The 72,089-nt window shown below is 37.2% G+C and overlaps 1 protein-coding gene across 6 annotated transcripts; it reads left to right on the top strand.

Moving 5' to 3' along the window:
• Positions 1-20,070: 20,070 nt before the first annotated feature.
• MAP3K7 (mitogen-activated protein kinase kinase kinase 7) lies at positions 20,071-67,730 on the top strand. 6 transcript variants are annotated; one of them, XM_062489879.1, is made up of 19 exons: positions 20,071-20,371; positions 31,399-31,509; positions 33,117-33,182; positions 34,075-34,120; positions 34,777-34,915; positions 36,038-36,162; positions 39,730-39,858; positions 41,927-42,057; positions 42,497-42,578; positions 43,717-43,868; positions 44,450-44,609; positions 47,178-47,258; positions 53,382-53,449; positions 58,973-59,081; positions 59,379-59,417; positions 60,856-60,942; positions 61,754-61,815; positions 62,356-62,471; positions 64,533-67,730. In XM_062489879.1, the coding sequence occupies exons 1-19, from the start codon at positions 20,282-20,284 to the stop codon at positions 64,711-64,713; spliced, it is 1,974 nt and encodes a 657-aa protein (XP_062345863.1). In that variant the 5' UTR covers positions 20,071-20,281; the 3' UTR covers positions 64,714-67,730. The 6 variants fall into 6 exon arrangements, with proteins under 6 accessions (XP_062345863.1, XP_062345867.1, XP_062345864.1 ...); XM_062489883.1 differs by lacking the exons at positions 59,379-59,417; positions 60,856-60,942 and adding an exon at positions 61,250-61,254 and having other exon boundaries at positions 61,756-61,815; XM_062489880.1 differs by lacking the exon at positions 59,379-59,417.
• Positions 67,731-72,089: the final 4,359 nt, after the last annotated feature.

Here is a 72,089-nt window from a genome sequence, read left to right as displayed (position 1 = left end):
GAGGCCAGCGCTGCTCCAGCTCAAAGGAAAGGCAGTCTGAGGAGCACAGCCATCCTCTATGGGATAATTCCCCTATTTGTCAAGCTCTTGTTACCTTCCTTCCATAAATCTTTCCAGTTTCCTTTCCACTCACAGTGGAAACTTAAACTGGGCATGTCTCCACTGTTAAACTTCCACTGAAGGCAAAACTTCAAGTTTATTATATTCTGCCACTTGAGAAAAGCAAGGATTCGAATACTAAATAGAGCTCCATAATCCATAGCCATGTAATTGTATGTTACACCAGTAACTTCTGTTAGCAATGGAATTCAGGCAGAGGCACCAAGCTGACACGGAGACAGAGGCTGCTGCTGGGAAAGTCAGAGAGAAAAAGGATGTTTAAAAGGAAAGGGGGAGAGAGGAAAGAGATGAATGTCACTGAGAAATATATGAGTCCTGAAAAAGCAGTAATGGAGAGCTGCTGGGAAAGTAAGAGGTGAAGACAAACTGGTCAAGGAGGTTTTGTGACAATATCATTATGGGAATCCTGGAAGAGCCTGCTGGAGCAGGTGGCTCATGGCACCTAGAGAGACCTCAGTAGGAAAACACAAAGACTGGAGCACTGTTTTGGTAGTGTGTTCCCCTGAAAGTCTTACCTACACTCAGAGGGAATCTGTGAAGCTGAAAAAAAAAATCACCCAAGTGTATCATATCTTTTTTGTGTGATGCACATCTCTAGCAAATGCAGAAGAGTTTTATACAACTGGTGGTGCAGGGCACATGGTAGGAGAACAACAGATGAAATCTTCAGTGAGGAACTTGATCAGAGGCAGAAATGAGCTTGAGAGCTGCTGCCTTCTGACCTGTCCAGCATGGAGTGCCCCCGCATGTTGTAGGGCTGTGATGCGTTTGCTCACACCAGGATGCAGGTGCTGTGGGAAGATGGTGGGGCCAGATGTGAAGACCCAGCAGAAAAGGCAGGATTTTCTTGCAGAGCTGTGAGTCTTGCCAGGCATTTGGGCTGAGCTTTGCAACAGGGTTGCAGATTCTGTGCTTCCCATATGGTAATAAGATCACACAAGCAGCAGTGAAGGCACTGGAATATGTCTGCTTTTCTTATTTCCTTTATACTATATGTCCCTTCTCATTAAACATGAGAGGATCACATTTCCAGTTTAGGATGCATGAGTGTAAGCAAGGACAGAAAGATAAAAGAATTGTGCAAAGCCTCATCCCTCTGCTTTTTATTACCCTTGTCATCTATCAAGAGACTGAGTGTTTCTCTTGCTTTTGCATTTTTTTTTTCAGTTTCCTCCAGCATATTTGTAAATGTTATTTACTTATTGTCACTAGTTCCTCTGGGCTGTCTACTTTAATTTTATATCACAAATTGTGACCGGCAGCATTTTGTTGCTGCTGCTTTCTTTATTAATTTGTATCTTACTACTCCAGCAACAATAAACAGTCTTTAGCCCTCCCATAATTTGTGCTCCATTTTGGATCAAAATCTCACAGTAATATTGAGAGAATTCCAAGCCTAGTAGGGCTGGGAATGTACTGTGGGCATTGTTATGGTACACCCACACTTCTGATTCAAGTCCTGGACCCTTTCACACAGAGGAAAAGATTATTCCTCCACAACAGTGTCATTATCAGCAATATCACATTTCTCTTCGCATCACTAAGCATCATCATTGGCATATTCTGAAAAATGTTGCTAGTGTTTAGAGCTTCCATAATTCAAGTATGTATATAGACCTAAAAGTAATGTTTTACCCTTTAAGCACTTTGGACAGAAATTTTTTTTCTGAGTCCTGAGCAGTTCAGAAAATCTTCCTTGGGCCAATTTACCATGCAGGGTTTACGCCATCAGAATTATAATTCTACTCGTGACTGGCCTTGCCAAGTTTCTCTAGAGTTAACACGTTCATGTTTATGTACCACTGAATTGACTATCTTTTATCTGTGAATAAGGCAATGAGATTAAAGGTTTGACTCCCTATTTAATACTCTGTTTCATTCCTAGTTTTCATTCCTAGTTTTTTCATTCATAGTTCATTCCTAATTCTCTTAATTTGGACTATCACATTATCTACAACCAGCCTATAAACCTGAATGTGATGGTATGATTATTAAAAATTACTGAAATCAGCTTCTCTTTCCACTCTTATCTTCTTTAAATACCCATGTCTCACCACGAATAAAATTTTTAAGAATAACTTTTAGTCCTGTCTTATGCAGTAGTGCTAATAAAAGCAATAAAAAACATAGATTTGTCATGAAAAACTTATTTGTATGTGCAGAGTAGGTATTTATATTATGGGATGTTTATTCATGTCTCTTACTAGTAATAAAGCAGAAGCTATATTCTATGAAGGGAAGTTCTCCAGACACATTTGGCTACAGGGATCCCCAGAAGACAGTATTGTAGCAGCTCTGGATTTTTCTATTCTTTTTCACTAACATGAATTGAAACTACAGCCTCTACAGTACAATATATTTCATTAAAACATAAAACAGATATAGCTGAGGGGAATAAGAGGAAGGAAGAAAGGCCAGAAATCTGTGATATTAACCCAAAAGAATTAACTTGTTTTCAAATGTGTTTAATTCCTACAGGCTTGAGTTACCATGTTTTAAAGCATCACTTTTTCCCTTAAAGCTATTAGTCAGGGTGCAGGAGCTGCAAGATAAAAATAAGATTGGATAAGTGTGCCTGTGGCTCAGATCAACACCCGTTAAGCAAAAATCTGCCTGTCATTATGCCTGCTTTGTATGCCATCACTGTTGATCCCTGAGTGCAAGGATTCATGGCATTATCACAGCTTCCTTCTCTAGACCTAAATGCTGGCTTCACCACCATTTGTTTTTTTATTATTATATAGTAGGAAAATTGAATGACTCACACTGCCCACACACACTGGCTGATGCATTTGTACTCAGCAGTCAGAGCCAAAGGTTGTCTAAATGATACACAGAGTGATGCTTTGAAAATTCATGATAAAATAAGATCCCCTCTCTCTCATTTTTAAATTACTCTTCTTCCTACTTGCAAATGCATATGAGGCATCCATCCTACGAAACAAGTTTTTTTTTTGCTACGCCAGGGCTGACCATTTAAATGAGGACTCTTTTTTCCCCCATCACATCATCAATTTAAAAAGAAAAAAACCCTCTCTATAGGACTTGTTGCACTAGAAATATATAGTGAAAACATCATAAAGAGGCTATTAATGACTATTCATTCTTAGAGGTTCTAAAGCAATTTCTGTAAAACATTATTACATTTTTATTGAACTTGTTCCGTTTTTTTTAATAGATTTTAAGGCTAGAAGGGACTACCAAATCATTTATTCTGACCTTCTGTATTACTCATAAAATAGCATCCAGTTAGTCCTGTCTTGAGCCCATTGCATTTGTCTGAGTTGCACAAACCTTTCAGTTTCAGCTCATTCATTCTGAGGGATCCCCAGGTAGAACTGCCTTTTCAAAATATGGATGGAAGTCACATTTGAATTGGAAAGAAAGTAATCCTGTCACTGCTTTTTTCTAAAGAAAAAAAAATAAAAAAGACTGAAATTATGAGAAATACAATTCCTGTAAAGCATTTGAAAACATGGAAATATTGATTACCAGGATTCTTTTTAGCAAGTAAAGCAATAAATTGTTATCTGTTGTCCCCTAAGCCTTAGCAGTCTGTCCCATGGCCTGAACTAATTATAGTGATCTAATTAGGTCATGATTTTTGAAACTAGCAAGTCATAAGACCTCTTGTATTTTTGAGGTGTCTCCTCCAGTATGAAACAAATTACATCCCAGAAGTGCCTAGTTTTCTTCATTAATTACTGAAGAAAGACAATTAGCTCAGTTACAGACAGCTGTGCTTAGGCAGATGAGTCTTATTCACAATGGCTTGGTATTTAGCTGTCAAAAGGAACAAAAATTAGAAGACCATTATGCAGCATTTCTCTGCTTCACATAAAGCACATGGGATCTTCAATACAGTGAATATGAGAACCTGGGATAAACTGCAAGTTTAGAATGTTAAAAAGCCTGACAGGTATTGCTGTCCTGCCTAGAAGAAAAATTCATGAGGAACAGGCTAAAACATTGCTTATCCAGGGTCAGAAGCACCTAACAAGTACCAGTAAGAACAATGTTTATCCTTCAACTGAATCCTTAAAAGACAGGGCTCTGCAGGAAATAATGTTCTCTCGAGACTTTGTTAGCATCTACATGCAGCCATGAAATGTTTGGACCAGACAATAGGGGCAATAATCCAGCAGTGACACACAGCACAGGGCAGCCTTCAGGATCCACCACTCTTGCTCAAATCACTGCTGCAACTCCGTGGTGGCTGAGCCCACTGAGAGTAACCCCACACTGCTCATGGGTCAGACACCATCACAAAGTGAAAAAGATGCCACAAGTGGCCATGCCTCTGCTATTGTTAAGGAAAATGCTGGGGTCTGGGGGAAGGCAAATATACTGGCCTCTCATATCCACAGGCCCAAAATAGCTTGTATTTGAAAAGTGACTGGACAACCTGAAACCTGTGAGACACAGAGGATTATGTTGGAGGCTCTGCAGCAGACTTCAAAAAGTTGTAGTTACTATGCAATAACCATTCTTTGACCCTGCATGCTCACAGTATTTAGTTTAGGTTTGGATTTCTCACTCACACCAAGCTCCCAAGGAGCCATATCCATCGATAATGCTTTCTTTTATCTCTGATTGGTTAGAAAACTCCATCCTAAGGAAGTCCAGCTTAGTTATATATGCCATCATCAACTCCCATCTGGATTGTACCAGTGCATTTTATTTGAGCATGAAGTAATCAGACCTTCAGAGATTCCTAGTAGCTGATTACAGTGAACAAATTATATTACTTTCTCCACTGACTTCACAAAATATTGAATTAAGCTCAAGATTGCAGTGTTTATATTCAAAGTACACCCGGGACCTCACAAAGTTCTGTCACAATGAAGACTTACAGTGTAAGAAGAAAAGTTATTTGCTTGAAAAAGAACTGCTTTGTGGTCTAATTTGCAGCTCCTGAATTCCACCAAGCATCCCACCACTTCCTCCAAAGTGTATTTTATACTTACCTAAAAAAATTAAGATTCTACACAAAAAAAAGCTCATGAATATTCACCCCTTTTCCCCAGGGTGACCTGGCAGAACAAATGTTAATTGTGGCAGTAAATACTACAGGATTTTGATGACAGTTAAACTGTGAACTATCACAGTGAAGATGTTCTAGATGCCGCCATGTTGCCATGTCTGACAAAAATTGTCATCTTCAGATGGATTCATAATCATAGAAATTACAGTAATTCTTCTTCCTTTGCTGCTTATTATTCAGCTACTCTTTTCCTGACTTTTATTGCAGTTAGAGCTCTGGAATAGACCAGAGAAAGTATATGCAAATAATCTCTTCTATTCATAATGAAATCAAATGGCAATATATACTGTGAATAACTTGCTTCTATCAGAAGTCACAATTTCTCAGGCAGATACATGAAGGATAGACTTTCCCCGGTTTAATTCTGCTTAGGAAAGACTCACTTGTCCCCCTTCTCCACCAGACCACTCTTGAGGTTTATTACTAACTGAAAGATTATATCTGTAATAATATTATTTTCCTACAAGGTAGTGCCCACCAGAAATAACAGATTGAATCCTGTTTGAGCTTAGACAACTGTTAGCACAGACCACAAGCATTTGTTCCTGCCAGTTTTAACAATTCTGTCTCAGTGCTTACAGAGCCTGTTTCACAAAAGTGCCAACTTGCTTTGCAAACCTTTCGCACGTAAGAAGGTGAGGGAGGAAGAGGGGAAATAGAGAGAGAAAAAAAATTTCCACGCAGAGAATAAATATGAAAAAAATTTACTGTGAAATACTGTGTATTGTGTGCACAGGGATTATGGGGAATTTGCAAGGATCGTCTACAGCGAAACAGATTCAATGCTTTCCTTTTGTTTTTCAATCACCTTTAGGAGAGTGTTAGCTCCAAAGGCAGGATTTCAAATTGTCCAGTGATGAGGGTCAGTCCTCCTCTGGTGGGGAAAACTGTAAGAGGGGGACCTGGCAGCCATCAGAGCACAACAGCCATTAACAGCCCTTCCTGAAGAGCCAAGGCAGGGGAACAGCAAGCATTGCTCCAGAAACCAAATTCATCAATGTCAGTGTCGTCCTTTCTAGCTCAGATGCACAGCTTTCAGATGGCATACTTATTATTAATTATTATTAAATTTATTTATTTAAGTGTGCTTTGCCTAGATAGACACATTGTCAGTCACCAAGGACTTAATATCTAAATTAGTTAGGACAAATAAACATGAGATGGAACAACACTGTAACAAAGAGCACGTGAGGGGATTGCTAATGAAGAGAGAAAGAGAGAAGTAATTGTTTGAAGTGGTGAGTTGAGTCTTTAAAGAAGAACCCATGGATTTTAAAACCAGTGATTATAATCATTAAAATAATCTAGGACAACAATTTTATATGATGCCAAAAACAGTTTGTAATGTCAAAACGGACATTCACTGAAATATTTCAACCTATGTCTTGAATCCACCTCACAGGTGCAATTCAATTCCACATCTATTCACCTCTTTCTGGGATTATTTTGCTTCCTGAAGAATAGAAAAAAAAATTACTCAGGAGAGGAGGACAAAAAGGTTTTCCTGATATTGGAAAAAGGATCCAAATTCTAAGGAGAAACAAGAAGAAAAAAGAATACAATGGAATAAATAAATTTAATAAATGGAGCAAGTGGATTTAGAGGGAACCAGAGTATGCCTACTCAGCTGAGAAACACGCAGAGTGATCATGGGGCAATTAGCCTTACAGGGTTATAAGGAGTTAATTATTAAAAGGGCTGGAGGTAGAAAGACAGTGCAGAATAAATATTATATGTTTAGAGTAGGTGAGAAGGATAATAACTGTATCAGGAAAGCACCACTAGATAAAACAACGAGGAATGAGTAGGGCATGAAGGCCAAATGAGATCAAAAATGTCTTCGGCTCCTTAATAAAGAGAGGCTTTTATCTGAGGTCCTTTCCATTTCCAGATAGAACAGACCAGCAATTTCTATCATTTATTAGATAAACCAGAATCCATTCTTCAGTGGGTGACTAGATATATGTTTGAACTCTTCCAAAAATGATAAAAGCAGAAGAGGAAAGAACAAGGACTCCCAAGCTTTGAAGGTCAGCTACTTCACCCTGGAGCATCCTGTCAACTTGGTTAAAGCAACTGACATAGAAATTTACAGGAGAATAAGAGACTCTCCAAAGGTCATTTTATTGAATCTATTTCCTCTTAAATACATTATTCAAAGATTCTTTTGCATCTTGATCCTGCTGTCCACTTTGGTGGTCATCTCCAATTGGCAAATGTTCAATTTCTTTCCATAATACGAAAGCTGTGTTTTAGTAGACGTTCTCTAAAGCCCAAAATGCCTCATAAAACATGGGGTTTCTGGTTGCTTTACATCAGAGTCTGCAGATGTTTCAGAGTGCATGTGAGCTGAGTCTGGCCTGTGCAGGTGTGAGTCCAGCTTAACAGTTTTCTTAGGCTTCAGAAAAGGACCTTTTAGGAATAGAAACCAAAACTGGGAGCCAGAGGGCAAATATTTTCAACATCTGCTACTCTTTGTGTGATATTCCTCTGCTTGCAGAAGCAGGATTCTTAAAATTGTTTTGTATGGCTTTGATTCAATTTCTGAAGTGCATTTCTATAACAAAGAAATACTGTTACTGGGATCTAGTGTCATGGGAAACAAGATTCTCAGATTATAAGGCATAGGCACACCTCTCTTTCCTGCTTGTAGCTATGTAGCTCACTTTTCCCCCTGTAAAGATGACTTGTGGCACTGACAGCAAATTCTGACACAGAAAAATGATGTTGGAGAAGCATTTAATCTCTTTTCACCTGTTCTTTATGAACTCTAAGTCCTGGAAACAAGAACCATACCCATGTTATTAAATACCCCTACCAGCAATCCTATCTGTGTACTACCGGCGAACCACTTCAGCGTGATTCCTTTGAGCTCAATTCTCCCATCCTGCAGTCTCAAGAGCCTGGCTAAGCCACATGCTTATTCTTGTTAGATCTCATTCAAGCACATTTGAGACATTACTACCAGAACACTTTTTCCAGAGCATTGGATATATTTTTCTCTCATGAAGAATTAATATTATTATCTCCATCAAGAAAAAAATGGAAATCTAAAAAAAGCCCACAGAAAGTGTTATTTTAAGCATGCACATTTGCAGGAAAGTCCCAGAATTCAGGGAATTTTTTTGTGATAAGGAGAAATAGTAGGAAGAAAGAAGCCTTTATCAACAATAATAGATGGAGACTGTTCAAAAGCAGAGCCAAAAGCTGAAAACGCTGATAGGTCATTTTCCAAGCAGGGTATACAGACATTTAATAGACCACAACTTCATGCCTTGAGAATATATAATCACAGAAAAATTATTTGCTTGGGATCTGATACCTAAAGAAAGGGTGCCCATTTGTAAATGTACAGAATGTGTGAGCAGAAGTGCCTTGTGTACCTCTTCCTATCCTGCTCTCATGTTACCTCTGGCACAACAATATGACGTGGTAACAGACCCCACAGACCTACTCTGCAAGCACTGCTTGCCAGGAGATCAAGGTCCCTTCAGTTCTTTTAGCTTCATTTGGTATTCCTGTGCCTCCCCACACCCTGATCTCAGTGTTGGAAAGTTGAATATTCCATAAAGAGGAGTATCTCCTATCCTTTTTTCACCCTTCCAGGACCAGTTCTATCCTCTGACCTAGAGGCCATGAAGGGCAAGATGTGAACATTGAGAAGTCCTGCTTGTGGATTCAAGCCATTCATTCTGGCTCCATACAGGCTGCATGGTGTCATAGGGTTGCACCCCCTTTTAACTTGCTTGAGGTCTCTCACTTTCCTGATCCACGCTGTTGTCCCTGGTCTGCCATGGAGCACAAAAACTTCAAGTGGGATGCTGTTTGAAAGGAATATTTGAAAGGTAATAGACACACTCAGCTCCCCAATGTATTTCTTCCATTCATGAAGAATATATAGAAAACCCAGAGACAAATAAGAAACTTATTCTTCGAAAGCTCTTAGACATCACTAAATAAGACAGAGACCGTTGAACTTCTTTTAACAATAATTAAATGTAAGCCTCCATATGTATTTTTTTTTTATTTGATAAAACTGGAGCCCATCGTGATGTTCCTTCCTGCTTTTGAGTATAGCTTGTGCATGACACTTGATAATTTGTACAACCAGCACCTGTAGGGTAACAGCTTTATCAAGCTGCCTATGGTATATTGAGGCACAGAGGGTGAACAGAAACAGCCACACAGAGAAACACAATGGGTGAAAAGGCAGGGCCATAAAAACAGCAGTTGGTGTTTGAGCAAAAACCTACCTGAGCCCACCCTTAGCTTTGAGAATAAGGATTATTCACTGGATCCCTGAGGCTACATTGATACTGATGAATGCAATGGACCAAGGCTTGTCCTCTGCTCTTGAGACCAATAATCCCTGCACAGCACATATCAGTACAGCTGAACTCTCTTCCATGTAAAGTACAGGCTACAGCCAAACCCTGATAAACTCTGTCTGGGGAGTCCTTAGCCCTGCAAGGACTATGCTGACCATTCAGCAGCATGCAGACCCCAGACCAGGGCCAGGGCTCAGGTCTCCCCTAACCTTATTCCACTTTCTAATGTAAACTGTTACTACAAACTACAGTTGTATAGAAGTATAGACACAACCATGGAAAAGTTATCAAATGTGATGGTGGGATGCAAACACATAAAGCTGTTCACAATAGATCCTACAGACCTCTGCAAGCAATTGGAAGAACCCCATGTACTGCCACAGAGATTGATTAAAACTATAAATTATATTTTGCTGCTGTACTTGAGAGTGGTTAGGTCTGTTTTCAGGAGGGAACAAAAACTGCATTCTCCTAAATACTTAACGTTTTTAATTTACTTTTACATCTGTAATTAATCTTTACTTATGTGTATTTTAAGGTGGGGAAAAAAAAAGAGATTAATTTCTGAACAAACTTACAACAGCTATTGTTTTAGTTAGAAAATAGAGAGGTCTGAAAGCATTTTTTAATGCAATAAAAGGTGAAAAAGTCTAAACAACAATAATGGAGATTTCTGATAATCACAATTTGCAATAAAATTTACTTTTAGTCAGAAAAGAAGTTGGAAAAAACCCACATTTTAAAAGGAGTCTTATGAACATTGTGCAACAACATTTGATTTTAACACCAAAACATTCTTCTTTGCAAACAAAAATCTGTCTTTAAAACATGTGCAGAAGGGGGTACAGATATAAATCAACTACAGCCAAAACAAGAGCTGCATAGTCAGTACCACAGTACCACCTTGTGGGGAAATAAAAATGGCTTCAGTATTGACTTCCACTCCACATTATCAGGAAATACCCATCATATAAAGATAAAATTATAACTAAGACAAATGAAACAGATCCAGAAATCAGAAATTTATATGATGCATGATTTCTTCCAGTGTTAAATTACTATTTTTAAAGAATTCATGCTCCAGATGAAATCTTTCAGAAGTAGAAGTCTACTGTAAAAACTTCTTGGAAGAAAGATATCTCCTTTTACATTTGCTTGCATTCTGTACTTGATTTCCATTTGCTTCAAATTTATTTCTCTAGTTACACTGAATTGAGAGAACAATTGCATCAGGCATGTCAAATTCCACCCACACAAAATGCTTCATAAAGTTAAAGGCTATGACACAAATAAACTAATGCCAGGATCTTTGAGATAACTTTTTTTATTGCTTTTCTGCAACTGATGTAGATATTAGAGACAGTAATATTCCTGACTACATCTGAAGAAATAAGGTTATCAAATCCTCAGATCCCCAAAGGGAATTTTCATCTGCTTTTCTCCATTTCTTTCACATAGTGAAAGAAATTTGTATGATTAAGTAATTGCTGGTTGTCAGAAGAAATAGTTGCCCAGCCATCATATTTTAAGAGCTGTATTAAATGCAATTTTCACCCTTTCAAATATAACTTCTTATAGGCATCTCTGGATTTAATGTCCCTAATAAAGCAGAACAGCCAGTACTTTCTTTCCCAAGTTGTTTGAATATTGACCAATGGGACAGGGGGGAGATGGGGAAGGGAGTATTCTTTAGGGGATTTTGTTCAGCTATTTTATATTTTCTTCCAATAAAAAACCGAATTTTAAACTTGCTTGTCTTCTTGCTGCGGAGAACCTGCCATTGATGGGGATAGTGCAGGAACAAACTCACAAGAAATTAAACAAAATTGTATTCAGGTTTACTCTTCACACTGAGTTAAGCTGTGACATTTAGACCTCCAGAGTTTGAGGACTCATCCACGAACTGCTATTCTACTAAGACTGATGCTGGCTTTATCTGGGCTGGGGTCAGATCCCAATAGTGGCATTCCCCTCACTTTACTATAAGTAAGAAATTGGGTGAGCAGCCCAACTGCCCATACATACCTATCTAACATCATCTCAGATTCCCCATCTGCTTCCTGGACCTTCAGCTCACAACCTGCATCACATTTACCAGCCCCGTGCAGAGGTCACAGAATGCCTTGGCATCTCCAAAGTCACTAAGTGGCTATCAGTAAGAAGCTGAACCAAGCCCTAGAGGTTTAATTGAAGTTTGTTACAGGGGCTTGCAGTAGAGAAAAAGACATCTCCATTGACCAATTCATCATATCCTAACATATTGGGAAGAAATGCTCTCTGAAGATGCCTGTCTCTCCTTACTGATCAAAGAAGGCACCTCTTCCCCAAATATGCATTTAATTTGCCAGAAATATAGAAAAAAATTATGCCTCCCTCTCAACATATTCTCCACCTCCACAAACCAACACCCTAAAGTCATGACATCACACAAATTCCCCAGGTTCAATCTCCACATTCCCAGTCTCCATCACAGTGGATCTGGCACACATCCCAGAAGTAGATGTCTTTCTAGAAGGCACACTGAACTTGGAGGGCCTGCTGTGTCACTAGCCATGTATGCCCTATAGTCTGGGAGACTCACAGACATTCTCAGATAAAAAATATGCAAGTCCTGAAGTTACCATTTCAGGCTAGCTTTGAAGCTATGTTTTGAGTTTTCCACCACAAAACCCTGAGATCTATGTGTATATATATATATATATATATATATATATATATATATTTTATTTTTTTAATAAAAGTTCAGTTTCCTTCCCCTTCATGAGTAAGGACCAATGGATACAGACTGAGATTCCCAAGAGGGCACATGCTTCCAGGCCACATCAAGGTAAAGGAATTAGACAATGAAATGCTGATATTATGCCAAAAGATAGGCCTTAGCAAGTTAACTGGCTCATCACATTTATTACATTGATCAGCTAAGGCAACAGCTACAGTAACAGTCTGAAGAAGGCTGCCTTTATCTAAAAGGACTAGAAGCTGCCAGAAGAAACGCAAAGAATTTTGGTGATTTATCACTTCCATATTTAATGTGACTTTTGTTCCTATATGTTTTCACTTAATTGGGAGCATCATATATAAAACAGAAGACAATGACTGTATTTCATTTCCAAACAATGCTATAAACTGTTCACTTCCTTGTCCTATAATTTTATTGTCTTTGTTCTTCCACTGATAGAAATGTCTTGTCTTGATAACAGATGATTTTGACTGATCATTTTTTAAAGATACCTTCTAGAAAGAAATACCATCCTAATGATGCATGGCAAAGCATGTTAACAAGTACCTCTTTAAAAGAACCAGATCTTTTTTATTTTACATTACTGACTTTCAGCACACATAATAACATGTGACTCACATATTAACTAGAAATATGATTATCTGGTGGCATCTTTAGGTCCTCCATGTGCATTCATAGGCTGTTTTCCAACCAAGGCAGAGCCACTCAGAGGACATGCCTGTGCACCCAACCAGGCTGGAGCTGCAGGTCCATGTTCCACACTCATGCCATTGGTTATTGCAAACTACACAAAAATCAGGGCACCTTCTGTGAGATGTTTCCAGCCTGCTAGCATATTCCTAGGAGCATAGTACAGAAAAGGTTGGAAGGAACCTTGAAAGATTATCTGGCCCAGCCTTGTGTGGGAAAGGGAGGCTAGATGAGATTATTTAGCCCCCGCTCCAGTTGTGTCTTGAAAATATCCAGTGAAGAGAACTTCACCATGAACCTGGATATGTTGTTCTAGGCAATAGTTATTCTCACCATAAAAAAATTCTCTCTTGTACCAGGATGAAACCTGGCACAACCAGTACCCATTACACCTTTTCTTCCCTATAAATTTATAGGGAGACTCCATCCTCTCTGGAGAAGCCCTTCAAGTACTAGAATACTTGTGATGAGATTCTCTCTTGAGCCTTCTCAGGGAGAAAAGGACTAACTGCTTCAGACTTTCCTCATAGGCAAGTTCTCCATTTAACTGAGAGCTCTGTATGTTTCTTGTTTCCATCAGTTCTAGCTGGTATGAAACCAGAAAGTAAGCACACAGAGCACCTATTCCTGTTTCTCATTTAAATAGCAGAACAGATCTTCTAGCAGAAAAACTTTAAAGGTAAGGTCCTCATACACAGGAGCCTTAGTGTGCATGCTCTCAGACTACATGTCTTTATCCCCATTAAGTGATGAAGATCATGAGGTTTTCCCTCTTATTTCCAGTCCACTGTTCCCATGCTTTGTGATACTATACCCACTTATGTGTCTTGTATAAAACATATAAGGCTGTAAACTCCCTTTCCCAGTATTTTTTTTAAAAATCATACCTGCAACAATTCCCCTCACATGCTCTGATTCACGAGTTATAAACTTTAAAATGTAAAAGATAATTATATTACTTCTCCAACAAATAAAATACCAAAAATTTCTCCTACTTCCAATTTCACTTCCTTCCTTAGAAAACTGCCTTACACAAGTCAGTGCAATTCTTACTTAATCATAAGAACATACAGTTCATTTCAATCTGTACTCAGGTAAAAAAATAACACAATAAGAATTTGTTACATTATTTACACTTTTAAAAGCACATTTTTATTCAACATATAATTAGAAGATACCTCCTTAGGAAATGAACACAATACTTTGCTTTCACAGATAGTTATGACAAATGAATTATTTCCCTTATCAGGACCATCCAGTGAAGTGACTTGCCCCAGTTGCAGGGAATATTTACAGGTCTCCAATCTGCATGCATTAACAGGGATCTTGTGCAAAAAGGAGTTTCCTTTTACTTGAATATTACTTTCCATCAGTACTGTTTAACTCCACAATATCTTTATCTTTCCAATCTCTTTAAACAGAGGCAACATATATCCTCTCTGTCTTTGTTTTGCAAGATTAAACATGCCAAGTTGTTTTATATTCCCTTCTGTGGTAAGCCTGCTCGTATCTTGACCATCTTTGTAGTTTTTCTCTGCAACTAGCTAGGTCTCAATTCATTTTTCTTGGAAAGCAGGCACCAACACAGTAGAGCCTTTCAGATGAGGTCTGCATAAACTTTTATAGCTTTATTGGATATATCATATGGGATGTATAAGCTTGCACATTTTCTAGATGCATTACCTACAAGACTCACAGTCCTAAAAACAGTTAAAACATGCAAGTTGCAATCTTCTTCACCTCTTCTTCATAAGTCTTTTACATGATAACGAGGTGTTATGAGTTCTAAAATTAATTCATGAACATGCACTCTAATATTTTAAATACTAGCCACTTTATTTCTCTTATCCTTGGAGTCATCTAATTTTTCCCATTTGATACTCTTATCTCTCTCTCCATTAACTATGCTGTCTAAACTTGTGCCTTCAGAATCACTGTCATACTCCTAATTCTCTTATCAACACTGTTAATGAAATTACTAAAAAGCTTCCTCTCAAAATTCAATCCTGAAAAAAAAAATCAGCAACTTTATTTCAATACCTCCCTTTTGATAGTCTCTACTGTCTCCTAACCACTCCCCTACTTTCTTTACCCACTTTCAGTTCTTCTAATGATTCTTATCATGTCCAGCTTAATTAATGATTTCCCATATACAATATATCAAATATATTCAAGATAGAAAGTTCTACCCATTCTCCTTACCTAAAAATATCGCTGAATATATCAAAAATGATCTTTTGTTAATCTGAGATAATCTACCTTTGATTAAAAAGATGTGACATTTCATTCCATTTACCTCCATGCTCTTTATTACTCTCTCCATCACATTTTATTTTAAAGCCTACTGAGAGCAGAGCAAAAGACTCTTAGATGTCTGGATCTGTTTTTGCATGTTTCTAAAATACCTTTGCTACTTTATAGCTACCTACATTTATGCCTCTTTCTAACACATCTTCTATCATCAATTTTGTGTACCACATCTTTCAGACCTCTCAGTTCAAGATCAACCAGCCTACAGCCATCTGTCTCCTTTTTCTCTGTTGGAAATTTATTACTTTTTACACCTAGCCATTTAGACAAGCCTAGCTGGTGATACCTGCAACAGAGAAAATGTGTTTGTTTGGTTACAGGACTGAATCCAGATAGTCTCTCACCTTTACTTGGCCCTTACTGCACAGTAAGGCCACATTACTTGTCTTTCCTGGCTCTCTTGGTGGTTTAGACTGCTGGAAAACTCTGTGAGATCTAACACACCTCAGATTACAAGGTAAAATAAGGTTCAGAAACAATGGTGATCATTTCAGTTTCTGTAATAATCATACAATAGAACTTTTCTTTCTATCAAAACTAATACAATTCCTTGCATACAACTGGGTTTGCTATTTAGCAAAGCAGCTCATGCATTTCTTTTGTGAGGCATTTTTAGGGATTTTTTTTTATATATGCATTTTACCACAAAGAATAGGGAACACCATCACTGAAGCAATTAATAGCTATTTGGAAGATTTTACATACTGTGGGGAAGCCTTCCTACTAAGCAAAAGAAGCAACAAAAATACATTAAGCATGCTGGGGCTGCTATCTCATTGTATTTGGCAGAAGACACCCTTGTGCTGTTTTCCAAGACTTTGAAAAACATTAATACAAGACAGAATTGAAGAAATCATTGAGATTCAAAGTGGAATCTGACACACAAAATATTGCAACCTGCTCTTGGGAAATATTAAGGTACAAGCCAAAGGAGTTGGCTTGAGAAGAGTGGATTAGGCAACAACTCAGCCCTGCTGAGAAACAGAAATCTCTCAATATCATCACAGTGATTTGTCCTCATGAGATATTTCCACTGTACCTGCACTGGAACAAGCAGCGGGCTCCTCTGGGGTGTCTCCCAGGTGGGACATGAATCTGTGGGGCACGTGTGTTTCATAATGTTATCATTACTACTGCTACTAGGAATCTGTTCTTTAATCACAGAGGGTTCCCACAAACTGAAATAACATAACTTCATATTTACAGGACAATATTTAACAGGGACAAAGTAGAGTCAGACTTGGCAGAAACATATTTCTGTGCTTAATCTAGAAGGGAACCCTTTTTTGTTGTAAGCATTCCAGCTGTAAATACCATCCAATATGCTCCACCACTGTTTTCTAGAATCAATCTTCAATCACCTAAAGCGAGACATTTTAACCAACTTCAAAGAAGTTGTATACACTGAAAAAACAACACAGGTTAAAGTCTTTTGAAAGAGGAAATCACTTAGATTTTTCAAAATTAAGTTAGTGGAAAATAATGCTTGTTCACTCTTCTTAAAATATTGTCAGAGTATTTTTAAGGGAGCTGGACGAAGGGTGGCCAGGATAATGTATCTGTGCCTTTGTCTGTATTCGTGAAAATGTGTCCAAATTCTAAGCTGTACAATTCCATATCATACTGAATAAATTTTCATTAGGACATGCAGATATTAGGGCTAAATCTCAGGTCTGTTAAGTTGTCCAGGTGGACTTTGTTTGTATTTTGCATCAGACTTACTACTGCCACTTTTGAAAAAACAGAGCCCTATACTCTAGGACAGACGTGACAAAGAGCTCCACAGCAGCTGTCTCAGGTTTGAGTGTTTGTGCATCCTCTGGCCATGGCATCAACTTTTAAGTGATCACCTTCCAGGCAGTGAAACCACTTTCCAACTTTAGAGAGAGGCTATTGAGATCCAGAATGTGGACTTCCCAGGTTCTAGATTTTTCTTCTAAACACAAGAGCAACTTTTCTCCAAGATAAGTACAGCAGGTACAGCTTTTTTGTTCCTTTTTCTCCTGTATTTGTTGAATACATATTTTGGGGCTGTACGACCAATACCCAGTCCACAAAATAGCTAATCGTAACTAATTAAGACTGTGTCAGTCAGGAAAGAAGAAGAAAAAAAAGTAATATCAAAATTACCACATCCTTAAAACCCATCCTGATCTTCACAGCAGTGACATTTTGATAATGATGATGATTCTGCCTTCACAAAGAAAGCTCTCATTATTTTTGAGATACATAATTCCACATCAATTTCTGAAAGGAAATGAACCTTAGAAGGAACTATAATTGGAATGCTCTCCACTGCTATCTTAATACCCATCAACAAAATACAACAAAGGTAAGAGAAAAATCTCTCCACTGAAAAACAGAAGACTGCAACTGCCATTTGCTTGATAAATACCCTCAAGAGAGGTCTGTGAAACATAACAAAAGGCCAAATATTCAGTTGCATTTACCAGAGGTCACCAACTGCCAACTGCCATCCCCTAAAGCACAACCACACACACTTGCCCATCTTTCTAAAAAGTACTGATGTAGTTCACCTTTCCCAATGCATGTGTCCAAAAAGAAACAAAATTTTAAGCTTTTGGCTTTAAGCACTGCTAGATTTTCACACCTACCTTTCTCTTCATTCACACCTTTTCCTTGACTTCAGTTGACTTTTCCTGTTCCTTGTCTTGATCTACATGTGTTTAGAAAACTGAAGCAATTAATCCAGCAGTATGAAGCCAGTATGAAAACGTATGAACCAGACTGAAAGGAGTCTGGTTTTCACTGGACTTGCAGTTTTCTCAATACCTTAGAAATCCATATTCTTCATCTTCCAATAATCAGTATGTTGCAGACTTGGCAGCTGAGACAGTAGCAGCTGCTTATACCAGTGATACACTTTCCTGTAAGTTGTGAGGTCCAGATATAAACACAGTTCTTTATGACCCTGTCACAGCATGATCAAAATGTGCACTAATAGCAGCTTTTGAGAAAATTAAAATCAAATGCTTCACTGGGTATAAGGGGGTGCCAGGGTCAGTATGAACATCCACACCTATAAACAACCTGAGAAGTAGGGGCTCTGAATAACCCCGCTGCTGGATGAAACAGATATCAGTCAGATTTTGTGGTACCTGGAAACTTCCCCTATCTAACAGAAGCATCTTTAGATCTTTCCAGACCAAACCATAGCACAAAATCAAAAATAACAGAAAGTCAGCACATTTAGCAGTCAAGACTGCTCCCCAAGCACACGCAGATTGCTTGGGTGATGTAATTGCACCGACCCAACCAGCCCTTCATACAAGTTTCATCTTGCATGCAACAGAGTCAACATGTACTATGACTGTTTGGCTGGGATTTCTGGATTGGTATACATCCGGACAAATTACGAAAAGCACAAATTACAAAAGCTAACAGAGAAATACAAGAGGGGAGCAAACAACCCATAATGGCAATCTGTCACAATGTACAGCAGCTCTGACAGAGGTACTTTCACTTTGGCTTTTTTAGCAACAGCTGAACCACCATAAGATTGGGTCACTGCCCATATTCATCCTTGATATTTTTTCCTAGTTAACTGTTTAAGTGGCTTTTTCAAGCTGGCTCTGTAAACCAGATCTATCTACATTTATGAGACCTCCTTGTGAGGTACAGACATTCGCTAGCATGTTAACAGGGGAAGATCTAGGAAAGCTTACTAGATCTACTAAAATTACATACTATTAATAGTATTGTACAATAACATAACTTTTTATATATAGCCTGAAGGCTAAACATATCAAAATGAAGCACAGCTGTTTCAGGGGAACACAACAGCTCTATTCACTCATCTCAGCACTGATTTCACACAAGGGTCAGCCCTGAAGCGTCAGTCTGAGACATTTACCACCAAAACACTAATGGGGTGGGTGTGCCAGCCAAAAGCAGAAGCCAGCCCTGGCAAAGTGGGTCAAGACTCCTTTGGAGAAGGAGAGGCAAAGGTGTATGTTCGTTCCCTACTCCTTTCCCTTGATTACCGTGTGTTTTACATTAAGTACTCCGTTACCCTCCACTCCACAGCCATCCTCCTACAAACAGGTTTTCCTCTGAGAAAGCACCGCTGTAGACCACAAGGGCTGCCCTCCTCCCAAGGCCCTGGAAAAATATATGTATACAGGGCAAAGGCATGTACAGATACATGTATCTATTTCTTTATTTATGTAGGGAAAAGGCCTGCGCCCCCGCACTCTCATGGCGGTAACACGCAGCACCGCGATGAGGATAAGGCCGCGCCCGGCAGCCGGGGAGCCCCGCCGGACCTGCGCTCCAGCCCCAGCTGAGCCGCCCCACTCGGCTCCGCTCCGCTCGGCCCCCGGCTGGCGGCTCCCGGCTGGCGGCAGGAACAGGAAGCGGGACCGGCGCGGGGCCGCAGCTGCTCCCCCTGGCGGCTGCGGGACGGGACCGGACGGGACGGGGCGGGGCGGGGCGGGGGCGGTGCCGCCGCCAGGCCGTGGCCCCGCCGCGGCCGCCCGAGAGGTCGCTGCTGCCGGCGCTTCCCTGCCCGCCCCCGCCTGGCGCTCCCATCCTCCCTTCCTCCCTTACTCCGTCCCTCCCTTCTCGGCCAGGGCAGCAGGAAGCGGCTCTGATGTCAGCGGCGGCGGCCGCGGCGCGGCTCTGAGCGGCTCCCCCACCCCCGCCGCGCTCCCCTCTCCCGCTGCCGCCGCCGGGGCTGGCGGAGGAGCCCGGCTGCGGCCCCGGGGCCGCCGCCTTCTCTCGCCCGGGGACGCGCGGCCGAGGCGGTCCCGAGCTGCGCAGAGGCCGCGGCCTAGGGGAGTCGGCGGCGCCCCGCGGGGGTGCGGAAGGGCGCGGGATGCGCAGCGGCGGCTCCGGGGCCTGTGCCCGCCGCCTCTGAGGCCCGAGGCCGCCGCGGATGTGGCCCCGGCGACGCCTGGGCCAGGCCCGCCCCGACCTGCGCCGGGAACCGCCGCCGAGCCCCGCGTAGCCCCGGCTCCGGCCCTCGGCTGCCTGGTGCCGGACCCTCGCCTAGCCCCGGCCCCTTCTCCCTGCGGTGAAAGAGGAGGCATGTCTGCTGCCGCCTCCGTTGAAATGATTGAAACCCCCCCGGTCCTCAACTTCGAAGAAATCGACTACAAAGAGATCGAGGTGGAAGAGGTGAGTGAGGGTCCCGTCGTCCCCCTCGCTCCCCGGGCACGGCCGGCCTGGCCCCCGCCGCGCAAACCCCGAGCGCCCCCGGTGTTCTCCCCCCGGAGCCGTCCCTCCGGTGCGGAAGGGGCCGCGGAGGCTTCCTGGGTGCGCCGGGATGCCGGGAGCCCCCCAGTGTACCTGACCAGAGGTTCTGTGCTCTCGTGGATGCTGCAGCGGCTGGCACCAGCGAACAAAGGCGGACCGGCTGGGAGCGGAGTTGCCAGCTTACTTCAGCCGGCCCTGCTGCTGGATGCCTTACTGTAGAGTTTTATTTATACGGGATAGATTTATTCAGGACTTCAAAGTTTCGCCGCCCGTTTTGCCGGCCACTTTAGTATAGGTGGGAAGCATAGTTGTCAAGAGGGAACTGTTAATTCTTATGTTTCTTTCAGATCTCTATTTCTCTATGCCTCTGCTTTCACCCTCTGCCACCCAGCTGAGCTATTGTATATATAATGGTCATATCACTCTTAATGATTTTTTGAATTTACAGCTCTGTGAACTTTAAGGATAAGCAGATTTTTTTTCTTAACTTAGGTTAGTGATGTTGTATTCATGGATATGTAAATTTCATTTGTGGCCTGTGCCTGTTACCCAGGAAGTGACATTCAATTATTGTGTGACAAAGTTGGAAGTTTTTCTTCAGTGGAAATCACATAGTGAAATTATTTCATGTGTACCTTTCATGTCTCTGAGGTTCCTGTGAAAGTAGGATGGGTATGATCTAGGGTGGCTTGTGTGCTTTAATAAAGGGCTCAGTAGTCTCTATCTACTACAGTGTTGTTTGACACTCAGAATTACAAAAGAATATTGCTGCTGGGTTTTTTTCTCTGTTCCCTGCTAAACTCTCTACAGGAATGAAGTTGCTTCATGTAGATCCATGACAAGCTTGTGGACCTAACAGGCATCCAAGACTGCTGAAACTGTCTCTGTGCTTATATCTGTAGATTACCATCTTTCTCTTTCAGTAATAATTACCATATTTTCCTTAAAAAGTTTGTGTAGAAGTGGAGTTTCATGTAGTAGCTTCTATAGGTATGACGACCTGCATCTCAGGTTTTTAGAGTAGTTTGCTAGATACTGGTTTGTTCATAATTATTCTACTGGGTTTGAGTCTCCTGGGGGGATAGTTTAGGGACCTTAAAATCTACAATGTTTGCATGGAGCACCAGGGCACTTTCTGCTGTATTCAGGTAGTATTATGCCAACTTTGGCTTTCACCAAATAGCAGGCACTGGGCACTAGAAATTTTCAGCAGACAGTGTCTTTCAAAAGATTACCTTAATCTCTTTCTATGAATTTGGCAATCATAAGTTTTTTTGTTTCTGTAAGTCTAGTTGTTCTGCCTTTCTTTATGCATGTAACTATTCTGAAGTGAAGGTATTTTTGTTGGTTTTGCAACACTTAATAATAGCCAAGGGTCAAATCACGTTTCTCACCCAGTGAAGAAAGTTCAAGTGGATTATCCATCGTAAAAAGGTGCCCACTGAAGGCTCATAGAAGTGAGTACCACATGTGCTGTGTTAGACATAGCTTGTTGAATGAATAAAGTGGCATACGAATCTTTAATCCTCACAACACCCTTGGGGAGGTTGTTAGCAAGGCTTGTATTGCTGTTTTACATATAGGAAATGTGGAGCTGCAGAGTGTGTAATTGGTGTAACTAGAGTTTAGCATTCTAAGGTTTAGTGCTCAGAGCTTGACTGTGTGCCTGGCACTTGCAGAAACAGGACCATCAGCACAAAAATGTATCTAGAGACAATGCCTAAGTAGAATTTTTTTTAATGCAGTTGTTGCATTATTATCGACACAGTATCTTTGTAGAGATAACAAAACTCATGTGATGTAAACAAGAGAACTCTGATCAAGTGTTGTCTCCATGAGAAAATCTGGTCACAGCTGGCATAGCATTTTGAGTGTACCTGTCCTCCCAGAAGTTCTTACAGGTAATAGGGATACCCTGGTGCTGAACACAGTCTAACTGTCATTGCACAGTGCAAGAAATAAGACCTACTTTAAAAGAAAACAGATAGATGGGAGATCATACTTAGACCCTGCTTTTCTGAGCTGTGGGTGTTGACCTCTTACTCATGATGCAGTTTCAGCACAAGTAGTCAACTTCGTAGTCAAAACAAAGCACACATCCTTACTGAGGATTTTCTGTGCTCTCACTTTAGGCTCGGAAGTTTTTGAGGATTTTAAGTGGCTGTAATATCTCAAAATTATCATATTTATGCTTGGCAAACTTCAAATATTTCAAAATGGAGTGTTAAAGAGATCTACACTGGAATCTCAAATGCTTTTATAATCATAGCTTTGCTGTTGTATTATCAAGGCTGTCTTGTCAGCAGATAGCAGTCCCACTCTGCCACTGGTTTATTAATAGATATTGAAGTTCTGGAATACTTGCTGGCCCAGAGACCTTGCTAATAAATGTGAGATCTATAAGTGCACTTTCATTTAGGTTTGTCTGAACTCTACTAAGATAAAAACAAGAATATGCTGTATTTCACTTTAACTACCATGCAAGTGACTAACTGTAGTGTTACTTCCCACCAGTCAAACGTATCTCCAGCTTCAGTCTGCCTTTTTGTTATTTCAAGTGCTTAAAATGAAGTACAGCATAGAGGCAATTATTATGAAAGACCTGTAGTCAAATCAAAAATTGATGTGACACAGCAGGAGCATCTTCAAAACCAGAAGGGGGAAAAACAACATAAAACTTGTGTTCAGCAGAAGTGCTCTCTATTTTACTATGCAAATTTTCAATTGTGGAAATGGTCATTTTAAGTTTTTAGTATTAGATAGACAAGTCATTAGAAACTGAAAAAATAAAACCTAGTATAACTGAAATCAAGTCAACAATAAAAAGCCTAATAGCCTTGTTTTAAAAGCTCATCTTTAAATCTAGAACAACACTCCTGTTGTTTCTTCCCAGAGGAGTTTCCACATCTAAGCAACAAACAGACTGTTTTTTAATTGTTCTGGCAGCCTGGTCCCTACTCAGGAAGAGCCTACCACTCTTTCCTGAAAATTCCACAGGCTTTTTCCTCTACCAGGTAACTGGGTAACAGTCCCATACATGACCAAAACATAGACCTCTTCTTCACATGATGTGTGTATCCTTGGGTTGCACAGCCAAAGGTACATGTCTGATCATGTATACTGCAACGCTGCCCAGTCACTGCCTCATGTAGACAAGTTAAAAAGCTAATGCCATATTTGCATAGTTGCAAGTTACTTTTGGATGGTCTGAAAGTGTAAATTACTTGAAAACTGTTGTTTAATTCTCTACTGGTATATTACAGTTTACAGTGAAGTTTATTTTCAACAATCTATTTGGGGAGTGGTTAATTCTAAGAGAATTAGGGTAATGTTTTCCTTGAGATAAAGAGGTAAGCTTTATAAATATTTATTTTAGAAAATTTGCTTAAGATCCCAGCAACTAACTATTTCAAAATAGCTGATTAGTTTCATTAACTGTGTAGTGTGCTGAGAACTGCATGTGTTCCTTCCAATTCTGGAACAAAGCAGTTCAGAGGCATGAGAATGAGCAATATTGCATAGCAGCTAGGTTTTGCTCCCTTTTATATAGTTAACTTTTAAAAAGTTAGTGAGATGCAGTGATCAATTATGTCCATTAGAAGGTAAAGCAGATTTGTGCAAGCTGCTGTTGAACATGGAACTGTTACTACGTCCATTGCTTCTCTGTCCTGGTTGATCATCCCCCGTTGTAGGATACCAATCTGAAAAGTTGGAAGAAATTTGGGGAAGAACCAGATGTGAATTGAGATCTGACCACCATTCTTGCATATCTGACATGAGTAAAGAAGGACTGGTTCTCAAGAACCAAGGGTGGTAGTTAAAAGTCCATTTGAAGTCAGTCGAATTTCTCAGCCTTTTTCAGTAAGACTTCAAGGGGCAAGGCTGGGTATTCAAAAACAAAGGCAAAAAATAATTACATGGTGAAAACATATTCCAGTGTTTTCTCTGATTTTACTCTAAACACATTTCTGAATTAATTCAAATAACTACTTAAATGTAGTTTAATTACACCAAAGAAAGATTCTCTTCATTCATTTACATAAGAAAATAGCTGAAATGTCAGCTGGGGTGTGAATTTATAGCAGAAGTTATGCAACACCAATTCCATGTGGATGAAATTTACTGTGCAGTGAGTTAGAAGATGGCTAATAAGCTAGTTAAACTGCTAATGTGACACTTTACACTCATTTCAGCGCATGCAGATATAGTCAGTGAATCAGTTTGTGTAAAAGAGACTCATACTTCACTCTTGTAAAGAACAGATGGGAAAGAAACATCATGGATCTTCCTGTTCCAGTGATGAAAGCAAGATCCATATTGATGAGATAAAAACAGAGTTCTATGTCTAATGCCTTTCCCTAAGAAAAAAAAACTTAAACAATAGAGCAAGTTTCACATGTCCCTTATTTGTCCCACCCGGTGGATTGTTACCAGTGTTTTACTGGTTGTAGAATACTTGTTTGTTTTTTGTTTGGTTGTTGTTTTTTTTTTTTTTCCGAAGACCTGTAGGTTTAGACAGTGCCAGCCCAGAAAGCTTATGTTAGAGTCCTGCACCCTGAGTGCCTCATTACCCAACATCTTGTTTCTAAAACAATAATCCGCTCTCTGGGCTGCTCTAACAGAACAAATTGATTCATACCAGAACATCAGACAGTTGTTTTGTTAATGTTTTTAAATTGCTGGTAATTAAAATGACAGTTCTTCACACAGATGTATAAAACCCTACCAGTGTGTAAAATCTTTTCAGTATGTGATAAGACAGAATGAAAGTATAACTTGATAAAATGTTATATTTGAGAGGTATGCATTTCTTGGAATGACTTGAGCTGTCAAAATGCAGGGAGGGTTTGTTACATCTTCAGAGTGAAGGAAGAATTTCTGCAAACATAATTTTCAAGAGCAGGCTGGATGGGGTTCTGAGTAACCTGGTCTCATGGAAGGTGTCCCTGCCCATGTCAAAGGGGTTAGAACTAGATGATCTTTAAGGTCCCTTCCAACCCAAACCATTCTATTATTCTATAATTTCAGGAACATATAAGATGATACTTTGATTCTTCTTAAATATGTTCTAAAGAAGCTGAAAAGAGAATTAGTTCTTAGAACTAAATTCAGATAGACAAACCACTGATTGAAAACTGTACAGTGTTATACAGGTCTAACAGATGAAACCCTGGATAGGGACGAACTGTATGAGTTTGTCAAGCAGAACTTGCCTATAGTTGCTAAGAATATAAGTTGATTTTAATAACCAGTTTCTTTCAGGAAGAATTTTTCCTGCATGTGTTTTGCATAACTTCTAAGTTGAAACTTTGAAACTAAATCTAAACTAAATGACTTAATTTACTTCAAATTAGTAGGATTGCTTACAGGGGTTTTTGGGGTGGGAGAGTGGAGAGGATTTGGAGGATTTTCTGTACTCTATGAATCCCAGAAAGGAAAAGCAACACTTAGAGTTGTGCTCACACTAGTACAAATAAACTTAACCAATCAAAGAACATAGCTATAAGAATTGGCAGATAGATCCAAACTCCTTCCTAAAAGTGCTGCCAGGGTATTGGCCACAGACATTTGTGGCATGGGGCCGATTTGCTTCAACCTACTTAATAAAGCAGAGCACACACAGAGGAACCAAAGCTGGAATTTGAGGCTAGCTGAATGAATGATACAAAGTGTAGGCATATATTTTTAGAAGCTGTAAACTGTTCATGGCTTCTTTTGGCACTTTTTTTTTTTATTTCTGCTCCATGTGTCATACAGGCAGATATGTGAAAAACTGAAAATATTGGTATACTTTATTGGTAGTGCTGGAGCTCTTGTAAGCAACTGAAGCAACTGAATTTTAAAATTTTTAAAATTTTGATTATTTTTTTGTATTTCTAGAGTGCATTGCAGAACATTTTTTTTCCTCTCTGTCTTGTTTACTGTCTGGAGCTTGAGAGACCTAAACATTCAGTTTGCATACATACCATTTCATTAGCAAATATACCAGTAAACAAAGCAACATAGATATTAAAGATAACTTAAAGCCTGTTGTCATTTTGGAAGCATGGGTTTTGTTGGGTTTCTTTTTCTGGATTTTTGTAACTTTTGTCTTGCTTCCCAGTATGGTATATGAGCATATCACGCACTATGTACTGCAAATTATGAAGTCAGTTCTCCAAAGAATACTACGTCTGCTAACCAGGGAGCTATTATATTTTATTGCTGTCTTATATATCCTGCAAGGTTTTTTTTAGAAAGAAAAGCACTAGGTATCCAGCATGTAGAACTACCTTACATGGAAATTTTACAGATAGAGAGAAAAACTTTGCATTTTTATTTTTTTGAGTTAATAGAAAATCTGTGTAGTTAATGCAGAGTTGAAATTAATTCTTCCAAAGTTTTGACATTTGTTAGGGGCTTATGGTGGATCTGAATAAATAGAGATGTATTTTTCTTGTTTTACTGGGGGAGGGGAAATTTTTGGTCACATCCCTTAGGACAAAATGCATCCTTAAGGTCTTAACATATCTGCAGTCTCTATTTCCTGCATGATTTCTAGTCTACATAACTTAGCAGTCAGTATAGTCTACATACTTACAAGTCAGTATCATGTATCTTTGTTTATGTACAGCATTTGATACTATTTGTACACAGAGACAGAGGTAATGCTTGTTCCAGTGTTCTTGTATGGTTCACATTCTTTAAATAAGACTCTAAATACATTATCTGGAAAACATGCTAGTGGCACTGTCCTTCACCATATCACTGTCACACAGTAAAATGTAACATTGTACTGGTATGTATTTTACAGGTAGAAGAATAAATTTTAATACACATTTAATCTTTGATTCTCTTTAGGTATTACTTCCAGTTGAAAATGTTTTTGTGTCATATGCTGAGTGTTTTTTGACAAACTTAATTCTCTTGTGGGAGTAAGGTAGAAGCAGACTTGTTCTTACTCCTAAATGTCTCAACTGCCCTATATTTTCCTTTTTCCTCTTAGATGATATTTAAAGGAACAGAATCTTTTACCAAAAGAATGTGTTTATTTTTAGATCATTTTCCAAATAGACACAGTGCTACAGATCAACTGCTGTTTATTGATTTGCTGTGTCAATAATTCCATTAACTGTGCTTCATATAATTCCGAATATGCACTATTGCCCAAACATATGGTGTGGCACCAGCAGCGGGGGACAGGAAGGATTGAGCATGAAGAAACTAAAGTTCAGGCAGTGCCTCCCTCCTGTGATATTAAGTTACTTAGTTCCAGCACTGAAGAAAACTTCATAGTGTTTAAACTGTTCTGACAATATCTAAGACTTACTCCTTTGAAGAATAAATTTAAGGGAAGAAAATAATACGTAAATGGACTCCCAGCACAAGCTGCATTCTGTCAATTGTAAAGGGTTTTTTTGCTATGAGTAAGGTACTTTTTCCAGATTAAGCAGGAAAACGCCACTGAGTTTTCACGTATAGGAAACTTCAATTTGTCTTGGATCCGTCATTGTTTCTGATGGTTGCTCCTTTCATGTGCCATCCAGGAGCCTGAGCTGCTTTAATGGAGGATCAGCTCTTCTGTTTTCCCTGTATCCTAGGTAAATATTCACTGCATTCATGTCCTCTTCTCAAGTTCAACCCTCTGCCTAAGCAGGCACCACGTCAGTGATAAATTGTTATGAAACCTTGACTGCATAGTCATTTATCATACTCTTTTCACCAGTAAAATTTGCATACCTGATGGTTTCACAGCTTTCTATTATGTAATTAAGGTTTAGATTGCCTGGTAAACTCCTCCCTCTTGGTGCTCAACACTGATTTTATTTTTTTTTTTGTTTTCCAGTCATCAGTGGGACTTCTTAAAGTACATCTGATTTTTGGAATTTATTCTGCTTTTCAGCTAAAACCCAAGTATTGTGACGTTCATGGCTCAGTGTAAAACACTACATTGGGCAGTATGCTTTCATACTTTTTTATGCAGTTTCTGTGAGTTTCTTCATTTAATAGAAACATTGTTTAAAAATACAACAGCCTTCAAAAATAATGATTTCTTTAGTATATGAACTGGAAATATATGTACCAGTTCTCAGGATGAAACCTGCAAATAGTCATGGATTTATCTGCAGGGAAACGGTATGCATTTATATCAACTTATGAGCTGAATTTAACCATGTGGAATCAAGTTTAAGAGATACATGAGCTTTCTTTTTTTTTTTTGTTATACATCAGAAAATAAATATATTTAATGCAAAAAAATAGTATATATTGAAAAATCATAGTATTTAAATTGTATGCATAATACATGAAGTGTATTTATGCATATGGACTTACACAAGTCTTTTAATCAGGAAAAGATATGACTAGCCAGAAAAAAAGTAAGCCTGACCTGTCACAAACTATTGTAAGTGATTCAGGTTAAGTAAAAAAAAGAAAGTCAAAATACTTCATTAAATTTTGGGACCAGTCTTTTAACTGATGTATATGCACTGTTTTCAAATAACTCTTTTTGTTTCTGTTGCTGGATTAAATGTAATAGAGTTGTAGTTGAAGACTGTGCAAGAGTATGAGAAAAGGTATATTCAGAAAAGGAACATTCTAAAATATGTCTCACAGAGGCTTGCACCGTAAGGCCAATTGTATCCACCTAGGAGAATTCATTATATGGCCATCTTTTCCCTACCCTCGCTTGGTTAACCCTGTTTGGATTCCTTGACAGTGTAGGGGAGCAGCAGATGTGGAGCTGTATTGATGCTGCCAATACACTGTATCCTGCACAAGCTGCCCTGTGGCATCCTTCTCTCATTAACTGTCCTTAGTATTTCCCAGGTGCTTGCATGGTGGATTTTTATGTGCTCACTAATCACCATTTCTGTGAAATGCAAACTTATGGCACACACACCAACTGATGAGATTTTCCTTATTCTGTAGGTTTGGTCATGTACCGTGCAAGGTGGGTAGAGGCTTTGTAATGGACAACTCTTGTGGCAGTAGTAGGTGAGGGGCCTGCCAACCCCAAGAAAATGGGCAGTTTTATTCTAAACATGGTCTGAGAGAGAAAACAAAATGACAAGGAAGACTGTTTGGGACTTTTATGTCTTCCAGTGACTCATTGTTTCCAATTTGTTTATATGTACTATTTCTGTAGGCTGCTCATCTATCATTCATATGGCTTGGTGTTTCCAACCTCACTTGTGGAACGCAAGAAAATAGTTAGCATGTGTTCCATCTTGACAAGACATAACAAGCAACACAAAGTGCAAGGCCCTGCACTTTGGCTGGGGGATGAGGTTACAATCAACAGGTCCTGTTCTTTAATGGAGCAGAATGGAGCATGTTCTGTGCATCTCCTGTGCATATCTTATCACAGACTCAGTTGGTGAACCACTGTTGTGGAAGGTAAAGGTGAGATGGCAGGAACTCCTGGAAGGCTAAGTGCATGCTGGAATGTAAAAGAGAGAAATATTTCTTATAGTAATAAGGAGACCAGAAGAAGAAAGTGCTGTAGATCACTGTGGCTGTCATGGGCAGCTGTCTTATATCCACATGAAACTTTTAAGAAATATTAAGCATAAATTCTCTTTTCAGATCTTTCTTAATGCAAGATCTTGATGAGTTTTTTAAATTTATATTTTTCATCTCTTCAGATTGGGGCCTTGATTGCAGGCTTTCTCATATCCATTGTGATATTTTAGGAGATCTTGAGTTATGCACCTGCAGCCTTTTCCATCCCACTCCCAGGGGAAATCAGTTTCACTGTTTATTTGGAAAGCACATATTAAGAACCTAACATAAGAATGGATTACATAAATAATATTCGACCCCTTGTTTCTCCTCCCCACTCCTCATCTTGCCTGCCTTGCATTTTTTGGATTTGGAGGCGCTCCTTTTCCTTCTGTGCCTGTGTGTGCCTTAGGTTTCCTCCTCCTCAACATTTTCTTTTGAGCATATGAGTAACAACACATTTGTATGTGCTTTCCTGTAGTGGCTGCAGTCACTGTTTTGACACCACCTTCATCTCAGTTTTACATCTCACATGCATGTTTTGTCATTATTCCTGTATGTTGCCATTTTTCTTCTTAGCAACAATTAAAATAACTGAATTTTCAATTAAACATCATATGTAATTGACTGGTAACTGAAAGTGACCTTCTTTCTATCCTGCTTTCATTTCTATGCTTGGTTTCAAAGAGCTGCTCTAAATAACGGTGGTGTTAGTGCTTCTTCACAGCACAGGTTAAAGATTGCTTGAACACTATAGTATGCAGAAGTTGCTAGTATTGCTTTTGCAAAGTTACATTGAAGAGTTATGACTGTTGTCTGGGGTTGTTTTTTTTCATAGTTTTAAGCAATGTTAATTCTAAATAAGCTAGGAAGCAGACTTCAACAGAAATAGGTAAAGCTTAGTTTATAGACACTTTGCTCTTTTTGGAGGACTTGCAGGATATTTTACTACTATCACACCCTTGAGTCATCTGTAAGAAAATGAAGTGATCATTTTGAGCACGCTAAACGTCTCATCCCAATTTCGTCATGGTCCTGTGCAGTTGTGTATGCATTTAAATTTCAGAGCTCTTAATTCCTGTTTTTAACAAGAATAAACAAATAGAGCAGATAGATATAACTTCATGGGCGAAACCTAAAAAAAACCTAGTCTCATTCCTCTAATTTTCTTTTAAGCAAATTTTATTCAAAATAATTGAGATTATATTTTTCTGAAATACTGTCCCTGCACATTAGTAATAAAATGTTTTGTATGTGTGTTTTCCAATTCTTCTGTAAATGATCTCTTGAGCAAGCTTAACTAAGACCAGTTATGCTTTGATGGCGTAGTATCCAATTCCTACTGCAAAACATGAGCCTGTGTATCTTCAGTTTTCTAAATTAAATTTCTTTTCTCTTTGTGAGGTCCTGCACAGCAAATGAAACCATTTCAAGTTTTAACTCTAGTCTTTTATATTTTGTTCTAGGTTGTTGGAAGGGGAGCCTTTGGTGTGGTCTGCAAGGCAAAATGGCGAGCTAAAGATGTTGCCATTAAACAGATAGAAAGTGAATCTGAAAGAAAAGCCTTCATTGTAGAGGTACAGTACATTTGATGGATAATACGGGGTTTGGTAGAGCTTGTTTCCTGAAATTCATAGACATAGCTTTTAGTACGCTAAATGCACCTTTCTCACAAGATAAATGGTGCCTGTGGTACCCAGTCCAGGCTTGGACTCTTGTCTTACAGAACAGAAGACTTGTCAAAGCACACTGCAGCTCTTCTTTAGTTTGCTTCTCATAAAAACTGAAAAGCAAGAATGTGGGAGAGACAAGGACACACAGTTAGGGAAATAACAGTTCTTAGATTCTGTCCCAGTCCAAAGTCAGGATGCAGCTGGAATACCCACCAAAACCTTGGAGGTGATTAACACTTCCAGGGTCCAGAGCATAGGTTCTCCACTACAATCAGGTTGATACTTGAAACTGTTTGAGTTTTTTCAGCAGTTCTAATAATTTGATTAGTTTTTTTCTTATATATAAGTACATTCCTGCCTTAAAGGCAATCACTTTTTTCATTCAATGTCTGCTTCTTTAAAAACATCTTGAGTAGTTCAGATATATTGATAAACTTCACAAGATATATAATATTTTCTAGAATCAAAAGTTAAATTTAAATGAGATACATCGTGGCATGCTGCTTAGTATTTATGCAGTTAAAACTTAAGATATTCAGGATACAGAAAATATCTTAAAAATAAAACTCTTACATTTAGAACTACCTCTAGTAAAATGTGACACTAAAGGGCTGGAGAAAGCATGTTTGTAATAGGCCTTTCTGTAAATATTTATGTATTTTTCATTATGCTGGAAAGTTCTACGGTTATTAATTGGAGTCTGGTTTAACATTGAGTAGATCCGATTGGTCTCTTGGGATTTTTGTGTTCAAAAGAGACCTGAGTAGATAATCCCAGAAATGCTTCAGTAATTACTGCTATTCCAGAAACCCTGCACAGTGCAAGCATCAGTTGAAATATTTTATTTTGATTTTTTAAATCTTCTGAAGTGTATAGAAAAAATAGTATTTGTTCTGTAAACGGTATAAACTATTCAGCAGTCTGTGTAAAGGGGAAAAAAAGTTACTTTTTGCTTCCTTCCACTATGTACTGATAAAAAAACCCAATGCAAAATAGTGCAATTGTCAGTACAAATAGTAATAGGTTCTTGGAGTTATGTTATTTAATATTAAATTATTTTATAGGGTTGTGGGCTTGGGGATTTTGGAACTTTTGTCTTCTCTATTGTCAAAACAGACAGTATGACTGATTTTTTTTTTTTTTTTAATTTAATCAGACAGTTTTTATGTAGTCCCAAAATTGAAGGCTCCAGGTAGAGCACCAAATCTATAGACAGCATAATTGCACAGTAATTGTGACTTGAGTGACTTTACTATAGCCTGACAAAAATACTTTCTTTAAATGTAATTTCTTTAAACTTTCTTTTAAAACACAGTTCCAGTTTGATGCAAACCTGATTACATAAATTAAAATGCAAAGAATTACATAAGTCTTGTATTTCGTAAAATCACCATCTGGGCTTATGCAGACATAGTGAACTGTATTTACTGTTGTGGTGTATTATTTAAAGCTATGAAATTAAAGCATTAGTCTTTTTTTCCCAAGGTTTGAAACTGTGATTTGTATTGCAGCTTCGACAACTGTCACGAGTAAACCATCCCAATATTGTCAAGTTATATGGAGCCTGTCTAAATCCAGTAAGTTATAGCTTATGTCAGGTGACAAAAGGTAACTAGCTTGGCATATGCAAACATCAATGCACAGAACATGCATTTTATATTAAAAATGTGTATTTTCTATATTGTTCATGTTTTAGCCATAATAAGGAAATACACAGATTTGTAGATGGGTTGATATTTTCAGGTATTTTTTTTTCCTTTCTACTGCTATGAAAAATAAATTATTTCAATAACATCCAAATCTGTTTCAAAACACCAGTTATACTTCAGTTTGTCAAAATGGCATCTAGTGTATTACATATGTAATTAAATTCATATCTACAGTCCTATTAATTGCAAATCAATCCAAAAAGGAAATACATTATCAACACATGATTGTGTCTTGTAAATCAGCTCCTATTTTCATACATGCAGTTCTCAGGATTTGCTTCAGCTGCAAACAGTCTCACAAATTCTCTAAGCAGAAAAGAGGGTACTGTGGCAGGGCAGTTGTATCCTTAGCTAATTCTTGTAGGGACTATTTAATTGTTTAAAATAATGCTTCATCCCTTTTCTTTCTTTGTACAAGTGAAATTCTTCTGGCATGGTATTTAACTAATGTTTTTTGTAAGCCATTAAGGGAATAAAGTAAAGGACAGTGAACTGCAGTTTGAAGACAGTGTTTGCTTTTTAAGTTTTAAGAGGAGGAGAGAGCTTATTCTTTTTGTTTTCTAACTTCCAGTGAGAGCTAAGTGTAAAACTAATTTTTCTTGTAAATATATACATTTCAAACTGACTGATATATTTTCCATTAGTTTAGGTATGGAATTTTTGCAGTTGCTCTCAAAAGAACTTCTCTTTCAGTTTACAAAAGCTGTTTTCTGCCTCTGCATTAACAATATACCTATTTTTTGTCCCCTCTCCCCCAAAGGTGTGTCTTGTTATGGAGTATGCTGAAGGAGGTTCTCTGTACAATGGTGAGTATTATTTCAACGTCCTGGAGTTCAAGTGCTAGTATTTGGGCAGACATCATCTAAACTACAAGTTGTTTCATAACTATGTCTCCATTCTTGGAGCTATTCAGAAGCCACCTGAACACAGTCCAGGGCAACTGGAGGTGGCCTGCTTGACCTGCTTGGTGGACTTCCAGAGGTCTCTTACAACTCTTACGTGGTTCTTTGAAATTTTTAAAATAATTCTAAGGAGAAGAGAGAGTGTGCCTTTTAAAACTTCTTTTCAGTTCACTGGTTTGTTCTTGATAGCAGTTTCTTACATTTTATACAACTAATTTAAGATTTTTCTAGTGGAACATCTGAGATCATTCTTCTTTAATTTGTAAATTCCCTGGCCATTTGTTTAACACAGACTTTACCAGGAGTAGCTGGTAACAAGCAACATCCTTCATATTGAATTTTAACAGAAATTATTATGGAAAGCATACTAAAAAAGTAGGAAATACTTTTGACATTTCTGTTATTTTAACAGTCTGCAGAAGGATATTTTTAGTTGAAGTAATGAGGTGTTGGTCATTACTTAGATTCCATAGAGCTTTCTGACTGGTGTTTTGTTAACTCCATTGTATCTGTTGTAATATGCAATAAAGTTCTTTTTAGTTTGTGCCTTTGTTTTGCAGTACTGCATGGTGCTGAACCTCTGCCTCATTATACTGCTGCACATGCCATGAGTTGGTGTTTACAGTGTTCCCAAGGAGTGGCATATCTCCACAGTATGAAGCCAAAGGCTCTGATTCACAGAGACCTGAAACCACCAAAGTAGGTTTATAGTTAATTTTTCGTATTTTCTTACAATTGGTATTTATGATCATTTATAATAATTTCATTGCATTTAAAAGAAATGTCTCTAATTGGTACTAACTTTGGATGTACTGTATTCCAAATGAAAGCTGTGTATTTGAAACTTCAGTTACAGAATTATGGTTTATGATACAGAAAATTAACTATTCAGTAACTTTCTGTTAAACTGGAAAAATACCCTGCTCCTGCTCTGCATCATGGAAGAGGATTTTATTAGGAATAGGGCTTCTAATCAGAGGCATTTAAAATCTTCCTGTTTTGGAATGGTTGTGATGTTCAGTGGGGAAGTACTGGGGGGGGGTGATTGGTTCTAATGTCATATTTAATCTGTTGCATTAGAGCTCTTTCACCACGTGGCCATCCTCCTTTATCTGCTCCTTCCGCCTGTTCCACTACCCCTGTCGGAAGGTCCCATCACTTTCCACCAAAACAAAATGTAATAGTTTTCTACACAGTTTGTCATCTGGCTCATATTACAGCTTCAGATCTGACTCCACAGATTAGGTAGAAACAGGTATTTGAGGATCAGCAGAATCATCCCTTTTTGGTGGTAATCTGCAGTTATTACCAGGTAAAGTTATAACATGAAGCCACAGTTTAAATCTTTAATTCTTTCTTGTATTCCCCAGTTTTGATTTTGAGAGTTGCTCACATGTAACTTCGAGTGCCTCCATTTAATTAAATAGCTAGGTTGACTGACATTAGTGGGAGTCTCGATTGTTCTTCTTTAGATAAAATTGTTACAGCACTTGTTGGTTTTCAGCCCCTGGCATCTGATAGTCTACTTTTGTCACTGTATGCTTAGTGGTTTACTATGGCTAAAGATATTAATGTAAAATCTAGCAGGTAGAAATACTAATAAATTACAACATATATTGGATTGCTTTAAAATATATAATATGTTCAAATTAGACACAAATAACCTTCCATATTTCCCAGATTATAAAACAAAGCACTGAGATACAAAGGCTAAGATATTCACCTATATTAAAGTGGTCGTTGTTGGGATTTAAGAAAATCAGTGGTTTGTTATCAGACTATTTCATTCAACAATTTTAATAACTTTTTTTTCTTTGACAGTTTGCTCTTGGTAGCTGGGGGGACAGTTCTAAAAATCTGTGACTTTGGTACAGCCTGTGATATTCAAACACACATGACCAACAACAAAGGAAGTGCTGCTTGGATGGCACCTGAAGTTTTTGAAGGTAATAAAAATCCAGTGTTAATATTACATTTTTTTTATAGGGATGCAACTGTGAATTAATGTGATGTAAGAATAAGAGCATCATGCAGTCTTTAAAATAAAGTTTACTAAAGTTTGAAGTAACAACTGAAAGTTTTGGCAGAAGTCTAACTTTTTAAAAAAATCTGTATAAGTGTATATTGTCAAACAATTGTGCAGAGGTTTGAAGAGCAGCACTGCTCTCTCATGTTGATATTAGACATTTAAGTACGTGAAGATATGGAACATTTATTTGTCATTGCTGAGATTTACATAAGGAGTACCTTTAGACAGCTACAGTTCTTTATTTTGTAAGTAAGTAAAATACAGCCAGAGGGCTCTTTACCCACAGTTTTGCTGTTTCTGAGATTCTTAAATAATTTCAAACTCTTCTGTCATTTAAATACACTGTCATTACTTTCACTCCCTACTCTGATCAGCTTTTATCTTCAGAATTTCCCTGTTAGAGTCTCTAAATTGAACATAATTGCCTTCTTTTTTGATCCCCTGCTTTCTTGTAACTCCCATCTTCATCTGCTTTTTGTGTAATCTAGAGTTTTGATGTACTTCCTCTTTCCTACATACTGAGGAACTTGTTAATATCATTTAATTTGTTTAATTAGGAAAACAAGCTATTTCTTGGAGTGTAATCGGGAAAGACTGATGATACTTGATAATTAGATACCTGTAATTGCTGCATGATTATCAAAGAAATAGTCCCATAGATACTAAATTGCAGATTAAACACTTTTTAACCTCTCTGTGCCTTAATTATCAATGCAGTTTTCCAATGGTCTGGAAAAGTCATCCTCCTGCCTTAGGAAGCAGGTGTCTTTGATTTGATATATTTGGCAAGTGCCTATGTGCAGGGGTTGTTTCTCAGATTATGGATCCACATATGGATCTTTTCTTTTACTGTCCTTATTCCAGAGACTGTCCATATACAGTTTTAGGATTCCTCCCAAACATCACCTTTAGAACTTCTGTTCTGAAATTACCATTTTCTTCCAAATATTGCCCGAGGATTATTTGTTTCACTCTGATGCCTGAAAACTTTCCATTATGTCATGTTATATTCATGCAATTCCTGTATTTTTTTAGCCTGAATTGCTTCTTCTCTTAATACTTGTTTATTAACAAATTAAATTATATAAATAGGAGGCTTTTTTCTTTTAGAAATAAGCAATTGAACAATCAGTGTTAAAGCTAGATTTTTTTGGTGAAAAATCTTAATCTAAAATGGATATAAATAAATGTATTGTAGTAGGGATTTACAGTTCATATCCTAGTTCCTCTGGTGTATGAATCCAGCCAGGTAGAACAAAGAAATCTTGTATTGCAGTAATTGTTAGATAGCAGCAAGAAACCTTCAATTTGCAGTTGTTTTTATGTACTTTTAACTGAAAGCATTTACTGATAAATAGACAAATCATCATAAAAACACAGGTATCAAGGACAGAATCTAGTATGATGCATGTTCTACAATGCAGCATATAAAATTACTCTTGAAACAGTCATTAAACTACTAAAATAACCACTTCAACTGTCAAAATTGTTAAAAATTTCTTAGCTTGTGTTACTGCATCAGAATTCAACAATGGAATAAAGACTAATATTACTTTGGTGCTGTTCTAGTACTAAGGTTTCTGGATGAGAGCAATAAAGGAATGCAAATCATCTGTTACAGAGCATGGCACTTAGTGAAGTAGTTGCTGTAATATTAAATTTTTTCACCCTATTTTAAACATTAGGGCACCTAAAGCCTTGTACAGGTCAAATAATCTAAATGAAAATAATATTATATAGATCAGAAAGAAGTAAAAGAGAGCAATTCTAATATCAGAATTCCCATTAGAAGAAACTATTTTTAAAAAAAATTAAAATTGCCTTGGGATATTTGATTAGATTGAGGAGTTATTGTGTCTGTCCAGTCTTAGTCTCTCGCATAAGGAAACAATGCAGAATACTCTCTCCCTTCTTTTGGACTCTCACTTTAACAAGTTTCATCCACAAAGTAGAATTTCATTGCTCAGATAGGGAAATAGCTCTACTTTATTTTCATAGGCTGTGTGTTACAGAAGTGCTGTGAATGCATAGATGAGACTGTTTTGCCTCCCTTAGTGATATGCCATTGTTTACATGACATTTTTTCCCCCAGCATCTTTTTAAAAATAACCTGACTGATAAAGCTGACTTTGTTTTTCTTTGTACATTTTGAATTCATTAGCCACATTCAGCTACTTTGATACAGGTGTAAAGTTTTTGAGATCTACATTCTTAGAGAATTTTGTGAAGTCCAAATTAGTGTCTTCACTTAAAGAGGGCTTGTGGTCTGTGCTGCAGCCTGTCTCTTGTGTTTGTCTTGCAAACTGGCTGGACTGGAGGAACTGGCCAGAGAACAGGCTGTTTGCCTTGCTCTGTTTGTCAGAGCTATGGGGGCAGAGGAAGTGGGCTCACAGGGAGTGGATGGAGCCTGTTGCAACTGTTGCTATATGGTGGGTATTCACATGAAACTAGACTTCTTTAGTTCCGCTGTTACTGAAATGATTTGTCTAAATAATGCTTTCTGATTATGTACAAACAAAAAAAACCCAAGAAGTCTCTTGGCCACTATATGCCAATTTTAATCCTTGTTTGAAGATAGATGAGCAAATCTCCTATAATTTATATTCACACATTTATTCTCATGTCATTAGCCATTCACATTTCTTATTAGCATTTGCAAGAGTTATGGTTACAAAGCATACGTACTTTTCTTTTTAGACTCTGAACATTTTTTATTTGTTATTCTATGTCACCTACCTGTCTTCAGCACCTTATGAGTCTTAGAAATATTAAACTTACAGTCAAAGAATTTTAATTAAGTAATGACATTACAAAAGACTAAGAATGGTAAACCAGGAGGAAATCAGATGTTAAGGAATTGAGGACTTTCCTGAATTTGTTCATACAGTGTTCTTCTGAAGACCTGTAATTAATAAAGAGTAATGGGTATGACAGATGTTACTGGCTAGAATATTGTCACTAAGGTTGGAAGAAGTGAGTTGAAGACTATTTACAGGAAACAAAAATAATCTATTATATCCTGAATGCAACAGCCTAATAAATTGCAGTTTATATTATATAAGGAAACTGATGCATTTAAACATTTCAAGATTTCTGCAGGGATTGATTCCCAGAGAGGGGTATTCTTAAAAGTCATACTGTCAAGTGATTTCTGACTTAAGTTAGCATGAATCAGCCAGCTTTAGAAAGCTTGTTTTTCTCAGCAAAATAAATGTGAAGTGAAAGTAAGTATGTAAAGCTATTTATGTATTGGAGCAAGCTGACCAGGGGAGTAGTGGAGTCACCATCCCTGGAAGCATTGAAGAAATGACTCAGCATGGCACTTAATACTGTGGTTTTGTTGACATTTTGGTGTTTAGTGAAAGGATGGATTCAGTGATTTTGGAGCTCTTAACCAAGCTGATTCTATGATCTGCTCAAAGTGTATTTCTTTTTGATGTGTTACATGGAAAAGAGTCAAATTATATGGATGGCTTTCTTCCAGGTAGCAATTACAGTGAAAAATGTGACGTTTTCAGTTGGGGTATTATTCTCTGGGAGGTAATCACCCGTAGGAAACCTTTTGATGAGATTGGTGGTCCAGCTTTCCGAATAATGTGGGCGGTTCACAATGGTGAGTTGAAAATACTTCATTGCGTTTGGAGTTGTGTATATGACCTTTAAATTTACTAAACACTCTTAACTGTACAGCTTTAAATTACTAGTCTTTCCATTTTGTGTATCATTAAATATCCATTTCTGTCACAAAGACTAGTTAGACACTGCTACTTTTGTGTCAGTGTGGATTTTGAGTCACTTGGCTGCTATCGTGTAACCTGGTGTGTGAACAAAGAAGGATGAAGAGCAATGTCCTCACTATTACAACACTCCATTTTAAAAGTGATCTGAGAAGAGCATCTTACCTGGCTGAATAATGGTTTTGTTAGGTACATTGGCTTTCTTTTATTTTTTTTTTTAATTGGACTTTTACAAGAAATGTATAACTTTAAGTAGCTGAACCTGTGTTTAGAAGTGTTAGAAACTATGAAACCATTAGGCATTAAAAACATTAGCTTTGTTTTTCATCTGTGGTGTTTGGGGGTTTGTTTTTTTCATTCTGCTGTTTGTATGATTTTATCTTTATGCCTAGGTACCTGCAGTTGTGGAGCAGCACTCTACTGTGCTAGGTATTATATGGAACAGATGTCTAGGAGCTTAGACTATGAACAGGACACAGTTGTTGTGTTCAAATGGACTGCTTTGTTTGAAGCAGTCATGTAACATTAGTCAGGGTAGTAGAGTAGACTGTAGTATCTTCATGCTGGAGGTGTAACTATGTACTGCTTTACTGGTTTTAGGTACCATGGCAAAATAGAATTTTTTGAGTAATAAAGTAATGATAGCGCAGTAGTTCAGTAAGTGTCTGCAGAGAGTTTCTGCCGTTTGTGAGAGACAACGTCAAAGCAAGCGCGAACCTTTTGGAAGAAAAAATTAACAAGCAAGCAGTGAAGGCTGGTACTCTGCCTGAGTGTCATTGCTTCAGTAGTAAATGATAGAAGCATAAGGTGAGCACAGGCATACCCTATTCAAAGACGAGAATGAGGCAGACAGAGATAGAACCAATGAATATTATAGTCTTAATAATGCACAAGAGAGATGTTTGCAAATGCCATTTTTAATGAAGAAAGAGATTCTCCAGTTTTTCAAGGGCATTGGACATTGAGATTAGAAGTGATAAGTACCTCGCATAAAAGCATAAACTGTAAAACTAAGTGTAAATCTAGTAGTAAATCAGGAAGCCTTAGTAAGGTGTGGAAGGATACTTCAAAATTCCCTATCTGTACCTACTTTTGCTTTAAAATTTTATCTTTTTTTATCTTTTTCTATTTTCTTTTTCATTCTTCTTAAGAAGGAAGTGTTAGTGCACTTCATCTCACTTAAAACTATTGTGGGATTCTTACTTCATGTATTACTTGTTCTGTTTAATATATTCTTAAATACCTACTGCTTTCGTTGCAAACCATCACTGTGTCTCGTATCAAACACAACTGGTTGTCCGTTTATTGTTCTCATTGAAATTGTAACAAGAAGAGGAACTTGAAGCAAAAACTAGCTGAGTAGTTACACAGTAGTTGAAGTAACATTGTTAAAAATGAGTATAGACCATGAAAAAGTCACACAAAATTGGTAGTTCCAGTACCTATTAATTTTCCAGGATGTTCTTAGGACCAAAATCAACTTTCAAAATACTTCAAGTCTTTTGGGCTTTTTTTTTTTTGTTTGTTTGTTTTTTTCTTTTCCTGTTTTTTCTTTTTTTTCCTTGTGAATACGTCATAGGAACCGAAGACTTTTATTATTTGCTTCCTAGTTTGGCCTAGAATTTTATTCTTCAGAAAGAAGTAACATTTCATTAGCTTTTGTAATATGCTGTATGCATTTGGTCAATCAGTGAATGTATTCAAACCTTTACTGAATGAAAAGTCTAATATTTCTTTCTACTGCTGCTGTGTAGTGCAGTGGAACTTCTCTTGTCAGTTTTTGTTCATACAAGAGAAAATTAAGCACAAGCCAGTTCATTCAGATTACAATTAACTCTGCATTTTCCTTCATTTATTTAGCAAAATACTGGAGAGAGATGAGACACTCAGTTATTTTAGAGTCTGTTTAAAAAATTGAAGGGTGTTTTCTAATTCCAATTGCAGGTACTCGGCCACCACTGATCAAAAATTTACCTAAACCAATTGAGAGTTTAATGACACGTTGTTGGTCCAAGGATCCCTCACAGCGGCCATCCATGGAGGAAATTGTTAAAATAATGACACACTTGATGCGGGTATAAAAATTTATCTAAGTATTTTAATAATTTCTTAAACTATTAAACTGGGAAATTTATTTTTAAAAGGTATGCTTTTCATCCCATTCCAAAGGTGGGCTTGTATGTTTTCTTTTGCCTCTCTCTTTTTCACAAAAATTATCAAAATTACTGTATTAGAGAAGGGAAATAATTTGTCTTAAATATATATATACACACACACACACACACACCCCCTCTTTGGAGGTTTATAATAACTCATAATGGATTTGAGAAAAAAGCCAAAGTTGTGGCTGTATCTAATGTATTAATTTTTTTTAAATAATAGCATTCATTTATCCTCTAAATAAGTTATTAAGGTAATATATAATTTACACTTATAAATTATGAGGTACTGTTTAAATAATTTAGAAACAATTGCTAATTACTTTCATATCAAAAAATTACTGTTTTTTCACAGTACTTTCCAGGAGCTGATGAGCCTCTGCAGTATCCTTGCCAGTATTCAGATGAAGGCCAAAGCAACTCTGCCACTAGCACAGGTACATTTGTATAAGTTAGAGAAAAAGAACAGCAACGTGAAGTGATACAGATAGATTATAAAGCACATTCTTATGTTGATTTTTGAACTCAAAATGGAAAAGATTTCCAAAATCTTGAGCATCAGTAGACCCTATTTCTTTTGTTAATGCCTCATACCACATTATATTTAGTGTTTTCAGTGAAATGGTTTTGCTGAAGTGTACATGTAATGAAAAAAAAAAAAGCTTATAATAAAAGCTGTCTCCAAATGCCCAGGTTTAATATCTCCATTTTTTCCCCATAAATGTTGCTAGCATTTGACACTCTTTTACTCGTATGTAATGTTTAGGAGCTGTTAATTTAAAATTTTTCACTATTCCTGAAAGCTTTAAGTTGCAATCTCCACAATTTAAACTTGTATTTGTTTTACGATAAGCTGCAGTAAATACAGTAATTTAAAATAAGTGCAAGAAAAATTACGAGAAAGGTGGATGGAACAAAATGTGGGCTAGACTTTCTGGTAGTTTTGCCCTCAAAGAAATCCTTTTAATAATAATAAAAAATCATTTCATTTTCTCAGTGTTTAGAGTACATTTTTTGCCACTTAAGTAGTTTTTAATCTTACATGTCTTCAGCTTCTTCTGCTTGGTTGGATTATTTTCTGTCTCCAAAGAAATTGCTGCTCTTTTGGATAAAGCTTCATAAAATCTTTGCAGCTTCAGCATTTCAGTGACTTTACTAGTGTTTTTGCACCTCTCAGCACATGATTTAAAGACCTAATTTATCACTTCAAACTGTGAATATGTATCTTGGCTGATATTTTTCAGATATTTGTGCTCCTTTGTGGTTAATGATAGTCTTTGTCATTAATTGTGAATGAAGTTGCTGTTGTGTTGTAATATAACAGCTACCTTAACGATTTCAAAGAGAGGTAAAGATTGACTTCAGAATGTTATCACAGTATTTAGTTACATATTCCTTTTTTACTCCTCTTGCTTCTTATAGTAATTGTTCTGTAGCAGTGTTGCAACTTGTCTTTCACTGAACGTTTTCAAAGTTTTGCTTTAAAGGCAAGTTAGACTTCTGAGAGCTTGCCTGTGAAGAGACACCCTTCAGTGTTTTTAGTGGGCATTCTTGAATGCATTTACTGGCTTCTAGGTTCATTCATGGACATCACTTCTACAAACACAAGTAACAAGAGCGATGCTAACATGGAACCAAGTGACTTCCAAGGAGCTTCTACCAATGACACTATCAAACGTTTAGAATCAAAATTGGCACAGCAAATCAAAAGTACAGCCAAGCAGCCGGTAAGCCAACGTGTGCAGTTTTGAACCAGAGTAACAAAATGGACTTGAGTAGACATAAGTGTTGTATCTGCTCTGAAACATGTGTCCTCATTGAAAATTGTGCAAAATTTGATCCCCTTAGTTATAGATCAAGAATATGAAAGGGGGAGAGTATTGTATGATTCCAAAAAGGTAAACTGGAAGGCTCTAATGAAATGTAAAAAATAGTTCATTGTATTTAAAGGGATTTATTAGATTTTTTTTTTTAAAGTTTGAAAATTGATGCCTTAATTTATAACCAGAATATTAGTATTACATGAAAGGATTAAACATTTAGGTGAATTTTGAAAATACCTTGGTTTATTTCAAGTAGAATGCAAAAATACAAAGATTCTCTTATTGGCCTAATTCTGCTGATTTTTTTCAAAGCTGCAGATACTTCATTTGTGTACAGCAATAATAGTTACATTATTGCCGTTTATTGTGTAATAAATTTTGAATCTTGTCCCTTTGAAAACGCACATTGTAGAAACATGCTGTTGCATATTATGGAGGGGTTTCTGCAGAATTTTCTTTTCACACAATGTTAAACTGTTAAACAGAGTGACCCTGGCCGTTTGAGTTTGCCCCCATCTCGTGGGAGCAGTGTTGAGAGCTTGTCAGATGTTCGTGCACGACCACCATCAGCCCTTGTTTCTGGAGAAGCCAAAAGGATGAGTGCTGACATGTCTGAAATAGAAGCAAGAATAGCTTCCATCACAGGTAAAATTTAATGATGTTTGGGGAGTAGGCTAAGGAATTGGAAAGAAATAAAGGAAGAAAGAGAATGTAAAACATGCATAGTCTTACAGAAAGTTGACAACAGTAGCCATATTAAAATACATAAGGTATTCCTGCAGTCTTGATTGTCCTTTATTAATTGTGGGGATGAAATGCCTTTATTTAGAATTATACACACAGCAAGAGTGAGTATTTTAATTGAGTATTTTGAACGTTTTAGAGATTTTGTTGAATTAGATTTTTATGTTTTTTAAAATTGCGTTATGAGACTTCGAAATACCAGTTCTATGCCAAATGCACAACTTTCTCCTTTTTATCTGAAATAGTGTTATTGCATCTCTGCTAGCATAATTATTTATATAATAACATTTTCTTCAGGGTTGTCTCTATAATACTTTTTAAATTAGGAGGTAGGTTTAAATTTCAGCATATTCCCAAATAAGCTTAAAAATCCACTTTGACAGATTTCAGAATGAGAAATGTAATCAGATTTTTTCACCAGGTTAAGAAAGCATTGTATTTTTTTAAAAAAAAGCTACAGGTGTTTTGCCAGATTTCCTTCAGATATAAACTGTCATTTCTAAACCTTAAATCTTTGAGAGAATTAGAATTTATCTGTAAGTATAAATACATAATTTTATGGTGAAAGCAATCTTGATTCATCCCAGAAGAGTGAATTAATAAAAATGTGTACGCTTGGCAAACACTTTCTTGTCTCCTTTCTTCATCAAAGATATTGTTTGTTAATATATGTAAACTTCAGGTTTTAAGTTTCATATGTGAAAGTTTTTTGTGTTATGGTATATAGCCACAGATTTAAATAATTAACTGAAATTACTGTGGTTAGTTCAGGGCTATTTAGTTGTTTCAGTATTTTTCTACCAATATGAAAATTAGGGTACTTGAGTAACTGCAATTAATAAGGAATTACACATCAAAATTCTGGCTTTCTTGTGCACCATGGCTATTTCATTTTTGTTCTTCATTGCGTTATGATTACTCCAGGATCTTGTTTTACTAAATACTGAGGTACTGAAATAATACTTATCTTGCCCTAAATTCTTTTTACTTTCATGTTTTTATTTTGAAGCCTTATTCCAAAATCTGTCCTTTGTATTGTTAGTCTTTGATGGAGGACTATGTAGCACATGTCACCTTGAATATCTCTAAAGGTTTCTTAACACAGAAGGCATCTGTGTAGTTACTTGGTAATAACACCATGCTGGTTTTATTTTAAAACATGTCAGGACTCACTTTGGTCACTGACATTCTTAATGTAACTTCTTGACGTTAGCAGAGATAACCTTTGTACGAGTTTTTAATTCTCCTAGTTTGTCTTCTTTAAGTACATTGCTCTGAAATAATTATTACTATTCAGAATAATCTAAGGGCTGTTTGGGGTTTTTTATGACTGTAGGGTTTCGTTTTCTTGAAATAAAAGTACGTATTGAACATACTATTTTTGGTTTGGGATGCTTTGGGTATTTTTTGTGGAATTGCTTCATGCAGTAGTGGACTATGAAAAATGAGGTCAAGCACATATGACCGTAATTTTTTCAAAAAGAAGTGAAACAGCACTGTATTGGTTTTGATTTTTTTTTTTTAATCTCATTGACTGTGTGACAGAAATAATATGCTGTGAACCTGAAAAAAACCTGCATGTCTGGGGGAGGACTGGGCTGTTAAATCAGGTTGAAAATTTTTTGATCTTATTCCATCATCCTTTAGATTAAATGCAAGAGTAAATCATGTAGTGCACATCACCATTATTTACTGAAATGAGTATGCTACAATGTTCTGCCTTTGGGAGATGTATTCAAATTTTTCTCTAAATAGGAACTATTCATTTTAAACTACAAAATTGTAAAATTTAAAAAAAGTATGATTAGATTTTATTTTAAAATGTATAATGTTTCTTGAACATTATTCAAAAATGAAAAAGCTGGTAGTTATATCCAGTTTTCAAAACAAACAATTTTCACTGGTAGGACAAAAGAGTAACCAGCAGGAATGATTGTCAGTTTTAATAAAAGTGAGCATTTTTTCAGAGATAGATGAGATTTGCTTTGAAAGGAGGTGATTTAAAGAAACAGAAGTACCTAGCAATTAGATTTTTTCTTAAAATAGTTTGTACCCAACACTAAACAGAAAATGTTAGTTAAGTTCAGGCAATCAAGTTTTGGTTTTTTTTTTTTTTTCTGAATGTACTGGTGAACTGAAATAATTTAATGTATTCTCTGGTTGGATAATTACATTTGGTTTTCCCTTCTGTGTTGCCATGCTGCTTTCTGTGTTTGACTTTTATGTTGCTAACTATAACTAATTACACTGTGTTGTAATGATGGCTAGTTCTGCATTTTTTGCTTTTTAACAGTTGCTTTACTATGTGTAAGCATGAGTGGAAGGCAATGCAGTTTATTCTGCATGACACATTTTTGCATGAACTCTAGTTTAACCAAGTATATGAACAATGCAGTATTAGGAATTTAATAATTTTGCTCTTGCCATTTTAGTGTTTTGCATGTGTATTGTATATGTGTATTTTTTCAGCCTATTCCAAGCCTAAACGAGGCCATCGTAAAACTGCTTCATTTGGCAACATTCTGGATGTCCCTGAGATCATCATACCAGGTATCGCAGACCAGGTGAACGGGTCAATTGGTTAAGATGCCGGAATAATGATCAGACTGCTAAAATACTTCTTGCTCCAGTTGCTTTAGGACAGGTCCAGAAATTATCCCACTAAATTTTTTATAATGCTTCAGTAAAGAGGAGCATGATATTTTACTACAAACTAACTTTTATCAGTAAATTATTCAGTCTTCTAATTCAAATTTACTTCTACTGATAAAGGACTTTTTCTCTAATGATCTTGGTGTTCAGAATCTTCTTAGAGAGCAGAATTTTATATGCAGTCTTGTATTGGAGTACCTCATTTGGTGAAAATGGACCTAAGTTGAAAAATTCCTGTCTAGGTAATTGTTTTACCCTGATCTTTGTTGTGTTTGGGCTCTCATTTTTAATCAGATAATAGTAGAACCAAAAACTATGGTAAATTATGTACAGAATTTTAGATCCATTTGATATTTGTGATTAAAACATTAACACTTAGTCTGTGTAATTTTTATATTTGACTGCACTTTTCTGGGGCTAAAATATGTGTGCATGAGGTATTGCTGTTGTGTTTAAGTTAGTGCAAACTAAAATTACTAGGAAAGGCTTCTGATAGGAAAAAAATTAATATAATCAGGCACCATGGGTGGGAATATCATTTGGGACTTTAATGAATAAGTCTCATGTATCCCAAGTCTTTTTTTAGTTAGTAGCATGATGTTTTTCTTTCTTTCATTTCATACTTCTCAAAGCCTAAAAATAAGTATAATCAATCCCAAGCTGTGAAAGGCATACCATTAACAGAATGCAAGTCACTTCAAAATGATATGTCAGGGACAGGAAATGCAAGTGATAGTATCTAGAAATCCACTAAAAACTTTGTTCCTCCTATTCTAAATTTGTCATCTGAGGAAGCATCCTTGTAAATCTTGTTAGGTATTATAAAGTTGAGTGCGAAAGATAATTTTCTACAAGAGTTTCTTTCTAATAACTTTATTGAAGGTTACAGTAAAAATGCAGAATATAATATAGTAGGTTCCAAAGAGCAATAGCACCCATAAAAATAAAACCTCTTTGGCACTGAGGCTAACAAATTGGCAAAAAAAGTTTGCTGGAGTAACTTTCCACTGTAACTTTCAAGCAGTCCTGGCCTGCACTGACATAAATTAAATAAATCCTGAGAAAGCAAGGAAAGCGAAAGTGAAGACATCTGTCCAGTTTCGGTGTTAACTCGTGATGAGGACCTGGTAAATAAGCTCTATAAGTTAATGAGTGCCTCTTGTACACTGTCTGCCCGTAACAGCATTGAGGCTTCCAAAAAACCTTGAAACTTTTAGGCAATAATGAAGAAGTCAGTGTGATATAATACCATGTTGTTGTCACAAAATAGATCGTACCAGTCTATTGATTTCTTAGTTAGGCAGAGGCAGTCATTAAAAGTTCTTTACCTGATCTATTTTAATTGAACTTGACAGGATGGGAATTTCAAGATAATTTGGAATATGAAAAAATAGAATCCTGTAGAAATAAAAAAAGGTATTGTGTTGGTGCAAGCATATTAATGAGTTTTCTCAAAATTTACTCCCAAGGTATTTAAATCAAATGAGCCATAATAAAATCCCCTGTTAATGCTTTATCAGAAGCAACTATTCATTAAAAGGAGAATTATACTATCACATACGGAGAATTTTGCTGTGACTGAATATGTGAATAGAAATAGGGTAAAATCCAGAGTCATGTATTAACAACAGTTTCTACTAATAAGATAACATGGGACCATAGCACATGCATGCAGATTAATCCCAGGTAGTATGAGCCACAAATGTAATGTAGCTGTGAAAAACTGAGATCTTAAAGTTCATTTCCGGGAAAGATAAATAAGCACTGACACAATTACTGGCCCTTGTGGAGTTTGAATCAGGAATTGAATATACTGTTCTGGTCAGCCATATAAAAGAAACATGCAAAACAAATTTGAAAACAAATCTAAAAGCATGGTTTTTTTTAGCCCACAAAATGAAAGCTGAGAATGAATAATTATTTTCTATAGATGAATCTGCAGTTAAAAGCTGGGAAGAGAGAGCTACTTAAGCTAAAAGACAGTACTGGCTCTACAGAAAGAATATGTAAATTGTCTGCAAATAAATCTGGGCTTTATGCTGAAAGTTTTCCGGTTGTCAGAACAGCTTTCCAGTAATTATCCCAAAGCCAGAAAAAAATGAGGCTAATCATTACATGACAGAATGTGATCATATTCCCAGTAAATGAATTATATTTATCTGTATATTTCTCACTTATTCCCTTTCTTTACTCACTCAGCACAAGGACATCAGTTCTGGCCTCTGTAAACACACTTGTTGCTTTCTAGACCCCTAAGCTTCTGAGACCCCCCCCCAACTGGCAGCACCAGCTCAACCCCACCCAGTTATGTTCCATACTACTTCTGCCACAAACCCTGCTCCTCCGGACTTCCCTGGGCACGTCCCTCGGTGGGGCGAGCAGCTCATCCCTGTCCTTGGAGCCGCACAAGTGCCGGTCTGTGGTGCTGCCTGGAGTTGTGCTGAGCACATGGTAGAGCAGCTGCTGCCCGGAGAGGGGAAGCACCAGGCAGGCATTTTACCGTGAGTCAGCTGCTTTGGGCAGGGCTATTTTGGAAGTATGAGTACTACATCTGCTATCATTGGGGGTTTTCGTAATGTGTTGCCTCAACTGCATTTCATCCATGAACTGATTATGCTTCCGAAGTCGTAAAATACATACTTTATCAATTAAAGGTAAAATATTGGCAGAAGGGGAAGTTTTTAGAATGTATTTGCTCTTCTTTGTAAATAAGTGAATTTAGAGTGAATAGAACTATTTGTTCGTTTAAGATGCTATTTTGTGTTACTAGCTTACAAAACTTGAAAACTGAAAAATGGGTCAGATAATTCCTCCTTTGTGTAACAGCTTAGTAAATGAGTTTGCAGTGGTGATATCCTGCAACCAGATAGCCTAGTGATGTATCAATTTTTTTTTTTCATTTACAGTACGCATAGTACAGGTTATAAGCACCAACTTTATTTTTACATACATATTTTTATATAAAAAATAAAAACCCTACTAAGTACAAAAATATCTTTATGTTTAAAGAAACAAAAAAATCTGAATTCTAGTTTGTGTACATTGTTAATAGAAACCATTCAAGCAGCATCTAGCTCATTTACCTACAAGTACAGCCTTCTCTTCACCATGCATTTACCATGTGTGCATTTGGCATTGTAATTCTGTCATCTGAACCTGCCATGGCATTACGATTTTTATAGCATTGACACTGCATAAATGATTACTCAAGGTAGATGCATTTTGTAGAGGGTCTTTAGAAAGTGGATAGGAATTATGTATGCTGTAAGATCTGTAATTTTTCTGTCTACTTCTAAAATCAGTGTATGCCAGAAATCCCACCCTTGTCTTCCCAGATCACTTGATTCTTCTGGAATTCAGATCAATGTTTTAACTTCTTCAAAATGTCTTGTAGCACTGTTAACAGTCACTGCTCATCCTGGACTGTGAGAGAGGCTTGAGCCCTGTAGGTGTGTAAGGAAGAGAGAGGACTGTGAGTAAACAAGAAACTGTAAAAGGAGATTCAAGTATCTGCTAAAGGGCAGGGAGGAGAGGTCATAGCTGGTCTGGATATTTGGCGGCTGGATGGGGGTGGTGATCAAAAGCTTAGTAAGTTGTACAATTTATTTTTGCCTAGACTATGTGGGGCAGGACATGATGGAAGTTTCCTGTTCCTTTAGAATTTAATTTTAGAAAATAAACAACACTATGTGAAATGGGTTTTTCTGAGGACATGAAGTATGTTTGTAACATTTGCTTTTTAATCTTAAAATTCCATAAACCACAAAAAGCCTGACAATATGCATCAAGACACTGTGGATTAACTTCTGTCCATGTACAAATCTCTTAGTTTTTATAATGAGGAAAGTTATTTTTAAATGGAGGAAAAGTATAAAGAGAGAGGAAAGCATAAAGAAGTACCCATGATCTTTTCATATATTTTTGTTGTGTCATATAGTACATTTTTCAATTGACATTTTTCTTGAATCTGGAGCAATAAGTATTTGTTGATTCGTAGTCTGTTTCTGCCTTGTTGAAGCTATTTGCCAGATGTCTGCAGTACAATACTAATTAAAATGGCATTGCCTAGTAGAGCTTGCTCTTCCTTCATGCTACTAACTTGAAGATACTTCATTTAAAGGTGTTCATTTTTTACAACGGTAGTTTTGGCCCCTCTTTCCCCCCGCCCCCCATCCCTTCACTTCCCGCAAGGCATCTTCTTTTCTTTCTTGCACCACACCCTGATTATTTTAACATTTTGGCAGCCATGTTCTAATATTTCAGCAACACATGTGCTGGGTTCCTTAAATTCACAAATGTTGCTAATCTGAAATGAGAATTTCAGATATTTTTGCAAGCCTGTTCAGCTGAGCTAATTTTATAACAGTGTTGTTGAATGAAATGTGCACATAATTTTGTATCAGTCGTGGGTGGATTGCACATATGTTGAATATTGAGCTGAGCTGTGGCAGCCAGATGAAATATCCACAGCACAAAATTCTATTAAATGTATAATCTTGTTTGTTAAACGATTACATAGTGAAAAAGTTCACTGGAAATGAAGAAGCTCAGACATTTTGACATAGATTTGTCATTCACAAGATCCCAAGTATCAAAGTTTTAAACAGATTTAGTCATTCTCACTTAGGTAAGTATATACTTTCCCTGAATTTCAGAAGCAAAACATCAAGACTATAGAACAGTCGCAATTAAAATCCATTTGTAGTCAGGGCAAAAAGTATATTCCTGTTTTAGAGTCCTGCTTGATTTTCTTATATGCTTGTTTCTTATAGTACCTTCTGTAAATTTTTAAAAGTCATGACAAATTGATGAAGTGGCACTAAACATTTTGTATTGCTATTTTGTGGTAGTGTATTCCTATATGTAACAGTACATATATTTAAAACTTTAAGGGCTTATTAAATATATCAATGAATATTAAATAGTCTTACATTTCTGTAGTAACTTGCAATTCAAAACACGTGTCAGGATAGGCTTGGAGTCGTGGGAATGATGCTGAATGAGAAGTATCTGAAAGGTCAGCAATGTGATGCCTTTTGCAGAGCTTTGAGTGAGCTATGTTGGTGGCTGAGTGCGGGGCTGCTGGGCGAGGGGCTGCCATGGCTGCAGTACATGTTTCAGATGCTCCCCTCCAGTAGCAGAGTTACGTAATGCAGAGCTAAGAGCAAGAATTTTGAGCATTGTCAGCTGTTACTCAGGACATTTTGGTGTTTCCTTTTGGACAGCTGACCTGCTCTCAAGAGATAATATAAACAATCACTGTAATAAAAATCAAAGTAGCCAGAGAGATTCTGTTGCATAATCTCCTTTTATTTTTAAGGAGATTTTGTTTCCTGAAAATGCCTTTGATTGCTTGTCAGTGCTAATATTTAAACTGTTTTATGTAGCTGTCACTGGTAGATAATTGCGAACAGGTGGAAGAAGAGGAAAAGATTACAGCATTGTGCTTCCTAGGTTGATAGTGAGATGTGATTTAGCTGAACGGTCCCCTTTTCACACTTCTCAGAGCATGAGAACAGGACATAGTTTTGTTCCTCTGAAGGAGATAGGAGACCAGAAGGAAGCGCTTTCGCTTCTTACTTTTCTTGAGGGGAGTGGCGCACACGCAGAAGTCCTTGCTGTGTTCCTTGAGCAAGCCAAAAAGCAACAGGTTAAAGCTGGCAGCCTGTTATCTTCGCGGTTAGCTTTTAGAAATCCCCATAACGTAACGCACTTGAAATAGATGTCGTCATCAGCTCCTGCCCCAAGTACTAAGCCTGACCAAATACATGTGACAGAAGATGGTGGAGTAGAGTGCAGCAGCTATTCATGTGGTAGGAGTGGTTATTGTATTAGGGTGTACTTTTTGTTGACAGGCCAGCATGTTTTGAGTTAAAATTCTGCAGCTGTCTCTCTCTCCCCTTCTCTCACTTTGTCTCTGTGGATTTGTACAAATTCCAAGCTCCTCTGCAACAGTCGCACCCTTCTTATTTTGTTCTGAATATATTTCACTGGTTTGTTTTTGTTTTGTTTTTTTCCCAGCAGGAAACGGACAGCAGAGGCGCAGATCCATTCAAGATCTTAGTGTTGCTGGAACAGAGTCCAGTCAGGTAATGTCCTCATCTCTTCTTTGCCTTTCAGTAAAGTCAGCACCAAATCTGTATTGGGGAACCGATCGGGAAATCTTCACCTTTGATGCTTTCATAGAAATTATGTGGAAGCTTGGCAGACTGTAGTGTTGTTTGTATTGCATTGAAATGAGATTCCATGAGGGTAACTGTGAATGAGCTCTAGATGAGAAGCATTTTCTGTATAGCTTATGCAGTACTTTTTACTTTTATGTACATGTTTTTTTTTGTGCACCGCTTAATTTGGCTGAGGGCACATGTTACACGGGAAAGCCTTTTCATCTCTCTGTATATAGAAAGCAGTTGTAATTACTACTTACTGTGTAAAACAGCTACATATAGACTCTGCATGAAAGTAAAAAGCATGAGCATCAGTATAATAAATGTTGTGTATTATCAATCCCTGAATCCTGAATAGTGAATTACAGAGATATCTCTCTCTTTCTTGTGGAAAGTTTACAGCAAGGTATTGTCACAAAGTTTTGTTTAAAAAAAGCTGTTTCAAAAATACATTTTATAATAACATAGCTATTTGTCTGGTATTGTAAGTGCCATGGTAACAGAGACAGTGGTATCCTACATAACATGCTCCTAGTTAGATTTCAGTTTTAAATGAAAAAAGTATAGCTAATGCTTCATTCAGATGTGTTTATTTTGTGTTTTTAATTGGTTCAATAATTCGCAGAGGCTATTTGGTCCTTAGTGTGCATTGGCAATTTTGAGATCCCTACTATTTATTTGAGTGTGGGATTCTGGTGCTTAGCATATTCATCAGGTTAATCAGGTTTCCTTATTAAACATCCTACTGCAATAATCTTAAATAGGTGGTAAGTCTTGGGAAGTATAATTATCAGATAACCTTTGATTTTTCTTTAATTCCAAGGAGTATGATAGCCACAGAAACCTCATCAATCCTGTAGGTATTAGTAAATTTACTGTGTACGTCTACCACAAAATAACAAGCCTACATAATACATTTTAGTATCTTCAGAGAAGACAGGTCTGTTTGAAACTGATCTGCAAAATTTAGGAACTAATTTAGCCTATTCATTTAATTGTAGAATTAAAATTATGCAAGACTTGGGGGGAAAAAACTAAGTGACAATACTTCAATTATATTAAATTGTACTGATTGATGTATGAATATATTTAATTATAGCTTTTTTATTTAAAAGTTTTCATTATGTTCATCTTAATGAATGGTTGATATTTCAGATTTTCATAATTTGCTTCATATGTTAACAATTATAATAATCTTTCTTTGAAAGCTATTCTACTGCTTGTATGGGTGTTATAGCTAAATTGTCTTTGTGAACAGAAGGATACAGAAATTTTGTTTTAATGTTTACCTCACCAATTTCTCCTGTGGGTTTATAGAAGTATCAGAGTCACATTTTACTTTCTTGCTTCTAACAGTGTACATACTGGAAATGTATGTGGAAGAATTACAATTATCTGTTGCTATCCTGCAGTTTCTTTGGAAATATTATGGTAAAATCTGGAAAACATAATATTTTAACACGCATGAAAAATGCAGTTTCAAAGACATTTTTGCACTGTCCATATAGACAAATAATGAGTTTTTTATCCCCTTTTTGATGTGACGAGAGATTGAAAAGTCTGCTGAAATTAATACTAACTTTTGATGTATATGTACTTGGATATTAAAGAAAAAATTGAAAACAATGAAGAAACAGAGCACAATGTAATTATGGCTAAAGATCTAAGATTAATCTTTATGGGTTTCAATACGTCTGGATCTCAGTGCCTTGATTTTTTAATTAAAATTTTTGAACTGCTCTCCATACAAGCAATCTACAAGCCAAAGCAGAAAAAGCATCTGCATGGCATAGCTCTGGTCAGTTTATCCAATCTCCCCATACGCACCATACCATATATAGGGTATCCTTTCTAATGTGAAAATCCCCTTCCCCCTCCCTCCCTTCATTGCAAACATCCTTCTTCCCCGCATTCCATTTTCCCTTACACCCACTCTGCCGCACAGCCTTCTTCACCAAGCAGCCATGGCCCTGCATGCCTCTGCTCCCTCACCCAGGCCACAAAAGGCCCTGTCCCACTCAAAATTGAAGGATTGCCACGGTGCCTTTTTTCTGGCTTTTAACTATTTGGCAGAGGAAAGGTGATCAGAACTATTTTTATTGAATGTATTTTTCCTGAAAATTGCTGCTTGTCAGTAGAAAACTGTTCTCTTACAACTACTGGTTTTTAATTAGAAAGGTTTTCCAATTCAGAATGGATTTTTTCTTAAGGTGAAGGAAAACACCAAGTATGTATGTAAATACTCAAATATATGTATATATAGTATTAATTAATATACAATTAAAAATATATCTACACAATAAGTATTTAATAATATATATACCGCAGTTTGGGTGCTTACCTGAAAGGGGTAGACCAAGACTCTTGGTCTTGTGTACATGTTTTGACTGTTTTAGTTTGCCCACCTTGTATGTTTTATGATTGTATTGTCTATTTTATGTCTGTGTGCTCTTAAAAAAATTTTCATATCTCTGACAATTACTGTGTGTGTGTTTTTGAGGCACTTAAGGCACTTCACAGTATTAGTCTTACTGGTGCTCTCAACAGCAGACAGTAACAGCGCTTTACCGAGGGCTTTACTACTCAGCATCAACAGTTTAGATAGGGAAATTTTCTAGGTCAAAGGTTTGATCTTTGGATCAGCTGGTAGAGTGATTTGGTGTTTAAAACACGTGCTTAGGTCTGAATTTTCACAAATTTTAGTGCTTGGTGACCTTAGACTGGTCCTTACTCCCAAGTGACATGAGCAGTACAATGCAACTGTCCCTTCTACAGTTAAATGCAACATTTTCATTTGTTTCTGTCTGTATACTGTAATTTCTCCTTTTTTTTCTTTTTTTATTTGGAAATTAATTTTCTTCTGCCTATTTCCCTCTCCATGCACTTTAAAACATTGTAGTGTGTCATCTGCCTAGTGCTATTACTCTTGCCTAGACACCTTTATAACATAGATGTGCAGTCTCTTAACTGCAGCTACTAATATTTTTGGGGGATTTGAAGGAACATAGCAAATTGCTATTTATGCTGCATGCAGTCTTGACAAAATTTAATGTTTTATACAGATACTGAGAAGCATATCTGGCATAATGACCCAAGATCTGCAGGTTGTGATCTGATGCCCAGTGTGGTATCCATCTCCTTGCCTGTGTATCTTTCATTGGTTTTGGTGTTTTGTACTCATCTTTCATGGTACTATCATAAATACCAAAACTACCTACTTCCTCTTTTAAACATACTTTTGTTTTGTTTTGGGATTGTTGTTTTTTAGGGGAGAGGGGGTGTCATAACTGTTGTTGGGCCTTCATAACTTTCACAGTTTACTTTGAAATAAAAAAAATTACTCTGTAAAAGAAAACCATGTACTGACATGAACAGTTGAGAAGCAAGGTCAGAATGTACATGCCCACATGCATGCAAGCTAAGTGGGATAGTTTGGGGATCTGATATTGCATAGATGAATCATTCTGTCTGTGAGATTGTGAAATTTGTCACAGATGCATATTTGGGATTTTTTCTCCCCTTTCACAGCAAGATAAAATTCACAGATGAGATGAGGAAACTGGACTAGTAACTATGATTTCTCTAAATTAAACTTCAGGGAGGATTATTCCTCAGTGTGTCAGCTTTTCAAGACTGTAAGTCTTTGAGAAATGGAAGCTAAGAATGCCATGTGCGTTTGACCACCTGGCAAAGATGATTTGAGAGTAATCTGCTAGGAGGTCTGGAGGAAGCAAGGATGAAGGGGCAGCAGAAACTGAGTGCTAAAGTCCAGACACTGGTTTGCCTGCCAGAGGGGCTGCCATCCAGGTGGCCTAAAGCATCTCACTCAACACACACTCAAACACTGTAATCGAACCAGTGTTCAGTTTGAGAAACTTCCCTTCACCTTCATAGTGCTTTTTAGATATGCTTTAGATGTGATTGCTTCATTTCTATATCTACTGACTTTCATGTAAATAATATCAAGGGAAGGGTTTTTTTCGTTGGTGGACCAAAACCATCTGGTAAAGCACTGAAAAATTACTGTAACTTGAGTATTTCTCAGGTGCCATTCACTGTCTACTATAGATACTCAACAAATCTCTTTTTGCTTAAAGCACTTTTATGCTGTTACAAGTGCTTTCTCTATCTTCTGATCTTTTACATCAGCAGGGTGTGTTTATCATTCATATCTGAGGTCACTAACAGTAAGCTCAGCAATTTAAACTTTGCTTAGTGTCAACAAAGACTCCAGCAGAAAAGATTTTTCAAAATGCTTGATCCCATCATCTTGATAATATCCGTCAGATTATTTCTACAGTTTATTGTCCAGTTAACTAGATATTAACCTAAAACACAAAATACTTAACAAACGTCACAGAAGACAGACTGTGCATTTGAAATAATGGATGTTTCAGTGTACAGAATCTTGTTGGTCCAATTCTTTGGGCTGTTACTTGGCTGGAATCCTGAATTTTAAAACTTGAATTAAAGTAGGATATTTGGAAATAAAGTCATAATATTTAATGTATATTTGAGTACTTCTTTTGAAAAATGTTTAATGAATAATTTAATGATAAATACACCATCTTGAAAATAGTTCTATTTTAATAGTGTCTTTCCTTTTTCTTTTTACTTTTTCCTTTTTTCCTTTCCTTTTTCCTTTTACTTGCTGGGGCTTATAGTCTTAAATCCTTTGTCGTGTTAATTTAATGTCACTGAGGGAATATGTAAAATAGAAACATATATATTGTAAATAACATTTGTGAAAAAGCATCTTAGTAGAATAATGAAGTCTGGATTATGTTTTTGTGCTTTGGAGTGGAGGAATCAAACAGTATGTGAAATTTTGGTTTTCTTAATTTGCTTCGTGAGGAAGAATGTACTCATTTTGTGATTGATGTGCTTCAACTGACTGATCCTTTCTGATTAACCTTTTTTCATGTTTTTTAACGATTAATCACATAACTTCTGAGTTAACAAAAGAACCAGAAGAAAACCGTAGATTAATTCACAGTAGTCTAGTGCAGCTACTAAGCTGTATTCCTTTAATTGAAGGTAGTTCCGTTCATTGATTAAATGTTGGAAACAAACTTTATTTCCTCTTTATGTTACAGAGCTGCTAGATTTCAAAGAATGATGGTGTGAAAATCACTAGACATATTGTTATGATTTTTTTCTAAAGATCTTGAACACATTGTTCAGCATTGCTTTTTTTGTTATGCTGAATAGCAAAATTGTATCATTTTTTTTTTTATACAGTAAAGAAGAGATGGGGATGAAATTATCCCTGCAATGCCTGTAAAGTTGACCAAACCATCAGGAGAGCATTCAGGGTAAAGCTTGGGGAGGGAGAGTATTTTGAAGGATTATAGGTTCGGATTTCATCATTTTTTTTAAATTTATTTATTTTTACTGAACTTCTCAAAAAATCATATGTTAACTTGTTTTATTTTGTCATTTCAGGAGAGTAGAAACAGCAGTAGATCATCTAGTCCTAGTGTGAGAATGATCACTACCTCGGGACCAACCTCTGAAAAGCCAACACGTAATCCATGGACACCAGATGATGCAGGTAATCCTTTGTTTATTATGTAATTCTTTTGCCTGTAAAAAAATGAAAATATTTATTACATTACTGCTTTGTTTTTCACGTACACTTTAAGAATACTTTTTAATAGACTGTTAAATTACATAAACTTGCAAGCATTTTGCTCATAAGAAAGTACCGTGAATTGTAGTGATAGTAATATTTAATGATGACCTTGTTAGCAGTGGTTTTTTGCTATAGTGTGATTTTGGGGAAGTAGGGGAATAGACAACTTGGTGCATTTTAGTCTTGTCCATTTGTATTTTGAATGCACATTTAAAGATTTCATTGCCCTAACGTCTGGAATTAAATGTTACGTGGGTAAGCATCTGCTGGAGTAGGTTACTTCTGTTTACCATCTGTGTTGTAATTTTGCTTATGCCGAATGTAGATGTGCACACAAAATGGCTGGTTTTAAATGTGCTAGCTTGTGTCCATAGAAACATTGTAAATACTTCTGCTGTAGCATCACTGTTACTTCGTTATGAAATAGGATTAAGACTGAAGATAATTGAATAGTTCAATTTGATTTTAAAAGTCATAATGCATTCTGTTATGAAAAGAATAAGTACTGGACTGCAGGAAAAAATTGGATCCCCACAAATTCCATTTTAGAATATAAATAAAAGATACATTTTTGTTACCAAAATGTACATGTTGAATCTTAAACTTAGTCTCAAGATGGTACTTCACAGTGCCTCAAATTCTGTAATCTTTTTCTTGTGATCTTTTCATCTGGATGATCGGACTCTTTTCCTGTAACCAACTGCAAAATGGAAACTCATGTGGTGCCAGACTCTTGCACAAGCATATGTATATATAAGTAAACATGCATGCATATTTGCACGCTTGCATTTTACCAAATGTAAGGTGATTATGTAAGATGTACTCTTTCCCCCCCTGTGATAGAGGGAGGGCAACACACTCTTGTGTTTTGCTTCTCTGTTTTCTTCTTTCTGTCCTTTGTTGCTTTGCCTGGCCACGGTCAGTGCCTTGTCACTCATTAACTTTCCCAAGCCCTCGCTCACTGATGCAGCCCACCCTGGGCCCTCTTGTGCAGCATAGACCCCGAGTTGCTTTAGGCAGTGAGTACAAACAGGAATTGCTGCCTCACATTGGAAGCAAGCTCTTACCTGGTCAAGAGTTCATTGGGAACTGAGAGCTACAAATCGTAAGCCAGTGCAAAAAAAGTTTATGCCAAGTTTTTTGTCTTAAATGCAGCACAGCACTAGAGCTAAAAGTCAAATCTGTTTTCTGGCCCACAGACATCCCTCACCTTATACTCAGGTAAATACAAATGTGGCCTATGTACATTTTTGCTTGCTAGGTTTATGTAGGCCATGCACAAAGAATTGTTCAAATTTCTGAAGAGAGAAATAATTTTGGTTTTCTGTAAAAGATGCTACATTTTTAATTTAATGAAGCAAAATGATAAAACAAGGATGCAGCTGAATATTTGCAGTTCTGTGATGTGGTGCTGAAACAATCAGCAACGTCACCTGAAGCATTTAGATGTATTGATGTATTTTTGAAGCATTGCAGTGATTCCATCCATATATGGCAGTAGTCTTAATGTAGGGAAGGACTTCTCATGATTGCATTTAAGATACCGTGGTGATTAAGTCTCTGGTTTTAGGCTTGTTTTCTTTTTCTTTCTCCTTTTTGTTTTTGTTTTTAACCACCTTCCAGTTTCCTTACAAGCATACACTTAACCACTTTTTCTCCATTCCCACCCTCTTATTTCTGTTTCCTTTTGAAGCTGCTCTTGGAAATAGCATAGTCTTTGAGGGCAACACGTTAGTTTCTCTACCACGACTTCTGTGTGGCAGGTGCTTTTGGGGTATGGGTAAGCAGCCCCTTTTTTTTCCCACCTACCCTCCTCCATATAATCCTCTAGTAGCAATTATGCAGCTGTAAAATTAGTAGTTTCTCCATGTGTCTTTACTCCTGTGTCTCTTAAAGCTTAACGGTAACCTTGTGATCCCCAGATTGTGGGCTACTGAAAGATAAGAATGCAGATACGTACTAAATCTTGAACGAAAGCTCTAGAGAAATCCAGCGTAACTGCAGTGTAAGAAGAGAGCAGCCATGCCCAGGAGACAGATTGGTTATTGGGTTCCTTGCTACCCACAAAGTATCTATATGGAGCAGAGAAGATGTCCTAGAGCATGTTGTGAGGAAGACAGAGACCTCACTGGGAGCAGGTTTCAGAACTGAGCGGGAGGTTGTGCTTATTTTATTTTGGCAGAGCTGATTTGCACAGCTTCTAATTTTAAAATCATTAGATGCATGGGCTGGCGGGCTGATCCTTCATAAACAAGAATGAAATGGCAAATGTTTTATAAACAGAAATGATCACAAACTGTACAAAAATACTGTTTTTAAAATCTGTGTGCTGTTACATGGCTTCTAGAAATGTAGGTTTATAACCATAATTTTTTTTTATTTTTCCTTGATGTGAGAGACCATACTTTAGATGTTCCTATCAGAAAAACAAAATTATTCATCTGCCTTGGGATTGGAACGCTGCTATTTCCATCTGCTTATCCACATTCAGATTGTGTATTGTGAAATTACTTAGACTTCTTGTTTTTTGTCCTGTAAGAACAGAATTAACTCTTTTTAAATACATTAAAGTTTTCTTGGTATTGTTACAGAGACCAATGGGTCAGATAACTCCATCCCAATGGCATATCTCACATTAGATCATCAGTTACAGGTAATAAATATCTAGTTTATTAGATTCTCAAGTTTGCATTTCATTCTAACATGTGACTTTGGGGCTGCAAAATATAGTGCCACATATTTACCTGGGTTTATGTTCTGTCTAATTTTTGACCAAGGCTAAAAAAGATATATTATGTAATCTGAGATTGGTTGACTCAGGTTTGATCAAGCTATTAAAAACAAGCCTTGGGAAACATGATCCTTAAAACCAAATGTAAGCTGAGTTTGACTGTCAAAATAAGACATTATTTGCTTGAGTGTTACTGTATCAAATTGTTGTATACACTTTATTTTTTGTGTGTGGGATTAAACACTGCTTTGACTTTTGTGACAAGTGTCTGATTAAAAACTTCAGATTTGAGTTAACTTTGACATTGATGCAGTAATATTTTCCAGGACATGGTTTCACACTTATTTTTAAAGGCTAACTGGTTTTTAAAAGACTGTTATAAATACACTGCAGAGACATTCTAACACACTATTTACTAAGATATCAGTTCATTAGTCTTTAACATGTCTGATTTATTTTCAGCCTCTAGCACCATGCCCAAACTCCAAAGAATCTATGGCTGTATTTGAACAGCACTGCAAAATGGCACAAGAATATATGAAAGTTCAGACAGAAATTGCATTGCTGTTGCAGAGGAAGTAAGTGAAATGTGTTTAACCTTTCCTGTTCTTCTGTGTTTCCTGTACACAAAGTCTGTGTATAATGATAAAAATACATCATAAAAAGTAAATAATAGTCACTGTAGCTATGATTTTTGGCTTTATGAAGTAACATTTCGTAGGGCATAATTATTTTCCAACCTTAAACTCAGAAATACTCAGTACACATGAAATATTTAGAGCAGGTAATTGAAAGTTCTAATCAATATCAAGACTCTTCTTCTGTATAAGTCCTACTTAAGTCCTGGCAAATCTCTGTAAAAAACTGGTAATGTTTGTTTGTATCATCTCAAATGAAACACTTGAACTGTTAAAGAACCTTGGAATTTAATTTAGTACACTATCCATTAAAATATTTTCAATTGTAATTTATAGATAATTGTTTCATTAATGGATTATAGAATTTTGGGTAATATGTCAGTGTTACTCATTTTGCAGTTAGTTTTATTCGTATATCTGACTTTTGTCGAGCACTGCATTTATGACAATATTATCAACATTCTTCTTGTATTTTTCTGCAATGGGTTTGAGACCTGATGCTTAAAAGCTGTTATGTACTTTCTCCTTGTGCACTGGAAATAAACTTTACTCTTGCATTGTTTGCACATATAAGTAAGGCAGCTGCACATATTGTTGTATTAGGTCAAAAATTATTGCTGATTCAGAATTTGGGTTCATAACAAGTTCTGTTGTGTTCTGTTTCCCGATGCTGGGGACCAGTTTAGAGAGGTTGCAATCACACACTAGACCAAATAATCAGCTTGTGACCCACGGGTGTCTGAGCCACTGCAAGCAAGTAGTTGTTAATAGGGAGCTTGCCTTGGTGTTTGTGGATTAGCTAATGAGAAGAATACGTGTGTAAACCTTTTGTACAGTAGAAATAGCATAGAGAATGGGGGGAAATTATACTGTAAGATCAAACTCCTATCATGTATTCACTTCGGGCTTAGTATTCTGTGAACAATTGGTGTTTTTTCACATGTAACTAAAATTTTTAGATTTGATGACGAGATAGTGATGCTAGAGTTAATATCTTAATTTTGATTATGTTGTCCCCAGTGGTCAATAAATTACTTAAAACATATTTGTTTCAAAACAAATTTAATTCTCTACTTTTAGATTTCTACTGTTTTGGTTTATTTCCAGGAAGTTTGTGTTCACGTTTCTTTCAAACTGTTTTTTCTTAGTCAGGTTTTAATTATCCATAGGCATTAAAACAAAAAAAAAGATGATGGATGAATTTAATGCTGGTTAGGGTAGTTATTAGTTCAGCCCTCATACAATTACCAAATTTTCTTTAACTGTGATGAAAAACCATATGGCAACAATTAATTAACATGAACTTTCTCCTTTGCTATTTTGTTGCAAAAATGTTGCTGGCAGCTTGCCTTCTTGTCATCTCATAACAAAATAGTAAAGCGAACTGCCACATCAGTCTTGCAGAATAAATTATAGCAAGTTTATCAGTATGTTTGGGCCTCTAAACTCTTTGCTAAAGAAACACTTGAACACTTACAGCATAAATAATATGAAATGCCAGTTACAGAAGTAATATCCTTGATTCTACTTGTTCTCTGCTTTAACTGGTTCACGTCCAGACAGAAAAGAGCACTTCACTAAAAAGTTACAAAAGATATTGCAATTCTGTATTTTAAGTTGCCTTTTAGAAATTTAAAATGTGCATGTAGTCGCCTGAATTTGGAGTTGAATATATTTATGAAATTTTGTGTGGCTCCATAGGTGTTTTACTGTGACCTGTAAAACTACATCTGAAATACATTAACTAAAGGACAGTTTTAAAGACTGAGGCTCAGTGTCTCAGCTATTTTAAAGTGTAAATGTGAATTTGATTTGGAAGGGAATTTTTCCCCAGACTACATTAAAGCATAACATTCTTTTGTCAACTTCTTTTGCACAAAATACCAACAGCTGTGAGTTCAGATTGATAATCAACTACTGATTTGAAACATATGAAGTCATCTACACACCAATGGAAATAGACTGTAAATGACAATGGCTTTTTTTTTTTTTCCATTTCAGACAAGAACTAATAGCAGAACTGGACCAGGATGAAAAAGACCAGCAAAACACATCCCGTCTGGTACAAGAACATAAAAAGCTGTTAGATGAAAACAAAAGTCTCTCAACATACTATCAGCAATGCAAAAAACAATTAGAGGTCATCAGAAATCAGCAACAGAAGCGGCCAGGCACATCATGATTTCCTGGGACCTTTCAAATGAAAAATATGCACAGAAAAGACTGATTTTTTTTTTTTTATTGTTGTTATTTTCCTTTATTATGACAGCTTATGAGTGTTAGCTTCTTGGTGTGATCTGTACATGTCTGCTACACTTAACATCATTTAATTTTCTTTTTCCTAGGTGAAATCCAGTTCAACAGGTTAATTGAATAGGGTGAAAAAACAGTGACTTGAATTAACCAATAGCCCTCAATTTAAAGCAAGAAGAGTGGCTGTTTGCATGCTCCTTGTGTGAAGGCTAGCCTAACAAGTGTTGAGGAGGCTGCTAAATTGTGAGAACTTATTTTTAGTTTTTTGGTGTTTCCTCAGTACAAGCAAAAAAAAAAAAAAACCTTTCCTGTTTAAGAATGGTTTTGTTCCAGTGTCTCATCTCAAACTATTATTATGATAATTATTTTCATAATAAACTGAAACATGCACCAAGCTGCAGAGGTGATGTTGGCTGACCAGAATAATTCATGATGCATTAGTGATGCCTTTTACCTGTAGACATAGTGTAATTTTTCCACATGCAAAATGGTAGGCAAACTGATGCCAGCATTCTTGGTTCAGTGCTTGATAGCCCTGCATTTTGACTAATACATTTCTTGTAATCTTGCATTCATAAAGTATTTGAAGTAAAAGGCTGTATTTTGTTTACTTTCTTGGGGAGAATGACATGCAGTTTCATTTAAATACTGGCCAAAAGTTAAGGAGGTTATCACTAGACAGAATATCCCTTGTATAAAAGAGGTACAATCAAAAATATGTAAAAGCGTATTTTAAACCTTTAAATTTTTTATCCCTGTAGAATCATTGGAAGGAAATTCAGAAAGAAAATTAATACAGGACTTGAAAAACTTGTTCCCTTTATGGTTTTGCTCCCTTATTGATTTTGTTTCAGGAGGTTTTTTTCTTAAAACTTATTTGGTGAAAAGCTTTTACTGTAAATGTAATGAAGTTTGTTTTAGGTAGAGAAAGAAGAGTTTGGGGAAATGACTTTATTTTAAATAGCAAATTACAAAATAGAGTTGAGTATGCAAATAGTGGAAACTGTTAAGAAAACGAGGGAAATAGCTTAGATCTCCATCAGGAATCTCAGTTATTCCACTCATGTGAACATAGCTCACAGGAAGGTCATCACAGAATTCCTGCTGCCTTTGTGACTGAAGAATTGCATTTAATGAACCTGAGTGGAATATGTAATGCTCCGTGTTATTATTTACCATTATTACATAGGAGAAAATAATTACTTGTTTACATTGCAGATTGGTTATTTGGATTATGAATTAATTTTTAACTGGTACAAAAATGAGGCACTTCTATATACAATGATAAATTACTCCTTACATACATACGTAAGTTCTTGATGTTCTCAGTTACAGGCAGTGTTTTAATAGCATTCGTTTGCAAAATTAAAATAGGAAATTGAAGTTTTGCTGCTAAGCCCTATAAATAAAAGAGAAGTAATCTGAAATATGCTTATTTTAAATGAATGGTTACTCATACCCATGAGCAGAACTTGGAAAAGCCTTAAGGGGAAAAAACCTCACACTATTTTCTTTCTCTTCCTGCCTACATGATTGAAACCATTAATACTGTTGTGCTTATCTGTGAACAGCAAAGAGGACGAACAACTTACCGAACATGCTGTCTTGTAAATAAATCTATTGTTGGCAAACCTTTGGGAGATAGAAACCTTTCCCTCATTTTATTTAAATAAAGGAAAGGTTCTCATTCCCAAAACCTTAACAGATAATTTGATTAGTTAGCTGAAACTGATATTGGGATCAACTTAAGGGCACACGTATTTATAGCAAAATGTAATTGGGGAAGAAAATAACTCTAGTATTAGGAATAGCACAAGTTATCCAAAGCATTGCTGTTCACATACATCTGTCTGTCTACCAAAATGGAGACACTCAGTGATCAGCAGCTTACTTAACATATGCTGAAGCATTAAGTAGAACAGTATAAATACTGATGTTCAACTTTAGAGGCATTGATAGTTACATGCACAAAATCATTTCCCAGGATGGGTTTTGCATTTTGCTGTGTAGTAGAAAGAGGTATGCTTAAAGTAAATCAGTGTTGTATGTGAAAAGTCACTTTATGGCAAGGTTTGAATAATGAAGGTGAATGCAGTGATAAATTAATGGTACATAATACAAAAGTAATTTCTAGCAGTTGCTTACGATTTTTCAGGGTTTACATTAAAAAGGGTCTCCGATTATAAAATAAGTGCTGTGCTACTGTGCACTGCTGGCTTCGATCAGTAGTTTGGTTTTATCACTCTTAACTTTCAAAGGGAATTTGGTGTTTTGACTTTTTGCCTTCAAATTATCCTTTTCTTAATTTTGCCAAAAATTTAAGAAATACTTGCCCAGATTTCTCACTGAGGTTTTCCATTCAATGCAATGAAAATTTTTGTTTATCACTAAAAAATGAAAAAAAATTTGTCCACGATTATAAAAAAAAACTGTAAGGGTAGAACACAGCAGTTTGGGCTAAGAAGAGTTTAACAGCTTAACTTTCAGTGACCTTTATTGTTTTCATAAGGCTCTTGTTTTAAAGTTGTTTACAAATGTACTTTTTTTTCTGTTAAACTACTTGGACTGTTCAGGAACTTTTTTCATGTACTCTTCTGTTCAGTTAAAGCTGTTCCTCTAATAATGGAGATAAAACAGCTAGTTTTGGCTGGGCACTGCCTTCTCAGAAAAGGTAACAGGCTCTGCTTTTTGTTACAGTCTGTGTTTTGTAAGATATTGTGTAATTGAAGTATGCTTCTGTATACAATGCAGTTCTTCCAAAAATCCTTTTTTAGGATTTTTGGTTTGTTATTTTTTCTGAGGAGTTGAAGATTGTAATTCAAAACTTGTACATAAAATGGTGAATGATTTCATATGATTCAGAAATGAGCAGTGTGGCTTTCTGTTACAGGGTTTTACTGCTTTTTTCAGGAGTCTAATTAATAAAAGCTGAGAGATTTCCACAAACATGTAGTAATGCCCCAACACTTGCCCATAGCATCCATGATCTCACATGGAATCCCCACACTGGGTGGAAGATAATCATCATGCAGTTGTTCCCACTGCTGAAAAAACTTCTTCTGCTATGAATTTGTCCCTTCCTCTATGCAGAACTAGGGTGTAGGATGAATAGTCTTACTCATAACTGAGTATAAAGATATTTTAAGAGTGCCGTATCTTCCTTGTGGATATTCTGCAAAGAGGTAAGTGCTTGTCTTCTGTTGTTAAGTTCAGAAAAATTCCACTCCCTGGAACTTGTCAGTTTTGCTCATAATGGATATTACAGCTTGAGAGGTTCTATTGCCATACCAGAGACAGAGACTTCCCCCAGAAGTGTCTCATTGTCTGTGAAGAGCACAAAATTGTGCTTCAGATCCCTTCTGAAGTGTTCTGAGCAACTTAACCCTTTCAGGTGCCCTGCTCTAACTTGCCAGGAAAGTTTGAAAAAACAAGGGGAAAGAAAGAAGGTATCGCACATCCAATCCCACAGAATACAGATATCCCTGGTGAACTGGTTGATGAGGAGGATCTTAGGAAAGCAAACCCATATAGATGCATATGCAAATATAAACATAGTGTTACATGCTCGCATGTTCTGACCTTCCTGAAAGGAGGCTGCAGCCAGGTGGGGTCGGCCTCTGCTCACAGGCAACCAGCAACAGGACAGGGGATACAGCCTTAAGATGTGCCAGGGGAAATTTAGGTTGGACATCAGGAGGAATTTTTTCACAGAAAGAGTGATTAGACATTGGAATGGACTGCCAGGGAGGTGGTGGAGTCACTGTCCCTGAAAATGCCTAAGGAAGGATTTAAGGTGGCACTTGGTGCCATGGTCTGGTTGATGTAGTGTTTACTCATAGGTTGGACTTGATGGTCTCAGAGGTCTTTTCCAACCTCATTGATTCTGTGATTCTGTAGAGAGTTATCTATATCAAATCAGAATTGATAGTGTCTTATTTTTTTCCCAAAAGTAGAGATTTCTTTAGTTTTTATTCAGTAATGTCACTAGATGGATGATATTCTATGCCTGTGAAGATTGCATTCTCTAGAGGTAGATAAATAGAGGTGTGAGAGTGCGCCAGTTGTTTTTTGTGCCCCTGTAGCAGTTTCTTGCTTCTTGCAGGGACAATTCACATCTCCCACTGAACTTGGAGGAGTTTGCTACAAAGGTTTTAGCTTTGAACCTACATCTGTCTGGTTGTGGCGCAGTGCATAATGAAGGAGCAAAACCGAATTTAAACTAAATAGTTTTAATTTTTAATTATTAATAAAATACTGTCTTAAAATACTTGGAGCACTGCTAATCCTAGGGCTTTAGCCTAAGCAAGTATTAATGAATGAAAGATTTTTGTTCATAGCTGTGTGCTTCACAGTAAGTAGCTAAAAAGTTTAGATACTCCAAAGGATACGACAGGCTTATGTCTATATTATTCCACATAATTTGTCAGTACTCCCCTTTTAACTTGAATAAAGGCAGCTATGCACTTGGGAACCCTTTCTTTTTACAGATGGATGGAGAGGAGCACATCATAGAATCACAGAATAATGAAGGTTGGAAAAGACCTGGTGGACAGCAAGCTGTGTGTGAGCCAGCAGTGCCCTTGTGGCCAAGAAGGTATGTGGTGTCCTGGGGTGTGTTAGGAGCGGCATTGCAGGTTTAGGGAAGTGATTCTTCCTCTGCACTCGGTAAGGTGCTGTGTCCTGTTCTTGGATTCTGGTACAAAAGAGAAGTGGAGCTGCAGGAGCTCTAGTGGAGGGTCCATGAAGATGGTGATGGGACCGGAGCATCTCTGTCATGAGTAGAGGCTGAGGTAGCTGGGCCTATATAACCTGGAGAAGAAGTGAGTGAGAATGGATCTCATCAGTGTCTATCAGTATCTGTAGGAGAGTCACAAGAGGATGGAGCCAGGCTCTCCTTGGTGGTGCCAAGCAATAGAACGAGAAGCAATGGGCAGAAATTGATGGATAGGAAGTTCCATCTGAACATGAGGAAGAAGTTCTTCACTGTGCAGATGACTTGAGCACTGGAACAGATTGCCCAGACAGAGTTTGGAGTCTCCTTAACTGGACATACTCAAAAGATGTTTTGAGTACAATTGTGAGTGGCATGGTGTAGGAGACCTTTGGAGGCTGGACCAGGTGACCCACTGTCATCCCTCCCAATCTTACCCATTCTGTGAATCTGTTAACACTGATGTGCATTCTGGTGGAAATGCATTGGTCTTCCCTTTGCCTGGTCATACTTTTCCCTCCCACTGATACTGAACAGGGAAAGCAATGGAGCAACTGCACACAGACTGCTTTTTGGTGGTAATTCGACAAAGGACCAAGTGGTGACTTACATTCATGTAACCAATGGGCTTAGTATGTGCTGTGGAGCAAAATCTTAAGTTTATACCAGAAAATTAGAAAAAATTTCCTCTCTGTAGGCAGCTTGAAGATTATATAATCTTGACATTTTCTCTGTTCAGAGGGTTGTGAGTCACTGGGGGAGATTGTCCAGAGTAGCTTTATATGCCCCATTCCTGGCAGTGTTCAAGGCCAGGCTGGATGGAGCTCTGAGCAACTTGGTCTTGTGAAAGGTGTCCCTGCCTATGGCAAGGGGGTTGCAACTTGATCTTTGCAGCCCCTTCCAACCCAAACCATTCTATGATGCGGTGAATATGCGAAGAGCTCTGTATGGGTCTGTTCCCCTTCTTTCTCATTAAAAGTAGCAGTGTGTACATCACAACTATGGCCACCTTTGAGTGATGTGCAAAGCCACGTGCCTAACCTGGTAGCTCCTGAAGTGTGGAAAGGAGTGGCCAAAAAGGTGCTTAAGAAAAGGAGAACACTTCATACAGCTTTGCTGCTGTATCTATACAATAGATTAACTTAGACTACTCAGACTCCCTTCCAAAAACCGACAAAGTTACAAAGATTAGGCTAAATGTCTGAATAAATCTTCCTATCATTTGGAGACAGCCATATTTGTGAAGCGACCACTGTGGAAGTATTCCTGTGAATGTTTCTGTTCAAGGTGCTGGTGTGTAAGCCTGCCTGTGCCTGTCACTGGCTCCCTGAACAGATGTCTCCAAAAAGTTAAACCTGGTGCATGCGAATCAGATTCTTATTCAAGTTTCTTACATCACTTTCATCATTAGCAAATTCCAGGCTATGCCAGGAATTATTCATGTGGTAGGAGGTGTAGATAATTTAGCTCATCCTCTGAGGGCTGCCTGGGGCCTGCGGGGCTGCCGGGAACAAACTGCTTCTGTCAGGGAAGTGCTCAAATGGGACCACAGAAGAAGAGTCAGTGCCAGGAGCCCCTTCGGTCAGTGCCGCTGTGCTTTGCACCAGAGCACAGTGCTGTGGCTGAGGTTACAGGGCTGGGGGTGAGAGCAGGGCTGCTGCTTTTCATCAGCAGCCTTTAGCCACCCCTCTGGGTGTCCTTGGGTGCTGGCAGACACCAAAGCTGCTGTGAAGTGTGAGATTTAGGGTGATAGTTGTATGCTCATCAAAAACCCTAGTTCCAAAGAGATGGCTGAGGAGGGATTTTATGTCTTTGGTTTTGGATAGAAAAAATTTGGGTGAGGGTTATTGAGAGTGCTCTATATCCCATGTCTCTGGATCAGGGAAGTATGCCTGGAACCTTGACACAAGCCCTTCTCTGAGTGTGCTACCAAAAGAACCATGTGGTGAAACTAGTGATAAAGGCTTTTGTGGTTGCTTCCCTGGATGCTCTGAGTTCTCAGACCTGAAAGGAAGAAGAGGAAAAAGAGGGAAAAGCCTTAAAAACACAGCTGGGACGTCAAATGTGGCTGGTGTATTGATAATTTTGCATATTATGTCATGATCCCCATAAAAAAGTGCTGAGTTTTCAATCTCAGTGGTTATAGGACCATGGGATCTGCCCCTCCTGCATAAACCTCAGCCTTCACCTGGCCTTCACACCTGAATTTGCCCCTCCCAAAAGCAGAACTTTATCTAAATATTCCTGGAGTAGGACCTCAGGTCCTGCTGGTACCTTGATATCTTTTTAATAAATATCTTTTTTATAAAATCCTATTGTGGTAAATTGCAAAAGATGTATAAAGTGATCAAATTTAAAAAACTAACTTGGTTTTAATCATCTGAAAACTCAGATTTTGGTGATTGTTTTTCCTACCTCAGTGCCCTGTCCCAGAGTGAGAAAAAGATACGAATACAACCAACTGCACACAGGTTTTTCTGTATTCTATCCAGATCTTACAAGTTTAGTCTCTGTCAGTGAGGTTCAGTGAGGGGTCTGGAGCACAAGTCCTGTGAGGATCAGCTGAAGGAGCTGCGGGTGCTTAGCCTGGAGAA

The sequence above is a fragment of the Cinclus cinclus genome, chromosome 3 (assembly GCF_963662255.1).
Source record: "Cinclus cinclus chromosome 3, bCinCin1.1, whole genome shotgun sequence".
Taxonomy (NCBI): Eukaryota; Metazoa; Chordata; class Aves; order Passeriformes; family Cinclidae; genus Cinclus; species Cinclus cinclus.
This window is presented reverse-complemented; position numbering and strand designations above follow the sequence as displayed.

What these genes read in the sequence shown, in the direction of transcription:
- MAP3K7 (XM_062489879.1), top strand. Translation starts at nt 20,282, where the DNA reads ATGTCTGCTGCCGCCTCCGTTGAAATGATTGAAACCCCCCCGGTCCTC. An exon ending in ATGGAGCCTGTCTAAATCCA is followed by an intron (nt 33,183 to 34,074) that starts GTAAGTTATAGC and finishes TCTCCCCCAAAG; the next exon opens with GTGTGTCTTGTTATGGAGTA. An exon ending in TGGAATTAAATGTTACGTGG is followed by an intron (nt 59,418 to 60,855) that starts GTAAGCATCTGC and finishes TTCCTTTTGAAG; the next exon opens with CTGCTCTTGGAAATAGCATA.